The 71,855-nt window shown below is 43.0% G+C and overlaps 3 protein-coding genes and 1 non-coding gene across 4 annotated transcripts; 3 read left to right on the top strand and 1 right to left on the bottom strand.

Moving 5' to 3' along the window:
- Nucleotides 1-8,095: 8,095 nt before the first annotated feature.
- Nucleotides 8,096-8,188, bottom strand: TRNAI-UAU (transfer RNA isoleucine (anticodon UAU)). Its single transcript is given in 2 exon segments — nt 8,096-8,131; nt 8,151-8,188. It is a non-coding gene; the product is annotated as a tRNA-Ile (tRNA).
- A 15,276-nt stretch (nt 8,189-23,464) lies between these two features.
- LOC149279249 (protein PET100 homolog, mitochondrial-like) lies at nt 23,465-28,123 on the top strand. The gene is made up of 4 exons (XM_089501450.1): nt 23,465-23,491; nt 26,016-26,102; nt 27,282-27,314; nt 28,052-28,123. Exons 1-4 carry the CDS (start codon nt 23,465-23,467, stop codon nt 28,121-28,123), a joined length of 219 nt encoding a protein of 72 aa, XP_089357576.1.
- A 2,038-nt stretch (nt 28,124-30,161) lies between these two features.
- Nucleotides 30,162-43,718, top strand: LOC149279248 (syntaxin-binding protein 2-like). The gene is made up of 19 exons (XM_089501449.1): nt 30,162-30,198; nt 32,702-32,751; nt 33,941-34,022; nt 34,498-34,574; nt 35,968-36,046; nt 36,478-36,581; nt 36,847-36,995; nt 37,183-37,267; nt 37,639-37,769; nt 38,194-38,301; nt 38,422-38,479; nt 39,777-39,842; nt 40,227-40,307; nt 40,769-40,907; nt 42,251-42,357; nt 42,734-42,826; nt 42,970-43,058; nt 43,325-43,482; nt 43,633-43,718. The coding sequence occupies exons 1-19, from the start codon at nt 30,162-30,164 to the stop codon at nt 43,716-43,718; spliced, it is 1,779 nt and encodes a 592-aa protein (XP_089357575.1).
- A 17,037-nt stretch (nt 43,719-60,755) lies between these two features.
- On the top strand, nt 60,756-71,291 carry LOC149279247 (pre-mRNA-splicing factor SYF1-like). Its single transcript, XM_089501448.1, has 19 exons — nt 60,756-60,779; nt 62,307-62,455; nt 63,611-63,734; nt 63,883-64,080; nt 64,569-64,703; nt 65,038-65,202; nt 65,338-65,482; nt 65,571-65,722; nt 66,227-66,346; nt 66,643-66,774; nt 66,906-67,037; nt 67,308-67,421; nt 67,513-67,675; nt 68,094-68,284; nt 68,730-68,852; nt 69,496-69,673; nt 69,867-69,969; nt 70,450-70,553; nt 71,230-71,291. The coding sequence occupies exons 1-19, from the start codon at nt 60,756-60,758 to the stop codon at nt 71,289-71,291; spliced, it is 2,514 nt and encodes an 837-aa protein (XP_089357574.1).
- The last annotated feature ends 564 nt before the right edge of the window (nt 71,292-71,855 follow it).

The following is a 71,855-nucleotide window of genomic DNA, read 5'->3' as shown; positions in this document are numbered from 1 at the left end:
TGCTGGCAGGTTCGTTTGCGGTACGCAGCCTCTCTCCCGCTCAAGCTTGTTGTTCTATCCTCCTCAGGATGGACAACATCTCAGCGGTTCGTTACATCAACCATCTGGGAGGTACCAAATCGAGAGCCTTGGCAGTCCTGGGACGGGAATTTTGGAGCTATTGCCTTCACAACATCTCTGTAGTGGCCGAATATATTCCCGGCCTATCCAATACCACGGCGGATTGGAATTCCAGATATCTCCGAGATGCGAGCGATTGGCGTCTTCATCCGGATTTGTTCTATCGGATAAACGACCTTTGGGGTCCCTTGCATACCGACCTTTTTGCTTCCCGTCTCAACACTCAACTGCCTCGGTTCGTCAGTTGGAGACTGGATCCGGACGCCCTAGCTACGGAAGCCTTTCTCCAAGATTGGTCTCAGGGCAGGCATTATGCTTTCCCGCCATTCAATATGATTGCTAGAACCCTTCTCCAGCTCCGGAGCCAAGGGGACACTCTGGTATTGATCACCCCATTTTGACAGTCTCAACCGTGGTTCCCTCAGTTGTTGGAGATGTCCATGGATATGCCTCGGATGCTCCCGGACCGTCCGGGCATTCTGACGGATCCGGAGGGGAACATACACGGTTTGGTGTGTTCCGGCACACTTCGTCTGATGGTTTGGCCGCTTTCCCAGGACCATGGTCTTTCCCTGGAGTTCCGCAATCGACTCTCCGTCTTATGGCGAATGCATGGGCGCCTGGTACCAGAAGAGCTTATCGCTCTGCATGGGATTCCTGGTCTAAGTGGTGCATGGGGAGACACGTGGATCCCGTATCTGCTCCTCTGAGTGAGATCCTCAAATTCTTCACTATGCTGTTTGAAGAAGGGAAAGCTTATCTTACAGTGAACATGTGAACATGTCATTGCTTTCGCCTCATCCTCCGGTCTCTACTGTTTCTCTTGCTCGCTGGGTCAAGTGGCTACTAGCCCAGGCGGGTATCGGTGTTACTGTTTTCGCGCCTCATTCTGTCCGAGGTGCTATGGCTTCTAAAGCTTCCTCCTTAGGGTGTCGCTTGGAGGATATCATGAAGGCGGCTGACTGGTCATCTGAGTCTACATTCCGTAATTTCTATTTTCGACCCATTCAGCACTTGGCTTTACGTGTAGTTCATCAGCTTTGAACTAGCATAATACGAAGCCTCCGTGTCTTAATAAAATTACCAGATTTTACTATTTCATGACGTAAAGTCATGATTTTATCAATGACACAGAGGCGAGTATTATTCCCTCCCTCCCATACCCTTTTTTTCCAGGGGGAGTGTGGTTTTTCCACCATGTGGTAAGTTCTGTGACAGTGAGTGATATTCTATGTGATGATTATTGCCTCTATTGCGGTGTGTGTTATTATTTCGCCTTCTATACCATTTTCTTGACATACATCTATATTGTTGTTTCTAACCTGACGTTTGGTTTCGAACCCGTTTTACCGTATGTCTTTCTATTGTTTCAGCTTGAGGCGTTTTTTTGGAGGTTCTTCTGTTACGGTTTCTACGCTTGTGGATGTGCTGTTCATGTTTTCAGTCTTCGGGATCTTCGGTTCCAGCAAGAAAGAGGAGCATTATGGGAATGGGCGTGATGTTATTAGAGACACTATGTGCTTATTGGCTGTTATTTGTTTTCCTTGTTTAATATCTCTTTGCTGCTGTTGGGAATAAAGAAAGAGAATAGCATAATGCTCGCCTCCGTGTCATTAATAAAATCATGACTTTACGTCATGAAATAGTAAAATCTGGTAATTTACGTTAATCACAGAACAGGACTTGTAGTTTGGTAGTATAGCTTTTCTAAACAATCACATTTCATTTTTGTTCTTCCCAAACTACCAGGCCAGTTCCTTTGTACGAACCTTGGTCTAAACTATGGTTATCTACATGACTTAGGCAAGTCCAATTTTCCTTCCCATAATTTTATTTTTTATTTAAGAAAAACACTGACACTTTTGTTGGATCGAGAAGGCCACAGCTTTATTAACATGAAATAGGAAAATATTAACATGATTGGATAAATATCAATATTTTTTCATAATACCACAAATGGGGGAAAGACCGGCAAACCTGTCACCCACGGCTAAGCACCAGCCCTAAACGAAATGTTATTTTTTAACCTCCTAGCCGCCAAACACCAGCTCAGAGGGCCCAATGTACTAATCCAATAAGTACCACCACCTGCTGGCTAGCCGTTCAAGTGACCCCATTACCAACAAAACAATTCTATTAACTAGGCCGGACCTCCCCTCCACCTTATTTATCCACCCCTTCACCGACAATACCCGGCTGTGACAAAGATGCAAGAAGAACACCCACCAATAAACAGGGCGGGCAGGTGGGCGTGTTCAGCAACGAGGTTAACAAGTTAACTGAATGAAGATGTTATGTCCTCAATTCATGTATCTTTATACCTTTTCCTAATCCTTTCTACATCCTCTACACAACCCTGCTAACTAGATTGTTAACCCCTTCATGGTCAGGCTGTACTGCCCCAGTCATGCAGCCCTTCAACTAATCGTTTCCAGGGCTTCCAAAAAAAAAAAGTCTATACCAGCCCTCCTCTGAATTAGGTGCTTGATTCAGAAGACCTTTTACCACTATTTCTTAAGTTACTCCTTTCGACTGCCTTCTCGGACGAAAATACCAAATGTTTTCCACGAGTCTCTCCTAAAACAAGATCCAACATCTTGTTTATCGTCACCGGACAGGCTCTGAGAAGTTTCACAGGTTGCACCCCTTTGAATGCTAAGGTTGTGGATGGTGATTTTTACTATCCTACCTCATGTTACCCAAAGGATGCTTTGGTTTTTTTTAAATTTATTTCAGCATTATCCCCATTTCCCAGGGCAGGTGGAGAAGGGCAAAATGGGACAGTTCTCAGTCGGTAGGCACAGGGGAGAAATTAAACTCCCCTTCATCTTACCAGGAACAAGATAGGGCATGAGTGAGAGGCAAGTGGACTTGGCCTCTCTTTGGGTATTTTTACTCATTTTTACCTCTACAGTAGAGGAAGAAAGTGGAGGGTATATTTGGTCACTATATTGCCTTGCAGATGAACTGATCCGTATGTTTTTGGGCAAATTTCCTGGCCTTTTGGTTTGGATAAAATTCTGAGGGTTTTTTCATTCCTAAACAAAAAATCTGAGTAATATGTTCAGTTGGGAAGGTCTCACCTTTCACTCACAGCAGCAGTATCTTAGGGCTTAGGAAGAAACCCGGACTAGGTTTTGCATTGTAGGGTCACCGGCAACACCAGCACTACATCAATGGACAGATACATCAAGTAACATGCTATAGGACTGAATTTTCCCCCAAATTGTACCATTTTGAATTGATCTCTCAGAGTAAGGAAGTTGATAGAGCAGCAGCAGCAACACTGGAGCACTGGGCACGACTGGCAAACAGATATACCAAGCCATGTGGTGTAGAACTGAATTTTCCCAAAATAAGACAATTTGAATGACTTGATCCCTCAGAGTAAAGAAGGTGATAAAGCAGCAGCACTAGAGTCTCACTAAGTTTGGATAATGTGCCCTGCGTAACCTAATTTGGGCTAACTGACTTTCAAGAAAGCATTCTACTCTACCAGCTGTGGTCATGAAGGAAGCTTTCTGGCCCCAATAACTTAGAGAGTCAGCCGTAGCAGTTCTTCAATATAAGCTTTAGCCATTTCAGAGGCACTAGTATGACTTTGAGGCACTTAGGTGATATCCACCAAAGAATCAAGGGCCCCTGCCCAAATGGCTGCTGTTCTGCATGGATGCGAGGGATTGGGAATTATACGCCTGGGTGATGTTACTGCCACTGCTGCTGGAAGTTTACATCTCTAAATTTCCATTTCTTGTTCTCTAAGATGTTTTTGTTGTGCATCTCACACACCCTACAGACAAGCATGTCCCCCTAAAGTTTTACATTTATTTTTAACGGCCAACTTGCTGTTTACTCTTGGGTCACAAGAGGTGACCAGCTTACTCCAGGGTGTCCATGATGGCTTGAATGTGACCTGCTTGCTTGTCTATCAGTCTTCCGATCACCGTTTCAACCTGCAAGTGTAATCTATCGTCAAGACCTCATTGTATTCCATGATGTCATGCATTTTCTCCAACAGGTGAGTAAAGGGGATGACCGAGCAAAAACTGACATTTTCTTGTGTGGTATTATATTATATACCCTTCATTTGACATCACATCCTGTTTGCAGTGTATTCATGCATCACTTCCTTTAAGCACTTGAGTCTTGAACTGTGAGAGGGAAGGAAGGATTCTAAGAACGCCCACCTAAACCTTTTTGCTTTGTTTATGGAGATCACGAAGACAAGACAAGTTACCACACATACCACCAGATGCAGTATATGTGCCATGTAACGCAAACCCACAAAGTCCATGGTGTGCCTGCCTGTGGTCCAGCATCTTTCTAAGAACTCATATGTGGTGCTCATCCATAACATCAGCATGGAGTAGAAATGATTTATACTCCTTCTGACCCAATCACCCCACCATAACCTGCTGTAAACTGCATGGCTACAGTGGCACCCTCTTCATACTCCTTTTTGGGGCTGCCAACAGTGCACCTGTGAAAGAAAGGCATGCTGTGTGTTAGTGATGTGTGCTGTTTGCTCCTTGGAGAGCTATTCTTCCACCAATGACACACAAGAACACTACAGGGAGAGCATTATGTTGCTGCTGACGGTAATGAATAGGGGAAATGGTAGCAGCAAGCAAGGGTATCTTGAAACTGCCTGAATGTTTCCCTGTCAATAATGGAGAAGGAAGCCCACAGCGATAAAATGTCCATGTGAATTTAATTTTGACAAAGGCCCTTTGGATGGAAAGCCCCATGGTGTTCAAGGATAGGTTGGTGCAGTGAGTACCCTTGGCTTTCTCTGGGTGCTACACCACCATCAACATCTGGTGATGGGAGTTAAGCTGTATGACCCTCAGTGTCTTGCTCACTATATAATGATAGGAGTTATGCTGTACAACCCTCAGTGTCTGGATCACTACATAATGAGAGCACTCATGATATATGACCTTCAGTGTCTGGCTCGCTATATAAGGATAGGAGTCATCCTGTACCACCTTCAGTGTCTGCCTCAGTATATAATGATATAAATCATCCTGCACCACCCTCAGTGTCTGGCTCAATATATAATGATATATAATGAGATTTTGGAGCCCATAGCCTCCATTAATCCTAAAATCATGGTTGCTCTGATTGAAGCTGATGTGGAATAGTCAGCTGGCTTTGCTGGTAGTGTATGTGTGCTACTGAAACACCACTCAAGAACAGTATAAAACTGGTTTCTTTGGTGGCCTTAGACAAAAGTACATTCCAAGGGGACTGCTTGGACATTCCCCACTAGCACAACCCCCTTCTTTGGCCTGCCTAACAATTAACTTAACGGCACAAAATAATTTTGTGTTCTACAAAAATGAGGCTTTAGTTTTACTGAAACACAACCCAGAGATAGTATTTCAAGAAGTTACACACTGCACAATTAAGGAAATCAGACATCTGGTTGTGCAGCAGAGGGGCTGCTGCCCCAGTAAGAATACACCATTGGCCCAGTGTAATGTGCTACCTATGGACCCTTTATTATAAATATGTTAAGTGCATTTAAGTAATTAAGATTTATTTAAAACACATCTATGGGATTTTCCCGATCTTCTTGCAATGATAAACACATACTGATACTATTCTGGTCCCCAATGTTTGTCTGGGCTGTTAATAATCTTAATATAGTTTTCAATGTTATACTGCCATATCCTCAAGAACCCACAAGAGGTCTCCTTAGGGAAGTGGCACTAAAGAGACTATGTCGCCAATTATCCTCAAGTGATTTTTACAAGAAATGTTTTCTCAAATGTATTCTGCAAAATTACACTAATGGAACAGGTCAATCATTTTAATTGGATTTTTTCATATGAAACTAAATATGATATACATACAATGACTTTCTAAAAGGGATATTTATAAATGTGTATGTCATTTATACCATCTTTCGTTTCTATGTATGAGCTTTGCTAATATCCTCCTTTGTTTTATTCCCATACAGACTCCAGTACACCCTGGCACCACTGTTTGTCTGCAAGCCTCAGTATCTGACTCCTGTGAACTCTTCGTGATCGTCTTCGTGGGGGAAAAAATCTTCGGATTCCACTAATATTCACCCGTTCCTGTATTCGGTTCGGGCGAATATTCGTGTACATTCTTCGTGTTTTTTCTTAGTTTTTTTTTTTTTTTTTAGAAGGAGTTAATATGGGGTTAACGCGGTACACAGCAGCTTTGGCGCCAGGATTTTAAAAGTCCTTACGAGCGACTCTATTGGTCACCAGCAGGGGGCTTGTCTGCCATCAACCAATGAAGAGCATGTGCACTTCATTGGTTGATGGCAGACAAGCCCCCTGCTGGTGACCAATAGAGTCGCTCGTAAGGACTTTTAAAATCCTGGTGCCGGAACTCGGCCTGGGGAGACCACTGGTCTCCCCGCTCCAGGGGTTTAAGGTGCATACGAGTGACCAATAGAGTCACTAATACGAAACTTTAACTCCTGAAGGCGAAACTTGGCCTAGGGAGGTTCCAGGAGTTAAAGGTCCGTGCAAGCGACTCCATTGGTCGGCAGGGAACCTTTAACTCCTGACGGCGGAACTTGGCCTGCGGAGACCATTGCTCTCCCCACTCCAATGTATCTTTCCGTGTTAAAAAAAACCTCAACACAAACTGCAAATATAGTTAACCACATCTGTAGCTAACGTTAATACTAATATAATATATTAGTATGCTTAACAAGACAAATCGGTGCCTAAGTCATAAATAGCTACTGGGTAACCCATTAAACAAAATATCAGAAACAAAAGGAAAAGAGCCTCAAAAAACTAATAACTTTTAATCAAACCTGGTTAAAATCTGACCATACATAATCACTCCATACGTTAAATAATTCTGGACACGTATACAAAAAAATCGAGATGGTGTGCATGGTGAGTGAAACTCAGGGCTGAATTGCCACAAGCCACTCAATGGAAAGGAAAAATTAAAAGCGCACATCAGTCTTCCAGTAACCCGAACACAAATAACCGAATATATCTAATATGTAATATCCTAATTGGAAAGGTACTCACATGAATTATATGGAGAGCCCAAAAAACTCTGATGAAATCAACCCTTTCTGTCAGCTCGCGCATCAGCGGTGGGTGGTGGAAGGCCTTATCAGCCGTGTATACTGATCTGAATTAATAAAGCAGAGCAGAGGGGTCTAGCAGGTAACCGTGAAGAACGCCCAACGCACGTTTCACCCAAACAGCTTCGTCAGGGGTTGATATGCGGTGTAGGAGGGAAATTCCTCATCTAAAAGTGAACAATGTACCTCCTGTATGAAAAATAATATATGAAACTATGTATATGATGAAAGAAAAGCTGTTTCACAGATAATTTTATGCACAGAAATTTCCTTCGCATTTCAGGTTAAAGAGGAATGAAAAGCGTTAAAAAATGGTGCATCCTACCAGTCAACCAGGCAGAAATTGACCCAGGGTTAACCCTGCCATGTTAGTAACCAAGATGGCTGCCTAGGACTCTAAACTGAAGGGGGCGCCACCACCAGACCTTCTTGTACAGCAAGCAAGTGCATTCAAGATGGCAGTGCTAGAGACAAACTTCATCAAGGGAAAATGCCCTGAATTTATATACTAAAGCTTTGATGGTTTTTGATAGACTGTTAAAATTTAATAGGAATATTCCCTAAAAATGAAAAACAGATTCCCTAATTCTGTGATCTCCTTATAATCTGTTGGTGCAGTTCTGCAGATAGTAATTTTGTCTCGATCGTGTGTTGACTTTTGTGCAACAACAGGGTTTTTACCTAACAATGGTCCAAAGTTTAAAAAACTGTTATTACCTTAGCAACCATTGGAAACGTCCAATCTGGAACATTTCATTGGTAGATATGATGACAATATAAAATTTTTTTTCAAACTTTGAACCAGAATTGCCCTTTTTTGTATATAACCCTTTTATGACTAGTATATTTATTTGTTTTACATATACTTAAATGCGGTGCAAAACATGCTCCAGGTGAGGCTCGAACTCACAACCTCGGCATTGCTCACTGGATACTGCCTTATAAGTACCGCGCGCTAACCGATTGCGCCACTGGAGCTATACATGGTCGACCAATTTGAACCTTTTGTGTGACTCATTATGGCATGAGACCCCCCCCCCGCTCCCACCAGGACTGCAGAATTCCAAAAAGCATGTAAAATTTTTGGTTTTATGTTATGAAATATTCAGAGGAAAAGATAACATATCAGATCAAATTTTTCATTAGTTAACATGCAAGCGAGCTTCCGTTTAAGTGGTACAGCACCTTGAAATCAGTAAGATGACTTTGAAGACCCACATTAACCATGCATTATATACAGCTAGGAACGTACTTCTTTTAATTAATGTTTTATAGCTTCTTTGTTAATTGGTGTTCTTCCACACAAACATCTTATATTTCAGTATAATCTGAGATTGGGGTTTTAAGATTAGTAGAGATCACCACCTAGTGTACGTTGTGCTTTACTTTACTGAAACAGTACTATTCCGATGCTTTTCACTGTTAGTATTTTTTTACACTACATTCAACGTGTTAATTTGCATTCTTACCATGTAGTTCGCCAGAAAAAATACTATTTTTACTGTTTGGCAATTTTTATTATTTTCTTTGATTGCAGGAAAAAAAACATTATTGTAACAGGAGGTGACCGACAGCATGAACACATGTTTAACGTCATACTCAATCACTTAGAGTTAGTGATCCAAGACCACTGCCCCGTTGACACGAGACCCCTCAAAGAGTGGGGATGAACAGATGACTACAATAAGACTTAACGAGTCGACCCAGTCGCTAAACCATTCGTCTTCAGCTGTTGTTTTCTGGTTTATAGTATGTGCATCACCCTGGACGTCTATCACCAAACTATTAAAACCTGATGCGGTTTTTGATGTCCTAGTCAAAGAAAACACTATTTTTAAAGGCTCTATACACTTTACCCATGGTTGTAACTTAAACTTGACTCTCAGCCTTTAGTTATTTCCAGAGAAACCATTAAGATGTTGGCTTTATTAGTAATAAAGAAGTAAAGCGGACCTAGACATTTTGGGTCTTGGCAAGTTGCTTTAGATACTTAATTCAAGTGACTCCTCAGAAACCAATAAATCATGACTTTATGAAGGGCAGGAGTGGGCAGCACCAAGGGAAAAAAATCTTCGACAAGAGTCAGTCCTCTTTCGGAGACGGGAAAGTGGTGGGGGTGACGTAACGTGACCCTGCTGTGTATGTTAGTCTCATCGCACCAATCCAATCTAGCACCATATGTAGTATAATTGATGATCATGCATTAACATAAGTAAATATTCAAAATTATAAATAAATGAGATACTTGCAGATGTTAAAAGAAAATGTTAACATCTGCAAGTATTTCATTTATTTATTATGGGATGTATGAATATTTACTTATGTTAATGCATGATCATCAATTATGCTACACATGGTGCTAGATTGGATTGGTCTTTTGATTGGCTATCCATTTATTGATATGTGCTATTTAAACTCTTACTTTTGCTTGTGTGGTTAACTTGATAAAGACCTCATCGTGAGGTCGAAACGTTGTTGTCCTTCTCCTTCAATAAATCTGCCTGAGCTGGAACCCTTGACTGCCTGGAGCCTTTATTTATTTTGATCTACTGGGGAGCTGGCCCTTCCTGGCACAGTTAAGCACCTGAGTTCCTTTGGTGTGTGTGCAGATTCCTCATTCTGGTGACTATATAAATTAGACTGTGAGAATGCAATGTGAGAATAGACTCTGTAAAAGCAAACTACTTGGAACCTTGGCCAGTCATTGTATTGTTCCATAAATCTAGTAGATTCGTAGAATTACAACTTCATTTCATTATGCTTTGTACAATGAAGACTCACGTATAACAAGCTTTATTTTTTAAAATTGTTTTCATAAGCAAACTAATGTACAAAAAGATGCATGGCGAGTAAAGGTGATCCAGTGAGGAGCATTTTATTCAACCTTGCAGCAGCGGGCAGAAGTCCAGTCCATCTCGTTACACTGGCAGCGGCAGGTGTTTTCATTCTCGATGTTCCATGAGCCACAGCCCTTTCCACAAGCACAGCCAGTGGGGATGTATCCTATAAAAGAGATATACAGTCATTCTCAAGCTGGACTTACAACCAAGAACTCTAAGGCAAAAGAACTATATGCACTCTTAGTCAAATTAATTAAAGGCTTGGTTATAAAGACTTTAGTAATAAATAGTGGAACATGCTCAAAAAATGTATCTATTTTGGGAAGGGGACTGGGATTGACTGGGAAGGGGTGCCATGTAACCGAGAGTCCACAATTGGAGCCACAAGTGGACAAGCAGGGTGGAAAAGTAGAACATCAAGAGATACCCTTGTTTTGTATGACTTAGCCCGGAATATCGTATGGGTCCATATGGAACTCTGAAATAACCCCTGACTTTAGTTCAAAGTTTCCTCTATAAAGGAGTCACTAGACTTCCATACACTTACGGGTCATTTTCCTTAAGTTAGCAATTTTGTTCTCATGATCAAGGAAAACCCAGTAATCACAACAGAGTTATAACTTCTATGAGGTTTGTTTGACTTTGCTTCTCTTAAATGTGAGGACCATGCGAGAAAAGTATTTGTTATGGTTCATTTTCTTCTAGTACATACTTGTATTTCTAGGATGTATGACTCTCAAGTAGTGTATGGACCCTCTGGATTTGTCTGGCACCCCAAGACAGATTTGGGTGATCAAAATAACTATTTGTTTGATAGAATTGCTTTGCCAAAAGCATGTTATTTTTGGTTTTTAAGTTTAATATATGTTTTTAGCAAAATATTTCCCAAATGAACGGCCAGAGGGTTTGTTCCTTTCTAATTAGAGGTGTGGAAGTGATAGATGACACTGGGATTGTGAAACCTACGTATCCTGAGATCATCCAATGTAAAACAGTCAGTCACAGGAAACCTATATTGCCTTCTATAGAACTTGGAGCTTGCTTACTGTGTTGACACATTTTCCAAAACAGCTATCGTTGTGTTATGTTTTCTCGGAGCAAAAACATGTTCTTCTGGAGAACCTTTTGGGTTGTCCACAGGAGAGCATCTGTGCTACTCTATGCTTATAGTGCTCTGTAGTAAGTATTAAAATTAATGAAAATTACAGGACATTTTTGAGGTGACGTGGCAATACATTGACAATTATCTTACCAACTGGGCATCGTGCTGTGCTGCCACTTCCATTACTTGTTCTGCACGTAAACACACTTTTTTTCCCAGTGTTCCCAGATCCTCCGCCAGGGGGATTGTAACCGCCAGATGATCCTCCTCCACCAGGGTTATAACCTCCAGATGATCCTCCTCCACCAGGGTTATTCCCTCCAGATGATCCTCCTCCACCAGGGTTATTCCCTCCAGATGATCCTCCTCCACCAGGGTTATAACCTCCAGATGATCCTCCTCCACCAGGGTTATTCCCTCCAGATGATCCTCCTCCACCAGGGTTATAACCTCCAGATGATCCTCCTCCACCAGGGTTATAACCTCCAGATGATCCTCCTCCACCAGGGTTATAACCTCCAGACGATCCTCCTCCACCAGGGTTATTCCCTCCAGATGATCCTCCTCCACCAGGGTTATAACCTCCTGATGATCTTCCTCCATTACTCCCACCCCACCACCAAATCTGAGCACCTTTACATATTAAATTAGAAAATGAAAAACATATTTTTAGAGCACAGCACAAATCCAACAGCCTTCTAGTATTCAAAACGTGTTCTTGTGGCTGAAATACATTTCATTACAATAACAATTATTTTTAATTTGATAACCATGATTAGGAAGGCAGTGCTCCATTGGACCAAAGTCCTGGTTTAAAGGGAATGTCATTTTTTCACTGAGACCCACATATCATTTCTACGTTGTTTTTCACTTCAAGGGACTGCAAGTGTTTTTCTCTACATGCACATGCAACCATAACTGCATAGGCCATATCATTGAATGGGTTGGTCCCACATAGAAGCACGTTGTATGGCATGAGAGTCCTCAATGAACCACAGACATCGCGGTTCTGTTGTTCATTGAGAGATCCAATGAGTTACAAGATTCTTTCAATTTAGACTCAAGAGCCTTGAGATCTGGCAGTGCCGTGGACATGCAAAGGTATGTCTCATTTTTTACAGATGACTTATAGATATGTAAGGTGATACATTCAGAAGAGAACTTTTATTCTCAACTTCTCAAGTTTCAGGTGAGATTAACATTGATAAATGCAGAGCAATGCACAATGTCAATCAGCAGCAGCAAAGGCTAGAATAGGCTATATAGTATCTTGTATAAGAAGGGGTGTTGTCTGACATGAAAAGAATAACATTCTACCTCATTTTAAGTCAATGTTAAGACACCAACTTAATAGTGTATGGCAATTTCAGACACAATTACTTACAAGATACTTTGCAAAATAAATCACAAAAGTAACATGAAAAATTTCAAATACAGCAGCAGAGTTAATTACAGTAAATATATCGGAATCAATACCTACAAATGTGGTAACGTCAAACACAATAAATACATACAAATAATCAAGAAATCTAATTGTTATTGCAACAATTCCCAGCCTCCCCCTCCCCGTTTTTCAAGATCATACATTAAGCAGATGCTCATTTTGTAGAGCCTGGCCTTATCACATAGATACATGGAACTGAGAAAAAGTTCTTCCAAGTTCTACATTCTTCTGTCAGCCATCAGCACAGAGATCTCTCCAAGTTAAATACAAGGACCAAAAGAAAAGGGAAAATGGTCTATCGTTTTTAGGCATGCCAAAAAGGTGTACAAAAAGAGAGGATACTTACTTGCGGATGCGATGAGTAAGCAGCTAACGACGAGCGCCAGGGAGGTCATCTTTCTGCAACAGTAACATTGTTTTATTGACATGGGGAGGAATCTACCCCAGGGTAAAATAATTTAGGGTGGGATAATTTGTGCCTCTCCAGCTATTATTGATCTGAGACCTCCATTACCACAGCCCAGTAAACTGAGGGGAATCTGAACGTGTAGAAGGCACAAGGTTTCCCAAACTCTTAAATGCACCCCAAGATGGAAATGTATCATCGCATGTCTATTCTGCCCTACAGCTTCTTTAAAATACAAATCCCCCCCCCCCTACAGCATATTGCATCTTCTCCTAACACATACTACACATACTAGAGTTTCCATTGCTACAGCTTTTCCATTATCCCCTGTATCCTTCCGTACCTTTCGTTAGAGTACAGACCCTACTCTATCAGCATTCCCTATGGTTTTATACCAGCTCTGCTATTTCCAAAACATAAGGCACACCCTTGGGATTTGCCCCAGGCTTTTCTTGTGCCACCCTATAATTTCCAGTGCAGGTGTGGTGGCTGCCCTCTTTCCAAAGACAGCCACCTGACAGGTTTTGGGACACCACCCTACAAATGTTCCTTCTAAGATTATGATGATTCTAGAATCCACCGAAATATGATGAGTTTTATTGGAAATGGAATGGGAATATATAATGTTTTTTTTAAAGAAAACCTGTACTTTTGGAGCAGTTTCAGCGCTTTGAACGTAAAGACTCAAACCTTAATCAGTCTTTGGTCTTGTTTTGGATTCAGGATAGCAGGCAGGTGCCCAAAGAAAGCAGCTTGTAACTTCCAAAGTACGGACTGCTTCCTGAGATGAACAGAAGTCCGGAAAATCTCCCTCAACATGTCAGATCCGTATGAAGATAACAATATCAAAGATGGCAACTGGATACTCGGCTAATCCTTTACGATAATGGGGAATTCAATTCCAAATGGGAACAAAATATCACGAGAATGATCATTCTCTCTTTAATTAGGATAGGGAGAGGTTAGTTGCAGGTTTTGAAAGACTGAATATAAATAAAGGGTGTGTGAAAGGGGGTGCGTGACAACGTATGTTCTTAAATTAATGTATAGCGATGACAACGCATAGCACGTTCTATGGGTGGGTAGGATGCTGAGTGTGTCCGTGACCTGGTGAGAATCATCAAGAAGTGAACTTCAGAGATCACGTTGCGTTCCATACAAAGTGGTTATATGGAAAATGGTGTGGAAATTACATTTCTGTTGAACATTCCTGACAACTGAGCTTAATTCCTGCAAAAAGTCCTGTAGATTGGGATTGTTAGCAGATGTTGTATGCACAGTGAGTAAATAAAGTATTATGCATGTGGAGGGGACAAGCATAACATACCGTATTGGCCCGAATATAGGCCGCACTTTTTTCCCCCACTTTAAGTCTTTAAAGTGGGGGTGCAGCCTATATTCGGGGTCTAGCACCCGACGCTCGGGACATGCAGTTCCGGGCGCTGGGCAGGCAGCAGGGTTAGGATACAGATCCCCCGCAGCGGTGCAGGGGACCTGTATCCTACTCTCTGATACGCTCAGACAGCCTCCCCTGCCAGCACTTTCCACGGGGGGGTGCCGGCACAAGAGATTGTCTAGGCGCATCGTGCAGACGTTCACCGGCAGCGGCGATGAGCGTGAACGACCTCCGCTGCCGGCGCCGCAGCTCGATGTGCTTTAACAATCTCCCTTGCCGGGAATTCCCACGAGGGGAGTCCCGGCAAGGGAGATTGTTAAAGCGCATCATGCAGGCACCGGAAGTTGTCTACGCGTATTGCGTAGGTGTCCCCTGCCGGCCCCGCAAGACACACGGGAGTCTGCTTTGGTAAGTGGGGGGGGGCACATCTTGGGGGCAGAATGGCAGCGTATCTCGGGGGGAGCAGAGTGGCAGTATACAATCAACAATACAATCAACAATACAAGCGTAAGGCAAAGGGGATGCGTGTGAACTTTTAGGACAAAGAGGTAATTAGCAAGAGCCGTCCATTGATCGCTATGTTAATTGCGCCAATTCTACCACTTTGAACTTGAAATGCAAATGTATGCATGAATAATTTACTAGACAGAAACCATTCAACATTCAACTGTTATAGCAGAGATACCATGGGCAGATCCGGGGGGTGAGTGTCTGTATGTGTGTGTGTGTGTAAGTTTGAGTGCCTGAGTGTGTGTTAGTGTTAGGGCTCCTCCTGAGGCCAGGTTCTGACCATGACAAATACTGGAGGTGGATTAGCCAGCTGAGATGTGGCATCAGATGAAGCAGAGCTGGGATACACTTGACCGTTATATTAACCATGTGGGTGTGACGTGAGGACCTACATCACGGTAGTAGCAGGCGTTTAAACCAGTTGATGCTCAGACTTCTTCCTCTACAATAAAGTTGGGCTGAGCCAGGCAGCTGAATGCAACCTGACCTTTTTCCATTCATAGACAGAAATATAGGGGGTTATGTAGAAACAGTCATTGATTCCCATAGAATCTGTAAGAGGCTTTTCTAGACTGACCATTTTATCTTCAACCAGAAGTCTAAAACCATAGTCTTTGACCGTAGGTCTAGGGACCCAAAGAACTCCAAGCATTAAGGTACCTGCCCTGGGTTGGTGCCAGAGGTGCACCTGAATCGTATCCCTACTGTGGCTTTTGTGACTGTCGGATGCCGGGCTACCGTCAGCAGGCAATCCTAAAGCCACCAATATCAGTTTTTGAACTAAGCCAAACTGTGCATAATTTATTAGCACTGATAAAAAGGTTAATTAGCTTTCTGTGGGTGTATACCAGAAGGACATGCAAACCTATTGTACAATGCTGCAAACTATACTTAATACCTGTATAATTATAAGTTTGAAATCAAGCATGAGCAATGTTTTATTTTTGTTGAATGAATTACTAGCATGCCCCAATCTCAGGGTGAAGGGAGATTCCTGGGGGGCTGATACCTTCCTATTGTATACTGCTGTGATAATGTATTCTCAATTGGTGCTTTTGCTATCATTGTGTTATGGTTGATATCCCTGATTGAATGCAGGTGACTCAATAAAGTGTATCTTTAAACAATGACAAGTCTAGACTTCTACGAGGACCGGTATCAGAGCCATTTGGAAGACATTTGATAAGTCACTATATAGAACCTTCATGATGGGCTATTAAAGGATTAATACTCAAAGAGTCTCAGGGTCAGCTGATTATAAAGATGGAGTACAAATAATGACAGATTAAAAAAATATAAATGTTTTATTTAAAACATAGAAAAAAATGGAGAAAGATGGACCCGTGTGTTCTCTAGCTAATGCTATTTCTCCGAATGGTATTTTATTTGAAATATACCATGGCTATGCTGATTCAAACATTTTGAATGCGCTGGAATAAAAAAAAAACAGCCTTGAACCGTCGAGGCATGGACTCCTCTAGACCTCTGAAGGTGTGCTGTGGTATCTGGCACCAAGACGTTAGCAGAAGATCCTTTAAAACCTGTAAATTGCAAGGTGCGGCCTTCATAGATGCATCCTGGTGCCATGTCTTCTCCAGGTAATCAACGCGCACACCTGGCCATCTACGTGATGTAAATGAAAACGTAATTCATCCGCCCAGCCACCTTCTTCCATTGATCTTGTGCTTATGCTCACGTGCCCATTGTAGGCTCTTTCGGCAGCATCGGCATCCTGACTGGTCTGCGGCTACGCAACCCAATACGCAACCAACCGTGATGCACTGTGTCTGACACCTTTCAGAACAGCATTAACTTTTTTCACCCCCATGTGCATCAATGAGTCTTGGCTGCCCTTGACCCTCTCACCGGTTCACTGGTTCTCCTTCCTTCGACCACTTTTGATAGGTACTCCAGACCCGGAACCCCCCACAAGAGCTGCAATTTTAGCCATCACAATTTGGCCCTTGTCAAAGTCGCCCAGATCCTTACACATTTTTCCTGCTTCTAACACATCAACTTTGGGGATGAAATGTTCACTTGCTGTCTGATATATCTTACCCACTGACAGGTGCCATGATAACAAGATTATCAGTCTTATTCACTTCATCTGTCAGTGGTCATAATGTTATGGCTGATCGGTGTATATGTGTGTATGAGCAAGTGTATACATGGGTATGGTTTGTGTGTTTCTATGGGCAGTGTACATGTGTGTGCATGTGCAGGTGCTTGTAAGGGATTTTGACAGTCTATCCATACTATTACTGTTTAAGAGAAACAATCAAATTGTTGCCATATATTATGTACAATTGGTTGATTTGGAGCTATATGACCATTCTATGTTAAAACATCATTTATTGGTATCATCACATATAAAAAAACAGATCCTTGTTTATATCAACTTTATAACTATATGCACATAACACAGACTTTTGTTTTGTTAACATTTGTTTACATTGTGCAGATCAAGATTAGATTAATCGCTGCTGCAGCTCTTCTTTTTTTCTTGTGAGCGTCAGAAGCTGAATAGATCATTATTTAATTACTTAATTTAGTTAAAATCGAATTATTTAATCTCAGCCTCCAAACCGATTCAAGGGCGGAGTCTTGCGGCATCAACAGGTTTTTTTCAGTTTTTAATTGGAATCACTGATATCTATAGTAGGTTTTTTCAGCAATTATAGTAAGGTGGCTTTTGATAACCTTAACCATAAGGTGTTAAGCATTCGCCTTTTTTCACTCCCGCACTTTATGGAATGAGTACTGCCATGGTTTTTACTTTGAAGGACTAAGGACCTTAATAAAAATGAGTTTATAATTTTACCTGATGTATATATGTATATATTATTATTATTAATTAATTAATTAATTATTTTATTTATATAGCGCCAACAATTTACGCAGCGCTTAATACAATACATAAATTCAAGGGATATGACAAGACAAGAATTGACAGACTAAGACAAACCGATACATTTGGTGGAGAGACTCGGCTGCAAGATTACAATCTAGAGGGAAATGGGGTGACAAACATAAGGCATAGAGAAAGGGTGAGAGGTATTGTGGTGGTTGTATCAGTGACAGATGGTGCGGCTTCTCTGAAGAAGTGGGTTTTAAGTAGACTTGTGCATTCGTCTTCGGGCGAACATGAAAACGAACACGAAGAGTGCGTTTTCGTGTTCGTTCCGAAGACATGAAGAAGAGAAGACAGTGCAGGTAAAACGTAGGCGAAGACGAAGACCCACACACGAAGAATCTTCGCCTTCGTCTACTAATCTACCCGGTCCCTCCCCCATCTAATTTACCTTATCTTCACAGCATCGCGGGAGTTGACTGAAGTGGAAATCAGAAGGTTCGTCGTCAGGGGTTACAGGGCAGTGTGAGTGAGCCTATTGGTCACCTGCAGGGTCTTCCTCTGGCATCAAACAATTGGTTGATGCCAGAGGAAGACCCTGCAGGTGACCAATAGGCTCACTTGCACAGCCTTTTTAATTCCTGATTTCCGCTCCCGTTAACCCCTGCAATGCTGCGTTGGATAATGGGAGCAGAAATCTGTAGGGTAAAGGGCTGTGCAAGCGACCAATAGGCTCACTCGCACGGCCCCTTACCACTAGTTGCTAGGCAGAAAAAAAAAGCAACCTGGGACCCTGCTGCACCAGTTAACTTAAAAGTCCGTGCCAGTGACCAACAAAGTCACTGGTACGGACATTTAACTGACACAGCAGGGACACCAGTGGTCTCCCCACTGTGTCAGTTAAATGTCAGTGCCAGCGACCAACAAAGTCGCCGGTACGGACATTTAACTTAGTATAAATAGCTTACTATAACTTCGGACAGAATGCTGCCCTCTGTTGGTTTTACATTAAGTAGCATATGCTTGAAATCCAAAGTTATTCTGCTACTCAACGTAAAACAAACAGAGGGCAGCATTCTGTCCGAAGATATATTAGCCATATGTGGCAGTGTGTTCATTTTCATTTATTAATTATTTAAATAAAATATATCCCCATGATCCGCTGGTCTCCCCGCTGCAACAGTTAAATGTCCGCACTCGCAGACATTAATTTTGTCGAACTTCCAAACTCTTTTTTTCTATTTATTTTGGGTTTTTTTTGTATTAAACTGTTAGACGAAAGGATCATGGGAATAAATGCAAATGAGCACACGGCCCCATATGGCTTATATATCTTTGGACAGAATGCTGCCCTCTGTTGGTTTTACATTAAGTAGCATATGTTTGAAATCCAAAGTTATTCTGCTACTCGACGTAAAACCAACAGAGGGCAGCATTCTGTCCAAAGATATATTAGCCACAGTCTAACAGTTTAATACAAAAAACCCCCTAAATAAATAGAAAAAAAGAGTTTGGAAGTTCGACAAAATTAATGTCCGCGAGTGCGGACATTTAACTGTTGCAGCGGGGAGACCAGCGGATCATGGAAATATATTTTATTTAAATAATTAATAAATGAAAATGAACACACTGCCACATATGGCTAATATATCTTCGGACAGAACGCTGCCCTCTGTTGGTTTTACACTGAGTAGCAGAATATTCTGCCCGAGAATATATTAGCTATATATGGTACTGTGATCATTGGTCGACAGCAGGAGGCCCCCTGCTGGCGACCAATGGAGTTGCTGATACACACATTTAAAGTACTGGCGCCAGAGCTGCGTTAACCCCGTATTAACCCCTTAACCGGAAAAAACGAAGAAAAAACGAATATTCGCCCGAAGAGAAGACAGGAACGGGCGAATATTCGCGGAATACGAAGATTTTTTTTTCCCCGAAGACGAGCACGAAGACGAACACGAAGAGCCCCCTGGTGCCCAAGTCTAGTTTTAAGATGTTTCTTGAATGTCGGGAGGGAGGGTGAATGCTGAAGGTTCCTTGGGGGTAGATTCCAGAGATATGGGGCAGCTCGAGTGAAATCTTGTAGATGGGAAAAGGAAGAGGTGATGAGTGAGGAGGAGAGCCTTAGCCCATGGGAAGAATGTAGGGATCGAGTAGGAGAGTATTTGCTAATGAGGTCAGAAATGTACGAAGGAGCAGTATTATGGATGGCCTTATATGTCAGTACCAGGATCTTAAATTTAATTCTAAAGGTAATTGGGAGCCAGTGGAGGGTTTCACAGAGGGGGGAAGCAGAAGAGGAGCGACGTGCAAGGAAGATGAGCCTAGCAGCGGCATTTAGGATAGACTGTAGAGGAGAGAGTCGAGACAGTGGAGTGCCAACCAGAAGAGTGTTGCAGTAGTCAAGACGGGAAATGATAAGTGAATGAACCAGAGTTTTTGTGGATTCTTGGGTGAGGAATGGGCGGATACGAGAGATGTTTTTTAGGTGCAAGTGGCAGGATCTGGCGACGGACTGAATGTGAGGGATGAAGGAGAGGTTTGAGTCAAGGATGACCCCAAGGCATCGGCCTGGTTAGTAGGAGAGATAGTCGTGTTGTTAATGGTGATAAAGAATTCAGGTAGTGGAGTGGAGATGGAGGTAGGGAAGATAATGAGTTCAGTTTTAGAAAGATTAAGTTTCAGGTAGTGTTGTGACATCCATGAGGAAATAGCAGACAAGCAATTGGTAATACGGGACATGAGAGATCAGGAGAAGACAGGTAGATTTGGGTATCATCTGCATATAGATGATACTGGAGGCCAAATGAGTTGATTAGTTTGCCAAGAGATGAAGTATAAAGAGAGAACAGCAGAGGGCCAAGGACTGAGCCTTGGGGGACACCAACCGAAAGTGGAAGAGACGATGATGTCTTGCCAGATAAGTTGACAGAGAAGGAACAGTTAGACAGATATGAGGATATCCAGGAGAGAGCTGTATCTCGAATGCCTATAGAAGCAAGTGAGTCTAGAAGAAGGTGGTGATCAACAGTATCGAAAGCAGCAGAGAGATCCAGTAGTATCAGAATAGAGTAGTGACCTTTAGCTTTGGCAGAGAGCAAGTCATTGGAGACTTTTGTTAGAGCTGTTTCAGTAGAGTGAAGGGGTTTGAAACCAGACTGTACAGGGAATTAGAGGAGAGGAAGTTAGTGAGGCGATTGTACACAATCCGTTCAAGCAGCTTAGAGGTAAAAGGAAGCAGAGAGATAGGGCGGTAGTTAGTCAAACAGACGGGATCTGAGGAAGGATTCTTTAGAATTGGTGTGATTAGCGCATGCTTGAAGGCAGATGGTACAGTTCCAGATGATAGAGAAAGATTAAATAGGTGGGTAAGTGATGGACCAAGGGATGGACATAGAGACTTTGTGAGGTGTGAAGGGATGGGGTAAAAGGGGCAGATTGTTGAGTGAGAGGAAGAAAGAAGAGTGGCTATCTCTTCTTCAGTTATAGGGGAAAGGCAGTTAGTATAGTAGGAATGGAGAGAGTGGTGGTGAGTGGTGTAGGAGGGAGTTGTAAGGAAGAGGTCTTTTCTAATAGTCTCAATCTTCTCTTTGAAGTGGGTAGCAAGATCTTGGGCAGTGAGAGAGGTTTGTGGTGTGGGTGTGGAGGGACAGAGAAGGGAGTTGAAAGTAGAAAAAAGGCGTCGTGGGTTGGAAGAAAGGGGGGATATGAGAGTGGAGAAGTAGAGCTGTTTGGCGAGAGAGAGGGCAGAGTTGTAGGTGTGAAGCATGAATTTATAGTGAGTAAAGTCTTCGCTGGATTTTGATTTTCTGAAGTAGCGTTCAGCTGTGCGGCAGCACTTCTGAAGAAACCGAAATTGTCGGGGGTAACATGTAGTAATTGGAGCTATGGTGTTGTGTGTGTGTGTAAACCTGACCTAAATACATTTATTCTAACATAGAGGTAAAAAAAGAGTCTTTCTTGGCTTGGTGCTGCCTCTTGATGGCACCATAACCCGTTGGGCATGGGCAGGTGCCTACAGGGTTCGTGGCAATGGCAAGTCAGAGCAAAATTATGCTTATTATGTGGGTTGGGTAGAGTGGGCAGGGCTTTGATGCAGTGGGTGTGGCACATTTTCAAGTAGGTACATGTATGTAAGTACTATGTAATTGGACCTGTCTGCTGGTTGCTATGGCAACAAGGCCATAGCTAAACTTACATCATTCTTTTACTTAGACCCAGATGAAACGAAAGCCGATGATGTAAGCAGAAATCCAAAAGCAGCTGGTGAGGTAGAACTAATAGCAAAAAAAAAAGAGTTGAGCAACTGCCCGCTATACCCAATATTATGATCTGACAATAATTGTGATGTTGTTTTTGTTACTGTAGTAATATAGAAAGCTTGTTAATATTTTAATAGTAATCATTAAACTTTGCATTAAACACCCGCTTCCTAATTGATATAATTACACTGTTAGAAAGTATAGTTTGAAGTAGGATACAATGCAGCCCTCGGCCATATTCCCACAGCGAGTTAAGTAACTTGTATTTAATTCAGTGCAAATAAAGCTGTGAACCAAATACACAAATTCACTGTCTAAAAAATGTCCATTCGCATACACTGGTACATACAAAAAAAAAGGGCTCAGCCGTTTCTTATGTATTTCCTACCAATTAAGGCCAACACATTCCCAGACTGGGTATAGAAGACAGGAGAAAAGAAGAGATGGAGAAAAGAAAAAGGAGAGGAGATGAAAGAGAAATATGAGAAGATGGAAGAAAGAAAAGAGTAAAGGAGAGAAGGGGAAAAAAGAAAAAAGCAGAAGTGCTGTCCCCTGCAGTATGGAGAATGCATAAACTCACAGAGGGAAATCCATTACTCAGTAATGCATTCTTCATACTACATGGTAGTGCTTTACATGGAAGGCGTACGTTCCCTGGCTGGTCACCTAGCGGTTTAATGTATTGTGAATAAACATGTAACATCCGACCCCTGAGATGTCCTCATGCACCAGAAGCAAGAAAAGGCGCTGCTTTCATAGGGGTATTACTTAACTTTTACTGCTGGGCTACGTTGCCTCTACACCATCTCCTACAAGATGAAGAAAGATGGCCAGTGTTAAAACTCTGCGCCCTGACCGGAGGAAGAGTCTGCCCATTGTTAATTCAGACTAATTGTTCCAATGAACGGTCACGCCCTGTACCTTTATACGTGTTTCATGGAGCACCGAGACACGCCCCTCACCTTATATATCCTTGGGTTATATATATTGTATCGGTACCTGGAGAACCATCAATTACAATGTACAGTTGTTAACATAGAGTATATTATTGGTTACCATGGCATGTGCTTTATCACTCTTACCACAGGCCATAACAAAATATTTTTTTATATGTTTAGCCACAGGGTTGCCACATTTCATTATTTTGAAACTTTTACTAAGTAAACCGCATATTCACTGCTAATTATTGTGCTTTACTCGGGTGAATCACTGTATTCAGAGCCACTGGTTTGCCAGGAGTTAAGATGGCGTCTTCAGCTGTTTTCTTAAAAGCACGCCCTGTAGAGACATGGCAAAAATCAAACCCCAGAAACTCCGCCCTCAGACTCATTTTGACCAATAGATAATCACGGATAGTTCCTACCCTCGTGAAAAGTTAGAGATAGGCGGGTCAGCCAATGAGAAGCGAGGAGGCGTGGCCGGCTGCGGCGTACGGAAAAAATGGGGGTGAAGCTGGAGGTTTTTAGGGTAAATATGAGTGCACGTGACTTGGGTATCGCTCTCGGTGGCTTGTGTAAACGGTGATCGTGACGTCATTAAGTTAATCTTTATGTTTTCATTAGTACGTTTTTTGACCCCGGCTGAGGTCACGTTACTGTGTGCGTGGTTCACGGTTTAATGTCACTGTGATAAATGCCCTTTGACGTCCCCTTGTGCACCAAGGGAGGCTTTAATTAAAGGGCACCTGCTATTTAAAATTAGGCCGAACCGTTGTTAGGAAAGGTATTTCAACTGCAATAGTGCTAGCAGCTTTGGTAATAAAAGTGTAGGTGAGAAGTCACACATGACAACATCCTGCTGTGTTGGAGTGCTCTTATGATGTCATATGAGTGGGTCTGTGACTTTTTTGATCATGCATGCCAGCTTTTGCTGAAACACTGAACCAGCGTGATGACGTGGGTATGATGCCCGCTATATGTGGTCCCTGGTTGGCCCCGTTAAATAGACTGCCTTGGGGGAGATCTAAGGTGCTGCACTCGAGGTGGGCGCAGGTTATCGTGCAGAGCGGAGGTGCCTGCCTGCGGTTCGCCGTGGTGGTCCCACAAATCAGCATGGTGGGCTGGACAACCAAAAGTTGTGGCATAAAAAACAATGCATTTTGTCATTAAGGGGTTAATTTTCCCGACAATAAAAAGCAATTGTTACATAGAATATTTTATTGCCACAAAATAAAAATGTATTAACTATATATATGTGAGATAAGGCGGAAATAAACGTTAAAGGATTGTAGATGCCCCAAGCTATATGTGTTCGGCTGGCTCGCCAAATGTTCGGGGGGGGGGGACTAACAAGGCCACCTATGTGCCCAGGGCCGGCCGAAGACTTAACGCCGCCTGGGGCGAAGTTTAAAATGCCGCCCGACGCCGGGGGGGGGGGGCGGCATTATCTACCCCCCCCGGTACTTACCCTTAAACAGTCCTGCGGCGAGTCTCCCTGTGCTGCCACGGTGCCGGCTTGTAATGCTGAGCGCCGGAAATTCGCGTCACTTCCGGCGCTCTGCATTACAAGCCGGCACCGAGACCGAACAGGGAAACTCGCCGCAGAGGAGAGAGAGAGAGAGAGGGGCGCCGAGCCGGTAAGCGAAAATCACTCGGTGCCCCTCTCTCTCTCCTCCGCTTCAAAAAAAAAACGCTTGGGGAGGCAAAGTGCCGCCCCTTCTGAAGTGCCGCCTGGGGCAATTGCCCCAGTCGGCCCCATTGTAGGGCCGGCCCTGTATGTGCCTGTGCTTTGCTAACACTGATTGGCTGCATCAAGCAGCCAATCGGTGGAGTGAGATCACAAGCCGTGAAGGTGGTGTTCTGCTGCAGCTTCTCCCTAAGGTAAGTACCGGAGGGAGGGGGTTGCCTTGCAGTCCTAAGAAAGTGTGAAGTCTGAAATATGCATTATTTTTTCAGGAGGCTGGTGCTAATTTTGAGCAAATTGAATAAATCCTTCTTGATTCCAGAATGACACCGATGTTTCTCCTTGGATTAGCCATGTGCTAGAAAAGTACGCAGCCTTTTTTTGACACTGTCTGTTGGATTTGATAGCACTGCTTGTGTAGTTGGTAAATCCCACAATTTACGCAGCGCTTAATACAATAAATATATTCAAGGGGTCTGACGGGACGAGAATTGACCGACTAAGACAAACCGATACATTAGGTGGAGAGAGCCCGGCTCGCAAGCTTACAACTCTTCCTACTGATTGGCTGTTTCAAGCAGCCAATCGGTGTTGGGGGGGGGGGAAGCACTCCCATTGAAATCAATGGGATGGGTTTCCGCACTTGCCCCCCCAGCATTCCCAGGGTATATCATGTGAAGGGTGATGTGTTCAGCCGGCGATGCACATCAACATTTAAAGGGACCATTCATTAAAATGCATGTGATGTCTGCAGTGTTCCTTTAAGATTGTGTACACCGCAGATTCAACTGTGTAACAACGCTGCCCCCCAGTGGCCAATTATACAGCTACAGCGCTGAGTGGATGCGGAGTTTCATCAGACATTAAAAGCTTAATTCTTAAAAATATATTCACCCTACAAAAGTCTCACCCTGTATAGTTATGTTTATCCAGCTGCAAAACTGCACTGAGAGGTGGATGGGAGGCCCAGAAAATAAAAAAAAAAAGTTCTTCAGCCTACAAAAAATAAAAAAAAACAGGGGGCTTCCTTCTATTTGTTTCCATGGTGACTGCTCCACATTCCGATATAAACAATATATGGAAAAATAATGCTTAATTGATTTTTATCTTTAGACATATGTTTGTATGTGCATTGTTAACTGCATACTGCCTGGTCCATGTGGGTGTCATGACAGGCGTATTTTGGTGGTAAGTAAGTGGTAAATACAGTGTTTTCACCATAGCGACCAATGCAGTGTTTTTGTAAATTGTTTTAGTTTTATCTCTGTGCTCTTTAGACCTGACCCCCAAAGTATCTGTGGGGGTCCTGCCCGTGCCTAAATGCTACTTGTTCTATGCCAATGCACCCCCTGTGTTTTTGCCCCCTCAGATGGCCCTGTACCTGTCCTTTCCTGTTACCATGTTCTGGATTTCTAATCAGGCCGAGTACTTTGAGGAGTACGTGGTGAAGCGTAAGGTGAGTGCCTCCTCTGTTCCGAGACATGCGCGTGTACATACAACCGAACGCAAACCTCGCAGCGTAGAACCCCTAAAAACATAAACGCAAGAACGCCAACCCGTGTGAAAAACAATAGCTCAGCTACACGAAAGTGGCGGGTTACAAGGTACACATGTACACATACACACATCCTTACTCTCTCACAGTATACACACACACACACACATCCTTACTCTCACAGTATACACACACACACACACACATCCTTACTCTCTCACAGTACATACACACACACACACACACATCCTTACTCTCTCACAGTACATACACACACACACACACACACATCCTTACTCTCTCACAGTACATACACACACACACACACACATCCTTACTCTCACAGTATACACACACACACATCCTTACTCTCTCATAGTACACACACACGCACACATCCTTACTCTCACAGTACACACACACATCCTTACTCTCACAGTACACACACACACACACATCCTTACTCTCACAGTACACATACACACATCCTTACTCTCTCACAGTACATACACACACACACATCCTTACTCTCTCACAGTACATACACACACATCCTTACTCTCACAGTACACACACACACATCCTTACTCTCTCATAGTACACACACACACACACATCCTTACTCTCACAGTACACACACACACACACATCCTTACTCTCACAGTACACATACACACATCCTTACTCTCACAGTATACACACACACACACACACACACATCCTTACTCTCTCACAGTACACACACACACCCTTACTCTCTCATAGTACACACACACACATCCTTACTCTCACAGTACACACACACACACACATCCTTACTCTCTCACAGTACACACATATATCCTTACTCTCTCATCACACCTCCGCAGCCTTACCTTGTCTGGCGCCTTTAGTTACGGCTGTTCGTACAATATGTGAGCAGCAGCCGTATTATCATGGACCTACCCCTGACCCCTGCCCTGCGGTTAACCAGTTCCCATAAAGCTAATTTCTATTTCTCTGTTTATAAATCCCAAATGGCTGAAGGTGGGGGCTTCGTACATTTACCCCCTCTGAGTCATTTAAATTGAGTGATTTAAATCATTTGTCTGCAGTGTGTTCACTAACCTGGTTCTTAACGTCTTCTTTTTCCCCCCCCAGAGACAAATCTTCCCCCCAGAGCGTGAGGACGTGGTAAGGCACACAGGGGCATTACTGTGGGTTGGTGGAGACAGGGAGGGGTATAGCAGTGATGTATTCTGACCTAAAGATGCAGTCCCCCTGACGCAAAACCTAGGGACGGTCACCCTCTCCCCAACTGGCCCACTTACACTATGGAGGCTGTGAAGGGGGTGACTGGGGGTACCGTCCTTGATCAGGCCTAGAGCAGCACCCAAGTTAAATACATCCCTGGGTTATAGTCACGTGAGAAGTATGGTGTAGCTCTAAGATGTACAGTATGTCCTCAAGTGACATCACAGATATGCTTTTGGAGCCTGCGACTTTAAGTGAAATGACGTACAACAAAATTCCAGTCTCCCTACCGTCTCCCTGTCTCCTTTCCTCACAGCTCGGCTTCTGATCTTGCATCTTCTTGTCTTCAGACTTCTTTCTTCTGTCTTTATCCTCTTTTCTTGGTGTCTTATTTCATCCTCTGTGTATTAGGCCTCCTGGCGCACATCTGCAAAAAGGGCGCAGCAGTCCGGGAACATCCTCTCCCCCGATTGGAGAAATGAGAGAGAGGATTTTCCTGGAAGCTCTGCCCTCTTGCAGATGTCCACCGGGAGGCCTGATTCACGGACCAAGAAAGAAGCTACGAAAAGAGGATAAAAACAGAAGAAAGAAGTCTGAAGAACAAGTTTTCTCTTGGTAAGAATAGACCCTGTCAGAAACGGGCATCATTACAACCGCTTCTCTTTCTTATCGCGCAGAGGAGGGAAATAGAGGAGCACAGAGAGAAACTAAGAAAAATGAAAGACGAAATGCAGGACAGGATGAAGTAGACTGAAGTTCTTCTCTCTGAGGCTGCTGGGACCGAGCCACTGGTCCTCCTGTACGATCTACCATTATCCCAACACCCCGTTCTCCCGCCGGATCGCATACAGTCGTAATGTTTTGTACAGTTCTAAATTAAAGACTGATTGTTCTTAGGACTGCAGGCGTCTTGAAACAAGGGTACCTTTTTATTCAACTTCCGGTAGATCACCAAACATTTCCACTCTCTCCTCCACATCTTTCTTGCTTCCCTTAATAGCAGTTCCACCTACTCTGTTGAAACGGCAAATAACATCAGCTTCCTTTCCTTTTGAATTTTGGACCGTAGTCCCGGGGCTGTCTCGGCGAACTGACCACACCAGCTGTTTTTCTGCTTCTGTGATCTTAAAGCTGGGATTTATACCCTTTGCATCCCTTTAGCGGAACAAATTGCCATCGTCCTCAGTCGGCTAAAGTTACACGCAGATGAATGTATAGCGCTCCCGCCACTGTTACTACCTTTAATAAAACTGGATGGTGCTGAACGCTCAATCAGGGGAAGGTTCTCCATCAAACCAGCCAAGAAAGTACCAGGACGCATCAGAGTTGGGTTGGCGGTGCCTGAAACGCTGGGCGGGGGACTTGGCTCCACGGTGGCATTTTTGGTGCGTGCAAAAAAAATAATTCAAAAAACCCCGCACACCAAAGGGTTAAACGACATTCTTCTTCCTCTAAATCCTATTTAGCAAATCACGCCTTGATTTTGATCTCTGAAATTAATGAAATCCTGTCTTGATTTGTTAACAGGGATTTACGGCAAGAGAGATGTCTTGTTTAACCCCTTAAGGACCAGGGCTGTTTTACAATGTTTTCCCATAAACAACCAGAGCAAGTTCAGCTCTTTAAATGTATATAAATTGTATACGAGTAGAACCAATGGGGAAAAAATATCCAAAATATATTTAATAGCTTAGTGCATGGTAAGCGTTAAATACCAAAATACCCCTATTTCAAAAACCATGGGGTGTCTGGTTGTCAAGCATGTATGGTCGATGGGGGTGATTTAAATTGAGCCGGCTTCGAAGATGTCCCCCATAGGACATGGGGACAGGAGGACCAGATTCTTGTACTTATTGCCCTATAACTTGAAAAAAAAAAAACATTGGGTATTTATAAACTCAGGACAAATAGTTAAATCTTTAGTGGGTTTTTTTCATTAGCTTTTGTAGATGAGTAAAAGATTTTTCAAGTAAAAGTCAGAAAAAGTCCCTTTTGTTTTCTCAATTTTTCACCATATTTTATACTTTTTTTTTTAATAGTAAGTAATATGATATACTCAAAATAATGACATCTCAAGGAAGCCCTTCTTGTACTGAAAGAAACAATATATAACCTTTGCTGGTTCCGTAAACGAGAAAGAAGAAATGTTTAAACAGCCATTTTCACAAAGGGTACAAAAATTGTAACCCAGTCCAGGCACGAAGGAGTTAAAGAGCCGTTTCCGTTATAATATGCATTGTCCCTTTAAACTCAATTCGGCGGCGGACATAAACGGGGCTCCGCACATAATTAGCGCAGAGCTAAAAGCCACGCCCCTCACAGGCAACCTGGGCAGTCTTAGAGCAGAATCCCGCCCAATAAGTGGGGCCACAAGGAGTTGTAAACCCAAGAGATAAAATGAACCATTAACAGTGCCGCTTACACGCAATTCTGCGGAAACAGGGTAACGAACGATCGTAGGTCTCCGACCATTTTGTATTTTCTTTGGTGCTCTGACATACACATCTAAGACAAGTTTTGTCTCCCTCGTAAAACCGGCGTAGTTGTTTCCCCTTTTTAGAACTCGATACGCTAGCCACGCCCTGGAACCTTCTAAGCGTGGAAATAATGACGAACAGCCTTTCTATTGGTCCCCCCTTCGCCAGTCCCTTATCAACCAAGCTACCGCCCTTTAGCAACGGACTTCCTGCTCCTCCCGTGATGTCACGAGAGCTCCTGGCGTCACAACGCGGAAGTCGCCAAAGTTTTGGGGACCCTGAACTTGCAGCGGTGGCGGGATAGCGCAAGATGGCTCCGTCAGGTCTCAAGGCGGTGGTCGGGGAAAGTAAGTCGTCATTCCTATCGTTCTTCTGGGCGTGTTTGTTTACGCGTGACGTCAAAATACTATTTGTTTTAACGTTATCTCTGTAACAAGCTTGTGTAATGCGTGATTTATATCAGCAGTGATGAAATGATCTGGGCAGCTTGGGACCCTATAGCAATACTGCCCTAAAATGCCCATCACCCTCAGCCAACATCTAGCTTTAGTTCAGCAGCTGGATGAAAAGTGCAGCGTGTATTCTATACAGCCCTGCAGGGAATGTAAGCCAGGGTGGCTGAGACTGATGGGTGTGTGGCTAGCAATGTATTACCTGTAGATCAGAGCTTGTAAAGTGCTGCCCTGCAATATGTACTGTTTATATGCGAGCCTATGAGAAACGCATGATGCAGGGCAGCGATGATCATAGCGATACCGTATGGCATTGCTATAAGCATCCCGTTTGAAGGCGATGTCTGGTTACTTACATACATTACCATTCCAGTATCTGATGATGATCGCAGTGACCTCATATCATGTAAGGCTGCAATACTATACTGAGAGAGTGGTAGATAAGTGGAATTGCCTCCCAGCAGAAGTAGAGGTTAATGCAGTGTGGGAATTTAATACATAGGATAGGCGTATGGATCTAAGACGAGACCAAGGTCTTTACATCAGGTGTGATGGGCGAACGGTTCCGATCTGCCGTCGGGTTCAATGTATATCGTGTATATGGTTCTAGCTCTCGCGTAAAACGAGGGCCCCCGATTAAACTGTGTGTCGCTGGTCCGGGCGCACAGTCGGTGATCTCCTCGCTATTGGCTAACGATGTGTTCCTGACGTGTCATGTGACTAGGAATCCCAGCCGTTCGCTGCATTGAAACAATCTGATGAGGGGCTTCGCCGGCACGAGCTTACTGCGCACTGGCACGTAAAACGCTTACACATGCGTGTAACGCTACATTCATTGTATGAAAGCAAGGAAGAATACACGTAAAGTACTTTGGGAGAAGCTGCAGCACACCACTCCCTCTGCGGTATTTTTCACGCCAGTCTTGGCCAATTGCTGGCAAGAAATTGTTCCTATTGGAGTTCCTTAGGAGCGCTTTGTGTTCTCATGGGGTTCATGTCAGGCCCCCTGGGGCTCTCGAGCGGCTGCGCGCCGGCAAGCGGGGTATGTATTGAGCCGGTGGGGTGGGGGGGGGCTCTGCCGAACTCCTCCATGCGTTTGCAGCAGACTAAGAATATTTCTAGGGGCCCGCGGCTGTCGTGTGCATTACATCGCATAGAATGGCTGCACTGTCCCTTTAATGCAGTAAAATAACTCATAACGGACTCCTCGGCTGTATGTCTTTGTGTGCTTTTATTCATGAGACCCCAGAAGTTTACGACGTATTACCGAGCGTTAAACCTATTATTAGCATTATTAGTATTTTTATTTATTATTATTAGTATTATTATTTTTATTTATTAGTAGTAGTAATATTATTTTATTTTGAATGCACATTTGTTTAGACTCAAATGTTTTTACTGCATGCAAATCGGGACAGATGCTCTTCAGTTACTGGAGTTTGCAAATAAGGCTCGTTGGTCTGAAGTCAATTGGCGTAGCAGCAGCCAATCACATGCTTGCTATCTGGGCACATGATGCTTAGGTTAGCACCCACCGACAAGAAGCGTACTCGCGAATGCTTCCTGTTCTGAGTAGAGGCGGCCGGGGGAGGAGTTAATCCAGACGCTAGTCCATTTGGCGCGTCTAATCTGCCCGTTTCTCGTGATGTAAAGACTCGAGCCTGAATCGGTCCTCGGTCTTAGAATTATCTGCCATACGCCTGTCCCATGCATGTTTAAATTCTCCTACGGTGTTAACCTCTACCACTTCTGCTGGGAGGCTGCTCCATTTATCTACGCCCTTTAAGTGTATGAAACAAAATAGCCTCGAAAAACACGTTCCGTGATGCATTTAACATAAAAACAGGGCTGACAACATTTTCGAGGCCCGTTTGTTCTTCCTGTACTTACTGATAAAAAATGATATATATTTTAAACACGTGATGAGATAATCTTCCGGCACAGCGACCATCGCAGGATTTCCCCCAACTGCCAGAAGCGCCCGCGCAGAGCTTCCTCTCTCTCTCTTATCAGCGCAGAAGCAGCTGTTTTGTCCAAACAACGGGGAAAGTGCCGTTCTCAGAATGTAGCGTGTTTTGGTGATCCTCCTGCGTAGCGTCTGAAAGCGGCGTATTCATTTTATTTAATTTTGAGAATATTTTCTATTTAATTTGACACTCTGATTCACGTAAGCGTGACTTGTCCTCAAGAACTATTCTTACCCATTGACGTCGGTATCGTGCTATGACATCATGTCGTGACGCTCCATCCAGATCCCGCCCACTTTGTGTGTGTTCTCTTCCGGAATCCAAGGCTCTGTAGACATTGATCAAGAAAGCCTGTGCTGATCTAGAGCGTATTGTATGCAAGAGATGTGTTATTTGCGAAGAGCTCAATCGTTATTTTTTCCTCCCCACAGAAATCCTGAATGGGGTGATCTCCAGTGTCAAGAAAGATGGGGAGTGGAAGGTGAGACACGCTGAGTGATGGGGGCCGAGCAGGTGTAATGATATATTTTATAATATAATTGGTTTTTCGGTTTCATTGTATATATAAGTTTAACATAAGTCTGCGTGGCGGGTTTAACCCTGAATGTGCTGATGTCAGGGGTCAACCTCCTGGGAGAACAAGCAGTAATTCCAAAGGTCTATGGAGAGAAGCAGAAGCTCCAAAGTGCACCTAAAAAGAATATGTAACTTTGTCGAAAACTACAGGGTCAGAATCCTCGATGTAATGTAAGGAGGCTTTACTATACCAAGAGGGTGGTAGATAAATGGAACAGTCTCCCATCAGAAGTGGTAGAGCCTAATAGAGTGAGGAAAATGAACCATGCATGGGATAGGCAGAAGGCTCCTGAATCTAAGACGGGACCAACGACGGATTAAGGTCTGAGTCTTTACATCAGGATGGGGGGTTAGATGCACCAAACTGGTCTTATCCGCCGTCAGATTCTATGTTGTACTTCAGCGAGATGCGGGAGATTATTGCTTTTAGTAAAGGAAATTGCTTCGTTAAGATTAAAAGAAAAAAGGAAACCGCTGTGGTATTTCATAGAAGCGGTAAATATAATCAAGTATAGAAACTAAAAGATATATACAAAGCTACGCCTATCGTGACAAATATCATTATTCCACGCACCGGAGTGCCCGTACACAAATATATTGCCATAGATGTTTAAACAATTGCTTAGAGGTTCTATGGCTTCCTGCCATAACCCCCGTACTCGTTGTTTCAAATCTGGTGGGGGTGGGGGGGTCCAAAGGTCTGCAACAGGGTGGATTTTCCTGGTTGAATATCCCAAATGATTAAGTACGTTAATAGAATGGTTAAGAAAGAGGCAGCTGCAGTTTAACGTTGATAAATGTAAAATAATGCACTTGGGATGTAAATATCCCAAGACAGGAAATAGTAATAAAAATAGACCCCCCCCCCCATGGCATGTGCTCCACGAATCCTCCGGCCAATTGGAATAAACAAAGAAAATAAAAAAAATTTCGGGGTGTAAATTCTGTTGAAAAGTCTGATTGCATCTTTTCTGCGTGTTGGTTAAAGAAGATGGTTTTGTAGCTTTTTGTAGGTCCCGTTGCTTGGCTGAATGTGTCAAATGAATGTCGGATCTGGCTTTTAGTGTCATATTTGCCATCTTGTCTCCTCCTAGGTCCTGCTCGTGGATCATACCAGTATGCGTATACTGTCGTCATGCTGCAAGATGTCGGACATTTTGGATGAGGGCATCACGAGTAAGTCTGTGGATTTGACATCATCAGACACCATTGTCATTAACGCTGCTCACACAAGAGCCAACCAGACAGAGCTGGGAGCAGGAGGAGTGCAATGTCACATGTAAACGGGAAGCCTCGGCCATAAAAAGGAGGGGGGGGTGTAATAAAGGGGGTAACTGCTTGGATCACTGTGACATCATAGCTTTAAAGACCTTTACAATAAGCGGCCAAATCACTCATTGCAGTGTTCTTAAAAATGGGCGTATAAGTGTTAAAAATGTTAACATGCTGGTTAGCGGCAGTGAAACGTGTCAACGCTGTGATGTAGGGGACATTGGGCTGTAAGAGCAGATAGCGCTCATAGACCTGTACGGCGACTATGAGGCATCTGATATTTAACAAAATAAACCACAATCTGTTAAAACGGAGATCTTCTTAATTATACATTTATTTATTTTTTATTACATTTTTTTTGTATTTCCCAACGCTTAAGTCGTGGAAGATGTTAATAAGCGGAGAGAACCCATCCCCAGCCTGGAAGCTATTTATCTCATCACTCCCAGCGAAAAGGTATGAAAAGAATGTTTTTTGTGATGGCCTTATCACCATGGAAACGAACGGAATCTTTGTGGTGATTGGACTATTGTACGTGTTGCTATGGTGATAACACCGGTTTTCAGACTGAATCAAAAATGTATAATGTGGTAAGAACTGCACGGTGTGCTTCGAAGACTGGACCTGTAATCATCTTCTTTTTTTTCTTCTCCCGATATTCCTTTTCCTTTCTCCTCCTTTGCCTTCCCTTCTCTCCCTGCTGTCTCCTTCCCTTCTCTCCCTGCTGTCTCCTTCCCTTCTCTCCCTGCTGTCTCCTTCCCTTCTCTCCCTGCTGTCTCCCTCCCTTCTCTCCCTGCTGTCTCCCTCCCTTCTCTCCCTGCTGCCTCCCTCCCTTCTCTCCCTGCTGCCTCCCTCCCTCCCTTCTCTCCCTGCTGCCTCCCTCCCTCCCTTCTCTCCCTGCTGCCTCCCTCCCTCCCTTCTCTCCCTGCTGCCTCCCTCCCTCCCTTCTCTCCCTGCTGTCTCCCTCCCTTCTCTCCCTGCTGTCTCCCTCCCTTCTCTCCCTGCTGTCTCCCTCCCTTCTCTCCCTGCTGTCTCCCTCCCTTCTCTCCCTCCAGTCTGATGAAAGCCGTTTCTCTTCCTCTCCGCTTCTTCTCTGTTTTGGATTGATGGAGAGCCGCCAGTGAGTTTCTCTTTTTCCCCAACTTTCTCTGCCATCTGCAAATAAATAGATGCTTTAAAAGTTACGTGTAAAGCGGTTCCTGGTGCAAAGTGGTGGGAGCAGACCAATCGGCTAGATCCGATTATTGGTTTCCATGGTGATTGCCCCATGGTTGCTTTTGATAAGTAACCCTCATTTTGTCCGTGATCTTAAACTGTGACTTAAGTTCGACCCAGCGAGTAAAAAGCTCTCTATACTGGCAGCATGTACCCCCCCACCCCACCACCACCACCACCACCACCTTTGCTGGTCATGAAAAAAAAGATGTATCTGCCCTGCTTTAAGTTAATTAGCACTTATCTTCAGTTACCCCAGCAGGTCAGGGATGTCAGGCATCTGCCGGAGGTTGGCGAGCCCGATGGCAATGCCCTGCTCCACCTGACCTGCCCCTAGGGCCGGGGAACAAGATGAAGCAGAGCAGCTCCTGCGCTTGGAGGTCCATGAATGCCTCCTTATGGACCAGAGGCTGTGCTGGACCATCGTGTCCCTACGGACAAATAATTTGTTGAAAAATAAAATAATCTTGTTAGTTTTGGGGCAATTTGAACCCAACAGGCAGAATTACTGTAAACCCAGCAGTCTTTTCCTTTTGCTTTCATGTCTTTTCTCGCCCGTTTCTCTAAATGTTGTGAAACCTGGGCACAGGACGTGATTTGTGGCTTATTTGGATGATGTTTCTTTCCCCTCCAGTCCGTTCGAGCTCTTATATCCGATTTCAAAGACCCCTGCACACCGTTATACAGAGCCGCGCATATATTCTTCACAGACAGTAAGTACCGCGCGGGGGCCGGGTACGTCTAGAGCGGACTAGAGATTGGAAAGAGAACCCCTAGGACGTACCTACAATGAGTAGAACCCCAGGAATGTTTCAGGTGGCGATGAATGCACAGCATCGTTTTACAACAGGAACAAAACTAGAAGTGGAACAATAGTGGAGGCTTTTCATGGGACTATAGTTTGGAAAGGATAAGGGGGTGCGATATGGTTTTAATAGATGTTTTGGGGCTTATTCGCTAAAGGGAGAGTTGTGGTTTCAGCTCCCTTGATGTCACGATTCGTTACCAAAGGTCTGGGCTTGGTGTCAGGGCAGGACATGGAGTGGATTATACAGCGCTGTGTCTGTGGGACAGGTCATGGGTGGGTTACAGAGACCACCATTGGTAAGTCCACCAAGTCACTTTACTGTCTCTCTCTTCCCAGCTTGCCCCGAGCCATTGTTTAATGAGCTGGGAAAGTCAAGAGTGCCCAAAATGATTAAAACCTTGAAAGAAATCAATCTGGCGTTCCTTCCTTACGAGTCACAGGTGAGCTACACACGCATACCCACACCCAAAGCTAAAAACAACACATACACACACATTATATATATATATATATATATATATATATATATATATATATATATATAATACGATTACATGGTAAGCGCTGCGGCACTGTTGATGCGGACATGGCCCCAGACATCTGCCACCAAGTTGTATAGATAGCGCATATCTGTCTCCGGTTTATTCGGGTAGCGTATAGACGGAGCAGCTGTGGAGGTTGAATAATCTCGATGTTGCCCATTAGGTCTACTGCTTGGACGCGCAGGAGTCCTTTCACACCCTCTTCAGCCCGTATGGGAAGCCCGAGCGGACCAAATGCCTGGAGATGCTGGCGGAGCAGATTGCCACCTTGTGTGAAACCCTCAAAGAGTACCCTGCAGTCCGATACCGCAGGTGACCGAGAACGTTGTAATGGTGGACTTCATTCCACGTGTCCTCAGCTGGTCTTTTGGGGGATTGGAAGACCATTCTGTGTTCTGTGCTTTGGTCACCATGTTTCCTTAGCAAATGTCATCCTTGTCATGCTTTCTGATGTAAGTTGGTGCAACGATCCCCTGATTCCTGTTGTTTCCTTTCCTAGTGGGTATGAGGACAATGCCACCCTCGCTCACATGGTGTTGGACCGGCTCAACGCGTTCAAAGCTGATAACCCCAGCATGGGGGAGGTGAGTCCTCTGGGGCATATACAAAAATACTGGGTTACTCCATCACCTTGGAAATGCTTGTAGCTTTGGCAGTAGAGTTTGAATATGCCCCCCATACGTACTTATCTACTATTCCATTTGTTTATTTAACCCTATCCCTATCCCTATCCCCTTCTTTCCACAACCATATCCCATTATATCTTTCCCCAGTACATAGTAAATGAGCGTTAAAAAGACACCCGCTTCAAATGAAAGGCTCAGATGAGAAATCAGATTTCTCCTTTGAACAGCCATGTTTAGTGTTGCCTGTCGGCACGGGTATTATATTTGACATCCTCTGTATGTAGTGACTTTCAGATCCTTACTGTTCTAAGTGTTCTTCTATCCCTCAGGGTCCGGACAAGTCTCGTTCACAGCTTCTAATCGTGGATCGCGGGTATGACCCTGTTTCTCCCGTTCTTCACGAGCTCACCCTCCAGGCCATGGCTTATGACCTCCTGGACATCAAGCAAGACATATACCAGTAAGTACTCCAGCTCATCTATATTAAATCGTTTGGTGTAAACCAAGCCATATCCTAAAATTTAAGGCACTAAACTACTTGGCAGTAAAGCCCCACGTATATGTACATTTGGATATATTTTTGTACTATTTGTCCGCTTTGGCCGTCTAATTTCCCCCAGCAGTACATGTATTGAGGATCTTCTCAGATGAGCCCACCTTGCCAGCTGCGTATCTTCCATGGAGGGCCTTTAATCCCTAGAGTATCATCTGCCCCCCGTCATCTGTCCCTCTTTCCACGTTCTCTCTTATTTTTCCTTTCTCGCTGCACACACCTTCACCTTCTTCTTTGACTTTTTTTCTCTTTTTTAGTTTCCTGTCTTCTAACCCTTCTTTCTCCGCAAGTCCCGGTCTGTTAACTAAGCCCCAGTCGCTCTCTTTCCAAGCTATGAGACAACTGGTATCGCCGAGTCGCGGGAGAAGCAGGTCCTTCTGGATGAAGATGATGACCTCTGGGTGGAACTTCGTCACATGCATATCGCCGACGTGTCCAAGTAAGTGATTTTTGCTCAGCTGGCAACATAAAGTCAAAGGCTCCCTCCTTTTAAACCACGTCCTATACACGTTCCTGTGGGGTGCGGAGCCGACCTTTAACCCCATGTCTTATCTTACAGGAAGGTAACGGAACTTCTAAGATCTTTCTGTGAAAGCAAAAGAATGACTACAGACAAGGTATGTCACCAGGTTCCTATAATATATATATATATACACACACACACACCCCTTAAATGCATAGCGTGTCACATGTCGGCGTCGGCCCTAACGCATTGGAGAATTGCTTTTGGGAGTGCGTTCTAACTATAGGTTGGGCGCATGTTCCGGTATCCGTTCAATAAACCCGTCTGTGATAATAATAGACTGGAAGGGCAGGTAGGGCATGTTTATTTAGAGTACCGTGGACAAACCTGTGATGGTGATAACCCGTGTTTATAGAAGACTAGACGGGTTATTTCACACCGCTATGGGGAGGGGGGGGGGGGGGGGAACAACAAGATTGGAACCCATTAACCCCTTCAATCTTTGCCATTTTTGCGCTATGTCTTCTTTTTTTTTTTTTTATGGTTAGAGGTCCCCTTATTAATGCCAGTGATGTCACAATGACATCGCTTAGCTCACTTTATTGTTTGTTTGTTTTTTAAATTATTTATTGTATTTTAGTGATTTTTTTTTTTTTTTTTTTTAAATCGCTACCAATTTTTTGGGTGAAATAGAAGGAAAATAAAAGCACTTTATATAGCGTGTGTTTTTAAGGGGGGTAGCCCAGGAATGCTTGTAATCAGAGAACAGGCTGTTTCTCTGTGATCTGTGGTAATATTGGGGCTTTTGAGAAATTTCGTTCCCCGTTTTTTTCTTTTAAGCAGGGTTTTCTTTTGTAATCCGTGTCTTCTGCAATTAGCCGGTTCTTTCAACGTTGTGGTTTACATGCCGATCGTTATTTTAAAGAAACGCTAACATTTATAAACTACGGCATTTATCACTCTTTCAAGGTTTAAACATTTTTCTAGCTTTCTTTGTTCATCTTTTTGAAGAAATGGTATCCAGCCCATTCTCGAGAGTATCACTTAAATGTAATAATTGTTTAAAACAATTTTTATTGATCTCAAGGCATGACCCCATGTTCTCTGTATCGTAAACAGATCCAAAAGAGTTCTTCACATTGTCCTTGGGCATATTTGTATAATAATACCATATCTCCATCCCCAAATTCATCTTTTACTGTCCGAATCGGGAGTAACATGGACCACAAAAATATTTTTCTGGTTATTTAGTGAAAACAAACACTAGAGTTGATTCGGTGATCCCCAAAGTGCTCGTTTTCATATAACCTTAAGCAGTTTGCATGAATACATACAACACGGGTGTTTTACCCTGGGGGATCAAATCAGCGCAACTTGCCTCCACTCATCTGAAGAATAAAGTATAGTCGACCTTGCTGATACGTTCCTGGTGTCTTGGTTTTCCCCCCCAGGCCAACATAAAAGATTTATCCCAGATCCTGAAGAAGATGCCTCAGTACCAGAAGGAATTGAATAAGGTAACGAGTGAAATAATGAGTGTGTATGGGAGACAGAATGAAAAGAAGAGGGTTATATTGCTGCTTGGCGTCTGTACAGGGGCATTAACATTGGACGGGTGGTGATAATAATGTATAGAGAGTGGGGGTGGGGAGTAAAGATGCAGTGCAGGACAAGGAATGAGTAATACAGATGATGGGGCTGTAGAATTTGGGGAAAGTTAGTATACATATAAGATAGAGGGATTTCTGCCACTATCATACGAGACATGGGGATGTGTTATGATGCATACGAGGTAGAGGACAATGTATACGTTATCGCTTTTTCATTTGAGTCATTAAAGCTCTTGAGGAGTGCATTCTAACGTGCTGTGGGTGACATTACCTACTCTTCTTCTTCTCCAGTATTCCACACACCTTAACCTGGCTGAAGACTGCATGAAGCGTTTCAAGGGCACCGTAGAGAAGCTGTGTGCGGTGGAGCAGGTGAGACCCACCTATAGATGCACCCCTGTGTGCAAGAATACCTCCATGACACCTACAATCAGCTCCTTTATTTGGAGGACCCATCAGTCTGACATATACAATTACAGGGGGCTGTGGAATTAGAGGTTCTCTTCGACAGGAAAAAAATACCCCCCCCCCATATTAAAATAGATTATTTGTTAAAATGACATAAAGAGACGGTAACCATGAACCGTGACCTTCTTTTCAATTGTGGACTCATTTGCGCTTGTTGGTAGTCTAATGCTTGGGAGGATATTTTGACCCTGGGCTCGCTTGGTTTTTTTGTTGTGTCCACTTCTTGTCTGACCAACTCGGCAGCCGCAAGTACTAAACGCAATGTAGCGCTGGTGGTGTGTCATTTGTATCCCAAATCAAGCATTGTGTGACTACTATATGTGTATTTATTTGTGAACATGAATATCGTTTTCCTGTCGCCATAGGACTTGGCCATGGGCTCAGACGCTGAAGGCGAAAAATTGAAGGATCCTATGAAAATTATTGTTCCGGTCTTACTTGATCCCAGTGTCAAACCTTACGACAAAATCCGTATTATCCTACTCTATATCTATCTGAAGAACGGTAAGAATGCCCACTGGAAGAATGTGTGTGTGCTTAGTACATGGTACAGAATCGTATGAAAGAATGGTTTCCCAACTGCTGTTGTCTGAAGCAGAAGTAGGCACACGTCTCTAGCTTTTAGTAACCAGAGACATATTTAGAAGACGGTCTGATGTTTTCTTTATTTTTTTAATTTATTTATTTTAGAGGGTTGTTATTACTTTTTGGGAGCCCTGTCTACTGTCACAAGTCCTTAACACATTACTAGAGTAGCCTCTCTTCTTCATGTAATGAATGGGCGTTTGCTACCTACTTTCCTCCATGTTATTCTGCTAATAATTCAGCAGATTGTTTTGCCTTTTGAAACTATTGCCACAAAGCCTCACCCCTTACTGTTTACTTGCTGTACATAACAGAAACACCCAGATGTACAAAGGAATACACCTATTTATTTTTGGGGCTTTTTAGCCAAAGAAATCAATCGCCCTTGTCTCCCTTTCCTGTCAGCTGTAATATATAGACCGTGCCATGCATAAGCCATTAGCTAAAGGTACTATAAAAATAAACAAACATGACAATTCAGCCAAGGTGGAAAACTGTGTAAAAATACAACTATTTAGCATTTTTGTAGATATTTCCCATAACGTGTGTGTGTGGTCCTTCTCTCCTTTTTATATAAATATATATATTTATTTATTTGTTTTCCTTGTCACTTGTTGGCAGCAATATGAAATAGTAATTATTTTATAGCTTTTTATTTTTGTGATGGGTCTTACTGGATCTATAAAATGTTCATCTGGTTGGTGATTTAATGAGAAATGGGGCTTGAAACAAAAAAATAAATGCCATTTTTATTGGAACCTGTGATTAAAGTCATAAGGGGAAGAGTACCTTGGATGAATCTGTTTCTGCATTCAAGGTGCATAGCTTAGATTTTTAGGACATTCCGTGCTGTTGTCTGAAACAGAAGTAGGCACACGTCTCTAGCTTTTAGTAACCAGAGACATATTTAGGCGAACGTCTTTTTTTTTTTTTTTTCTTTTAAATTTATTTATTTTAGGGGCCAGGGAATAGCCTCGGTTGTTATTACTTTTTAGGAGCCCTGTCTACTGTCACAAGTCCTTAACACATCACTAGAGTAGCCTCTCTTCGTCATGTAATGCATGGGCGTTTTCTACTAACGTTAATGAGAAATGGGGATTGAAACATAAAATGAAAGCCATTTTTATTGGAACTTGTGATTAAATTCATAAGGAAGAGAGTACCTCGGATGAATCGGTTTCTGCATTCAAGGTGCACAGCTTCGATTGTTAGGACATTAGTGAGGAAGAGCGCGTATAACTGTGTGCGTGTCCACGTTGCAGGTATCACAGAAGAAAACCTTGCCAAACTGATCCAGCACGCCAACATCCAGAGTGACAGCAACATTATACGGAACCTACAGCACTTGGGAGCCCGCGTGATAACAGGGGTAAGAGGTCCACATTTCCTTCCGAAACACACAAAAAAAAATGGGATATGTACACAAGGTTCCTTCGTAAACAAATGGAGAATCCCATGCAGCTGTGTCCAGAAGCACTCATACTCCGATGAGTGCGCGATAAGATATCAATCCAAGAAAAGGGATGTTGTAAGTGAATCCACGCATTTAATAAGTGTGATGACGGACTAGGTGGAAGCACAAACGTTTCGGGGTACACACACCCCTTTATCAATGTGCACCGACCGCCAGCTTTCTCATTGCCAGGGTGGCAAATAAAATAAGTTAATTGGAACGAAAATCCTAGACTGCAGGACTGTGCACAGCACGGTATGTATTAACTTACATTGTTAATATTATCTTACAGCAACCTGCTCATAATAAACCAGACAGAAAGGTCCGCGCGGAGTCCACCTATCAGTTGTCTCGCTGGATGCCGGCTCTAAGAGACATCATGGAGGTAACATAAAAAAAAAAAGATATCTAGGCACCGCGTGAAATACATTTTGGGCAATGCCCGGTACAGGGCCGTCTGTAAATATGTGCTCCTCCTGTAACGCGTGATATATACATACATGTCCTTTTTCTCCCAATTTCGTGCAGGACGCTATTGATGATAAGTTGGATAAAAAACAATGGCCGTTTGTTTCAGAACCAGTTACTCAAGTAGGAGCTTCTCAGAGTGTGGTCAGGTGAGACATCTTACACGCAGTTGCTGTTTTTTTAAATATTTTTTTATTTTACTTTGTTTTACAGTGATATAAAAAGTCATATGCAGAGGCGTAGTGTGTAAAAGTACTACTTTAGGGAGAGTGTGGTAGATACCTGGAATAGCCTTCCGGCGAAAAGGTTACATTAATAGTAAAAATTGCATTTAAAGAGACACTACCTGTTTAAAATGAATATTTCCTCGTTTAATCCTTCAAAATGTGTCTTTTTTTTTTTTTTTTTTTTTTAGTGCTCGATTTGGCCATTGGCACAAAACACGCAGTGCTGCAGAGTATCGTTCCGGCCCACGGCTTCTAGTTTATGTCCTAGGAGGTGTTTCAATGTCTGAAATGAGGGCCGCCTATGAGGTCACCAAAGCTACCGACTCCAAATGGGAGGTTTTGATTGGTTAGTACCCTTTTCCTTGCCCCTATTTTGTCTTGTGTCAATTCCTTTCTCTCCAATGTTTATTTAAGTTTTCACTTTTCCGTTCTTTTTCACTGTTTTCTTCCCGTTATCAGTATATTTTTTTTCTCACCCTGTCCGTCTTTTTTGCAGGATCCACTCACGTCCTTACACCCACTATATTCCTGAATGGTCTGAAAACTCTGGATCAGCCTCTTTCAGTCACCAATGGTGAATGAAAGGCTTCATTCACTCGCCCTCAGCGTTGTTACCACCGATGGCACTCCTTAGACTGTCCCAAACCAGCGTTTGATGCTGAACCGTCTCCTCTGGCTCGTCCTTCCTTTGGCTTCACAAGATTTCTCGATTTGTGGCAGTCTGTCCTCCCTTCTCCGTCACTGGAACCAAAATCGGCCATATAAGATGTTTTTGGGTTTTTTTTGTTTTGTTTTTTTTTTTTAGAAATTGTAGAGGAACAATTTGTCTATTCTATGAATGACAGATGAAGCTCAATCTGCGAATGGGGAACCCGATTAAGTTTCTGATTTATATGCAGTGTTATTACGTTAACATCATGTTATATCCAAATACAAAATCTTAAAATAGCTTATCAAATATTTGTTAAATTTTGCTACAAAAACGTATTTTTCTATAATTGTTATAAAATCACCGCAAGGCCGTATTTTGGCACTTATTCACTTTCTTGTGCCTAAATCCTAAACTTTTCCAAAAATAACATTCATTTGCCTGATCCATTTCAAAAATTCTTTTACTAGAATGCCCAAACATTATCACAAACTACATTTAAAAAGTCCCCACAAAATTGTGTTTAGTGTTGTCGGTTCCCTCTTGTGGTGTAAACCGCTTCCTGTAGCATGGAAGAGGGGTAAGCCTGGCTGTCGGGCAATCTTTCATATGCCGTGAGCTAGGGGTCCTTGAATAAACGACAAGTTAACATTCTGTTTCTGTGTAACGCGTCACACGACTATTGTTTCAGAAAGAAAAACCATGATATTTTGCACACTCTATTAATCAATGAGGGTGTGGGATCTACTAAATGAAGTGTCTTAGATTGGGTAGAGAGAGCCAGCATGAGAAGAAGAGTCATTGCCTGCCTTTGCCTCAGGGAGCTAGAATTAAATGGGGGAAAAAAAAGGGGGCTAATGAAGACGTTCCATTGACCTTTCCCTGCTCCATGGGCTACTTTCTCTCCGCCAGCCACTCTCTCTTCCTTTTTAACCATCTACAAAGCTTTAAGCGAAGATGTGTGCAGCTCATTCACTTACATCTTTATTTAGAGCATGGAATAATGATCTAATGTTACAGCTATATAAGATGATAATTACAGATTAACACATGATTGTATGTGTATGTGTGTCTGTATGCAGTACTTTTTAAAAGTTTGGGGTCACTTTGCTGTTTTCTTTGAAAACAAGGAATTTCTAGCTGTGGAATTATTGCAAAAGGGTTTTCAAACGCTCAATTAGCCTTTTAAACTCGGATCAGCGAACACAACGTGCCATCGGAAAACACAGGAGTGATGGGAGTGATAAAGGGCCTCTGTACGCCTACAAAGATATTCCATTAAAAATCAGCCGTTTCCAGCTACAATAGTCATTTACAACATTAACCCCGTCTGCGCTGGATTTCTCACCCATTTAATGTTATTTTAATGGACAAAATTTGCTTCTCTTCCAAAAACAAGGAAATTTCTCAGTGACCCCAAACTTTTGAACTGTAGTATATATGTATTTTTTTATTGTCTTTTGTTGCTTTCATTTGACTATATAGAACTATTTAAGCATATTTAAAAAAAAAATCTCATACACTTAAATAAGGATATGTAAATCTTTGTACCTGAAGAAGAAAAAAAAACCTGTAAATTCTGTAAATTTCATGCTGCAAACACTTTTTTGAGATTTTGGCATAATACCGCTCAGCAAAATGCAGGAATATAAACTATTTAGGCTATTTAGGTTGGGGGAGACGCTGGCAAACATACCTTCCTCCATGTGATGAGGTCCTGCCATCTCACCTCGCTAGTCCGAAACCTAAAGGCTTCACGGCAACGCCTAAAACAGACCACCCTCTTCACTTATTGTGGCTACGGTTTATTTCTGGCAAAAGGTGTCTTGCCGTGGGCTGTTAAGTCCTATTATGCTAATTTGTGTATATTCTTCCTAAAAAGTCCGCCTTATGTGAACGCAGGTAAAGTTGTTTTTTTTTATTAATTTTAATGATTTATAATGGAAGTGCTTTACACAGTGTAATGATTATCGTAATTTAATAAAGATCACGTAAACAGTCAGCACTCTTGTAATTTGGGGGCATGTCGGGGAAGTACTTGGCAGAGGAAGCTGGTGGAATAGTTCTTTTAGGTTAGAACTCCATCTTCATAGAGGATAGTCTACCTCCTGGAGACACCATCATCCAAGGAAAGGTAGGCAAAGCCAGGAAGTCAGATTTTATTCCATATTGTTGGTATTTGAGAGAGAAAAAAGTGCAATTTGCAAAAAAAAAAAAAAGATACACAATTTAGAACAGAGTTGCCGTTTGTCAAAAGCGAGTATCGGATCTAGGCCCCCCGCCTTATGCCGATGCTGTCTCCGGGTATGAGCAAAGCGGAGATATGATGTCATATGCCTGCCGTTCTCTTACACTGTAAGGGGGGAGAGGGAATATTATAGGGATCCCGGGGGTGACAAAAGCTAAGTTGTTAACAAGAGAGATCTCTGGTGTCTAGAAGAACCTCAATGGGGTCTCTGATCGAGTAGTGCAGCAAATTAATATACTCTATATCATAAAGATTATATTTTTAGTGCTTAAAAACTCAAAAAAACACCAGTTCTGTGGCTCTACCTATGGATTTAACTTCACCTATTTCAAGTAGTGTAGTAATTATCTCATCATCGGCACTACTAACGGTTTTGGTTTGTCCATTAAAAGAACAGTTGTTGGGTATATTTATATGGTTTATATGGTTTATTCACATGATAATCCTCATTCCGATTACTTGACGCAGGCCAATGAGTGCATGATATATTTCCGTATGGATATAGCCTGTAACACCCAACGGTTCCGTTATTGACTTTTTTCAGCAGGATGAAAGAGGGCGACATCTACAAATCTGTAAAGAAAATCGAACGTCAGAAGATTTCTTTTCAAGAATCCACCTACGTTGATCTAAAATAAGACCAATTAGAGTTAAACTAAATATCTCCAAAACTTTGTTTTGTTATCCCAAAAGGTGGGGAAGCCGCATAGCTTTAGTAGTGATACTCCAGTAAGTGTCCTCTTTTTTGTTTTTCAACAAAAAAAAACGTTTTAATGATTGTACAGACTTTTTGCAACTGTGTGAGGATATCGCAGTCCCCGGTGGTGAACGTTTACCGAGAGGGAGACCACGCAGCACGGGACTGCTGAGACCTGTGGCTTGACGTGTCAAGGTTAGCGTGGACTTTTATAAGGTGGGTGAACCTTGGGTCACAAATCAAATCTGTCACGCCGTGCAAACCTGTTGCGCGTGTTTAAAAATAATCCTTGTGGATTAACACTCGCCGACTCACAAGACCGAAAACCATCTGTACGATCTGACTGCCAAATAGTCTTCCTACACTGGTTAAAGGAGAAGTCCCATGGACAGAAATGCTTTCTCCATGAGCTTAAATCCTGGGGCTATATACAGTAATGTATGTCGGCTTTGACAAAAAGCTAAATTTATTTTGTTTTCCTCCAATAAACTTTCTATATCTGCAGACTCGGAGGCTGCCAGTGCTGTCTCTTCCATGCTCACGCACCACGATGTCATACAACACTAATACGAGATGGTCACCCAAGAACAGTCAGCTGTTCATAGGCGGTCCTACGATGCGTCCCAAGCTGTGGAGCATCCCAAGTTTTAACTCTCTTATGCCATTATAAAGTTCTCCATCATCACATCAGTCTAATCTGCCTCTTCATAGCCTGTGCTTGGTTGAGGGTATCAAATCTGTTCTATATGATATTTTACCCTTTGGGGGATCTCTTGGGGCTCACCCCAAGTGAGCAGGCCCATACCCCACTGACGAGGCCAATGAAGGCCAAAACTTACATCTGGGGTTGTTGGTTTCTTTGCGCAGGGGAAATCTGCCTAACACCACAATGAACCAATTCTTTATGGTAACGCTAATGAAGTCCATTCCTCCATTAATAGGTCAGAATGTCAGGAAGCTTTGTTAAGACTGAGCCATTCTATTATTTACCACAGGCCATACGATAAAGAGTCAGGGTGTTTGTCTAGTAGACTGGGCTAAAATAACAGAGCGAGAACACATACAAGTGGCTAATGTGCAGCTGCCTAAAAATATTACAACATATTTTTGAAAATGTACTTTTGATACTAGTAATAAAAATAAAAGTTGGTGGGAGAATCCCAGAATCTTGACAGGTAAACATGGTGTTCCTAGCAGTGATAAGGAAGATATGATGGGAGTGATGAGAAAACTTTGATACGACTCTAGGTAATTAAATTACTTAACTTGTTCCATGGCGGGAGCATCAGGAAAAGCTTTCGGCGCCTGGAGGGTTAAAATGTCTGCACTACAAACATAGATCAGTGATAATGCGCTTAACAAACGTCATTTCACATATAACTGCAATCCTCTTAAAATATTAGCATATTCTGCATATTAATGAGTTTCTAAAAGGAACTGCCAGATCATTCACATCAACTAATTACTGGACGTCAGCCAGAGTTAACAAGGGAAGGGGCAGAACTGAGCACAGCTGCTGCCCTCGATACAGAGCAGGGGCAGACTGGCCCTTTGTGAGCAATTCTGGACTGGCCAGAGGAGGCACGAACCAGGCAGGGTCACGTAAACTGATGTTACATGACGTGGGTGAGGTAAGGGGGCCAATAGAGGGGAGAGAGTGGTGACAGGGTAAGGAAGTATATCTATGTTAGAGTGAGTGTGTGTGTATAAGTGTGTGCAAGCATAAATGTGTATGAGCATGAATGTGTAAGTGTGTGTGAGTGTTGGTGTGTAAGCATGTGTATGTGTAAGTGTGTATGAGCATGAATGTGTAAGTGTGTATGAGCATGAATGTGCAAGTGTGTGTGAGTGTTGGTGTGTAAGCATGAATGTGTTGTGCAAGTGTGTGTGTGAGATGCCTAGCATCATTATATTATGGCTTATGACTTATCTGTTGATATTGTACCTGATTCTCATCTGCTGCATCAACCCTGGGCTGTGTTTTGACTTTACCCTCTTCTGTGTCCTCTGACCAGGGCTGGACTGGGGATGACGGGGCAGCCCTGGCACTTTAAAGGCGAGGACCTGCAAATAAAAAGTGAGACCGACGTCTGGATATGAGGGGCCGTATGTTACATTTTAATGCTTAGGCAGCACGCGCCCCGGAGCGATTTGATTTGTTTTTCTTGTGTTCACCCAGAGTTACCACTGATGTTTTTGCCCAATAAAGTTACCTGTTACTTTGCATCCTGATTAGCATGTCATGTTTTTACTGGCGATAAAGTTCTTTGGGAGACTTTTCCCAGAGAAATACAATTTATTCCAAGAAAAGAAGAGGCTACCCTCCTGTAGACGGCTCACACTACGAGGAAAGCGGCAGCGATGGCCAGAGACCGTTTGGTCGACCTAAGTTAATGCTACAAATATATAATAGAGATGGGGTCAATGTGTGTATGTGTGTATGTGTGTATGTATGTATGTGTATGCCAGCGACAATCTATATAAGCCATGTGTGAGGACTTTATTGCCATGTACTGTATATATATGGAAGCCAGATTTAAGTAGCTGACAGCGGGTCCATTTATCCAAATTCTAGCATCAGGAAATATTTTTTTAAAAAAGAATCATTGTATAATACAACAATATTGCTTATAGGAGTATATCCTACCCTGTCCTGCTGTCCTGACACCCCCCCCCCAATATAATGCTTTTGGGGACAGTGGGGATCAGGGGCCGGTTGGGGAGATCTCCTGGTCTCCGCTAACTAGCTCCCTAAGCTATGACATTGATTGAAGCTGAGTGCTTTGAGTTGGCTCTAAAGCTAAAGCTAACCATTCCCCCCCACTCACCTTTAACCATACCCCCCACTCACCTCTAACCATTCCCCCCCACTCACCTTTAACCATACCCCCCCACTCACCTCTAACCATTCCCCCCACTCACCTCTAACCATTCCCCCCCAATGAAGGTGGCCCAGTTTGGGACACCTGAAATGTTATGGGGTACGTTGATGGATGTTTGGTCAACATGCTGAGAATCTGCACCGTTTAACCCAAAGTGGAGCGAGACCCTGAATCTAAAAACTTCTATGATAGAAAAACACGATTGCAGTACCCCGTTACAATATGATGTCATAGTCCGATGCCCGGCAGTACAGAGAACTGCTGCACATTCAAACCCAAGTGTGACCAGGTGGTCCCTATCTATATATATATATATATACATATAGCTACATGGCGACCATGCCATAAGTAGAACTTCCTGGTCTTCTGTCTATATAGCACTTATTACCTAATAATACAACAAAATATAAATGTGTTCAAGAATATAATGATTCCTTTTATTCCCAACAAAATTATTTTTATCAATAATGGTATGGATCTATAAAATGGTTTTCAAATTATAAGACTCGTTTCACTATAAAAAAAGCAGCACATTTTTAACTGCCTAAAAAATAAAAAATAAATGTTTTGGAGAAAAAAAAATATTATACATCTGAACAGGAATGTTTACGTACGCACGTGCCTTTACACATATACCCCTCGATATATATACATGCGCAGAGGTATGTGAAATTGACATGAGTATAAACACACGCAGACACACAAACATCCCCTCTGGTCCAGTAACAATTATCCCAGATAATCTTAATGGGGGATTAAGCAGCTCCTTCTTGCAGATGGGGCCTCCCTTATTATGAGATGATTTAATGATCCTGTACGGTGGGGGTGGAGGTGGGATGACCCCGTGGGGCATTTTATAGGACTGCAAAGCTGAGAGGGGTACACAGCCACCTACTCATCTACAGCAGATACAGGGGACAACGTCATGAATCCCATAGAAGTGACAGCGGAGGAGCAGCCAAGTACCGACTCCCAAAACCTGTTTGACACAGGCACCGTGGTGAGTGTCAGGGGCATGTCTACCTGGAGAAGTCATGCCTCGTATTCATCATGCGCAGCCTACTAATTAAGGTGGTTGTAAGAGACTGATGTTCTTTTTATTATATAAGAGGCCTTTGTTAGCTAGAGGAATTAGTAGAAGAAGGAGGGAGGTGGTTCTGCCACTTTACAGACCTCTGGTCCGACCGCATCTAGAGTATTGAGTAGAGTTCTGGAGACCTCATCTTCAGGAGAATATTGAGACTTTGGAGAGCTTTCAGAGTGGGGGGGGTGGTACTGAAATGCTAAATGGTTTACAGGATTTATGGACCCAATGGTTCTTATCTTCTGTCAAATTCTAACTTTGATTCAAACACACAAGACCTACGTTGGTGTCATCTGTGAACACCAGGGTCCCATTTATGTACTGCACATGATCGAGATAACTATTAACGTGTAACGGAACCTTAGAGGCTCTTTGTATCCAATCCCCACAATGCTACAATACAATGGAATGAAGCCATTCCTTCACACAATAATCTAGAAATATGTATGGAATATTAATTTAAAACGGATTATGTTTACAGGCTGGCCTAGTAAATTCCAGCTGTAAATAAATATCTAGAAAGTGTTATCTGGATAGTAGGATAGTAAATGGGGATAGAGACGTCTTTCTTTCGTAACAACAGGTCACAGCTGTATTGGTTATTATTAATTATTATTATTACGTAACATATTACATAGCTATCTACAGTATAAAGATGGGGTGGTTAACATATACATCACAAATATACGTTTACACATACAGACACAACAGGAGTTGAGGACCAGCCCATGAGCTTCCCATCTAGCCTTATGGGACTTTCATACTGGTAAGAATGGTGGGTTTATGAGGGCCCGGCTCGTGAGCTTACAATCTAAAATGAATTATATGAGTAATAGAGACAAAAGGAGGGGTAAACTTGGTGTAACTGTGAATCTTTGGGTTTTATTATAATTTCAGCATATAAGGGCGACTGGGGTTACACAATGCAGATATGATGTATGATTTATGGCAGAAATCATTCTTAACTAGATAAGGACCATCATCCAGACTGGTTCATTGATGTGTAATTTTTCTCTTGAAACATGATACATAATGTATTAAATTATAATACGAATATATTGTTTATACAATGTTTTGTGATCTATGCAAGTCTTTGAGAGAACCGTGTATTGCTGCGTTGGGACTGAACATATTTGTTAGTAATGTTAAAAGCTTCTAGGATGAGGTCCAGGAATCAGAACTAACACAAGCAGCCAATCAGCTGAATGGGCTTATTAAGGTGCAAATATAAATTTCACATTTCCCCTTGAATTATACTCCTTCTTTAGTTAGCACTGATTTTCTGATACTTTATCATCGGAATTGGTGCTGTCCTCACATAATGTAAATCCTTGTTCATATGTAAGACAATATAGGGTCAAGTGTCCTTTGTAATATTTATAGAGGTATCCAGAATACAACTTTTTTTCTTAAAAAGCAGGCACTAAAGTATATAAAATACAGTGTATTGCTGGCTGCAAGTAATAATTTCATATCTCCAAAATGCTCCTCCTTAGGAGGGACGGTCAATCTTTTGGACCAGGTTCCTTTCCTCCCCTGATGTCTCTCTTTCTTTGGAGCTCAGTTTATCAGCGTTCTGCAGCCATACAAGTATGTGTACGTTCCATAAATTATATACACTACGCTTGTTCTAAACACCTTGCTCAATTATACAAGTAGCTGTCAATAGGCAAAACATTCCCTATAGAATTTAAGTATCTATTTTGGGGCATTTTAAATATTGAGAGGAATGTACCATAATTTACCAATTTAAAGGAACACCAAATGTAGTCCAGATCTAACTGCTGTGCAGAATTGTATGCATTAGTTTGGAAACCCCGTATGACACACCATCGGCAAAAGCATTGAAATGCAGACTTCTGTTGAGGGCCTTCTCCATTACTAATGGTACAAGACAGGGTTGTCCCCTTTCTCCACTGCTTTATATAATAGGGCTTAGAGCCTGAAACAGCCCTAACAAGACATTTACCAGATATTTATGCTATTCAATGCCCATGGGATACCTGAACAAGAACTAGTACTCTAGCGGATCGCATTTTAGCTATTCTAACCAATTCACCAAAAAAATCTAATGCACGCCCTACAAGCATACAGCACAATGTCATACCACAAAGTAAATCCTGGCAGGCCCCAGGCGTTGGGAACATTTATACAAAAATAGTGATGGAATGTAATTGACAGAATCGTTCTACTTTTAACAGGGGCAAGACCATAAAATACACTTTTGGGTTATTATTACTGTCTCTAAATCCGCAGGAGGTCTTTCCAATAATTTTTGAAACCAAATGAAAAGTATTAAACTGGACTTAAGCTGCTGGTTGTCATTGAAGCTTTTGCAGTTTAGGGAAAATTGTGGCAGCCAAAATGAATCATATACCTCTTCCAGTCCTTATTCCACAAACCTGTTCACTATATTTTTTTTCCGCAAAAGGAAATACCCAAAAGGAATGGACAAACAAACAACAAATATATACACTGATCAGCCATAACATTATGACCACTGATAGGTGAAGTGAATAACACGCATGATCTTGTTATCATGGCACCTGTCATGGGGGGGGGGGAATATATTAGGCAGCAAGCGAACATTTTGTTCTCAAAGTTGATGAGTTAGAAGCAGGAAAAATGGGCAAACGTAAGGATCTGAGTGACTCTGACAAGAGCCAAATTGTGATGGCTAGACGAGTCACAGCATCTCCAAAACCGCAGCTCTTGTGGGGGGTTCCTGGTCTGCAGTGGTCAGTATCAAAAGTGGTCCAAGGAAGGAAAAGCAGTAAACCGGTGACCGGGTCATGGGCGACAGGCTCATTGATGCATGTGGGGGGCAAAGGCTACGTCCGTGTGCTCAGATCCAACAGACGAGCTACTGGAGCTCAAATTGCTGAAAAAGTGAATGCTGGTTCTGATAGAAAGGAGTCAGAACTCACAGAGCATCGCAGTTTGTTGTGTATGGGGCTGCGTAGCTGCAAAGAAGTCAGGGTACCCATAAGAACTGGACCACGGAGTGATGGAAGAAGGTGGCCTGGTCTGATGAATCACGTTTTCTTTTACATCACGTGGATGGCCGGGTGCGTCTCTTACCCGGAGAACACATGGCACCAGGACGCATCCATGGAGTCCTCACTTCGCAACTTACAGGACTTACAGACCTGCTGCTAACGTCTTGGTGCCGGATCCCACAGCACTCCTTCAGAGGTCCAGTGGAGTCCATGCCTCGACGGGTCAGGCCTGTTCTGGAGGCAAAAGGGGGACCTACACAATACTAGGCAGGTGGTCATAATGTTATGGCTGATCAAGGTATAAGTATGCAGACGCCATATTAAATTGTCAGTAGCAGCAGTTACAGACTGATGGGAGTTGGAGTGTAATATAGTGACAGGTTAGCAGAGGCTGAGATTGATGCTCGTAGCTCACCTACCATACTGAAGATTAATTTATGTTTTATTTTAGTGCAGAAAATGTACTGTTGGGTGGATTGGAGAAGCTGTAGTGACTACTGTAGTGTATTACAGGGACTGCAGCAGACATTTCCCCCCCTGTTCCCGAGTAGAGTTTAGTTGATTAAGAAAGTTGCTCATTTATGCCAACACCAAAACCTGTAATTTGTGGACAATTTTTTTTATTATCTTTCTATCATATCATCTATTCTTCATTGAGAAATAAATATTGATGACAAAACCAGACATTTTACCGCATTTTTGCACAGTGTGACTGCCTTTTTAAAAAAAAAAACTATAATATTCAGTCCTGCTCCACAGGGCTGCATGTACCTATCATCCGCCAGTGCCCTGTTGTTTATCAGCTAATTTTTAGAAACAAAATGTTGCATAATGTATTGTTTCGGAGAGCTTAATATTAGCCATTTTTATGCGTTCTCGCTCTGTTGTCTTCTGTCCCAATCTACTAGACAAACACCCCGACTCCTTATGATACTAATTAGCATTAATCACCCAGGCAGACACTGGGACTAATTAAAGTCTGAGGACGGAAGGATCTCAGTAGAAGCAGGACTTCATTAGCCTTGCCAATAACAGTCGGTTCATTATGGTGTTTGATCAGGGAAAGTCACCTATAACATCACGAATGACAGCAATGGCATCCTCCAGGTCTGCAGATAAAGGAAGTTTATTAGAAAAAAAAAAAAAGAAACACATTATTTTATTTAATTATCAAAAAAGAATATCGACAAAGAAGACTTCAATGGGAAGAGAATGGAGTGTGGTGTCACCTCAAATTATATACATTATATTTATATATATTAGACTTCTGCATTTGTTTTTGTATAAACTTTATTTTTAACGAAAAATGGCCAGTTTCATGCATTTGTACGAATCAGTGAAAACAAGGGCGATCTCCAACAAAAATGACAAAAACGAGAAGAAAAAAAAAAGACTTTCATGGGTTTTCCCCTTTGAAGAGAAGACCACAAATTAGTGTTAACTGGCAAGTCCAGAGTCTCGCTCAATTTAGCATAAGCATATTTTCCATTGGCTTTTAGGTGCAAATAAAGATCTTTACAACACTCACAATGTCCGCTACATTTAATTTCACCTAATGCGTATTAACTGATAAATGATCTGTCACACGAGCATTATTGGAAAAAGGGTTTGGGACAAGACGAGACCTTGTTGGATTTCCAAATGCAGCCCCATATGCAAATAAGTTGTTTATCAATGATGTCATTTTGCTGTTAAGGAGTAGTTCCTTTTTACTTAGGTCACTATGTCATTCTGTAGGAAAGCACCCAGGAGCAAGAAGGCTTTTTCAACCTACTGACCCACGTTCAAGGTGCGAGAATAGATGAACAGAGGTGCAATATCCAGATTGTGCACAGCAAAGGAGACCAGGAAGCAAAGGACAGCTGTAAGTTTACTGGGACAATACCGAAATCTCTGAACATCTGAAGGAATCTGTGCTACCTTGATGCTGACCATATCCCGAATCTTAATTATGTGAACTTGTAAACAGGCCCCTTCGGAGTGTAGGAGATATAAACAGTGGTGACCTTTAGCAGTGTCAACGACATTTGTTCCATTTCATGGACATGGAAATTGAATAAGAATACTGTACCATTCATAGGAACGCGGTATGAGGGGACTAGAAGTCCACCTATGGCATCAGGGGGGTCCTGGAATAAGTATCGTACTCCACTTGGCTTTGATGAGCTTACTGATAACCACAGAGGACCACAAATTCAATTAAACTCCTTATTATTGTTGTTCCATAAAAATGTCTGCGACTACCTAAGGGCCCTGGTCAGATTGAAAGGCCCTTTCAGGGGCTACAGGGAATTGTTAATGCTAACAGTGGCCCTTGTAGTGTGTGTTTTGGTTAATGATGCATCCATAGGGGTTTAGTTAGCCTAAGGTCCTGTGACATTTTAGTCTGGGTTTACGGTTCCGGGGATCCAAGCGGACAGGGAAGAAAATCTAGTATTTCATGCAGCTTGAATGACCCAAACGTCTGGGAATCCGCCAGCATGTAGAGCAACTAATGAGGCATTCTTTGTAGTAAAAAGTCTAGCTCTGTCATAACGTCAGTACAGTTTTACGTTTTTTTGAGGAACTTGTAGTTTATGATGACAAAAAGCATCTCAACCCATCTGCAGGTCCAGTCACCCCACCTCCCGAAATGAACCTTCTGATGGACATGCTAGCGCAGTCTCAGAGCCGGAGACTGGATGACCAGAGAGCAGAGTTCACGCACACCCCAGTCTTTCCAGATACTATGCCTGCGCGCAGGGTGTCTCAAGACAATGGCAGGCTGAAGGTGAGCTATATCGACAGTATACTCTGCTATGTAACTGTACAGTTGGGTGCCACATAATCCAATACTGATGTCTACACGTGTATGTGAACCAAGCCAATAGCACATGTGATAACAGCATCATCCCACAAACCAGTGTTCTCATCTACATATCTACTGGAATTCAATAAGTAGTCTGGGGCAGAGAATGCTACCCGACTGCAATCCCCATGTAATTACAAACATTATTAAACAATTACATTCAATACTATCAGCCAAGCTTGATATATCACTTGTTGACCAACACATGTAACACACACTGACGTATGTGTGATGTATAACCAAGTAACCAATTTCCTTTTTTATACATTCTACATACTGCAGGGGTCAATGCTGGTCAATGACAAGTGGAATGCCCTGGAAAACATGGCAGATGAGGTCATCCTACCCTCAGGGCTATTACACTTATCCACCACTATCATAGTGAGGAAATAGTTATTACGTTATAGTTAGGCCACTGCCCCTCTAGTACTACTCTATGGCCTGTTGTCCCAACATTTCTTATATGAAATACACTATTCGTCTGTACTTAATATAACTCCTTTATGTAAACCCCCCTTTATGTTTCTACTATATACAACTAAGCCTAGGGCAGCAGATCTAAAGGGAGGCAGACCCTGGGCCACATTACTAGGGCCAATTAGCCACCATAGCGAAGACACCTCTTAAAGTGCTGGTTGGGGAGACCAAATGAAGAGGGGAGGAGGACAGAGGTAAGTCTAGGGGCAGTTAGGTCTAGGGCAGTGACCCCTACATTACTGGTTATACACCCTTTCCCATATGTTACCATCAAGCTATACATATTGAGATCTTTTAATATTTACTGATAATTCTTATCCTAAAAGTTATGGCTTCATTCACACGGTTTGTTGAAAGGCAGCCTTATTCTGGTCTATGTGCTGTCCCGATATTAATTATATCTGCCAAATCACAGCACACATAATGTACAAAATGCTTTAAAAAATAAACAAAACAAAAACACATTTGCGGTTCATAAGCGCCGTTTATATTTATCTGGAAAGGATGCTAATATTCTCTGTGAATAACATGTAATACTTTTAGCTTCCATTGGTGTTGGGAAGGAGATGAGTCCTACGTATTCCAGTTCCTTCAGTTTTCACCCTCACTATCCCTTTGATGTTGTCTAAGAACCCTTCATTGTTTCTGTCTTCTCTCAGAACAAGCCATAACTCCATCTTTCTTCTGATTTCATCCCAATGCGTCTTCTGGAAGATAATCTGAATATCCAAGAACCTCCAGGAAGAGTCTAAAAATACCCTTTTTGTTATTTTATAGTATGTATTATGGTATTTCCAAAAAAGAAATGTCTCTGGCACATCTGAATTAGTTTCTATTACTATAAGCAATTGGACAAAAAGAGAAATCCCTTCTGTCTGTCACTGCCACCAGTTCATTCTTTCTCCAGGATGCTGTTGTCTCCCCTGTTTCTGAACCCCAGACGGCTGTCCCTTTCTCCACCGGTGATGACTATTTCAGCTTCATCAATCAAGTTCACAGTCGACATTTCGAGAGGCTTCGGAAGAACCCTGGAGGCCGTAATCAAAAATCCTAGTAGCCATCTGTCCAAGTCACCATTGTCTCTCGTGTAACCCTTTGCGGTCATAGACACTGTATTAAGAGGGTGTATTAACTATTAAGTGCTACCACAGCGTAGCCCGACGGACTTTCTGCCAGTTTCAGGTTTTATTCCCACTGAGATGTACATCCTCAAAGCCCATGATCAGGCATTCAGATAATGGAGATGCCCAATCCAGAAGATGTCATTCTTCAGTCAGTAGATGGCACGCCCTTGCACATAACGATATATTAAAAAGAGTAGGAAAACATTATGTCAATACATATATATCAATACATGTCTCTTTCAGCTCTATGTATAGTCACTTGTTGCTGTGAAAGTGTTTCTTAGCCGCCTTTTTAAGTGTACCTGTTGTTCACAATTAGGGGAAAATACTCCCAAGGAAAGTGAAAGAATGAAAGTAGGAAAAGTTTACAGACATCCTGCCGAATGACTACCAAGTCTTTTCCTTAAACGATAGAGAGTAGGTAAAGGATATCACCAGGAAAGACATATTTTTACAAACGGTGAGCTAGTTTAAATGTGTGCACCAGTACTGTGTTTATTATGAGGTTGATTTTTTATGATGATGTTTCACTATTCAGGTGTCCAGACATCATCTGTGCTGCCTGCGGGAAAAGGTCTGAGATACTCCAGACATTAATGTCAAAAGAACACACAAAATAAACATATTATAATTCAAAACTTCTGCTGCCAGTAAAGGGCATCAAAATTGTTGATTTCGTTTACGTGTTCTAAAATGGAAGTCCGCGAGCCATAGTGGTACACCACATGCCATAGTGGTACACAACGACCCACAAAGATACACAACATGCCATAGTGGTACACCACATGCCATAGTGGTACACAACGACCCACAAAGATACACAACATGCCATAGTGGTACACAACAAGCCATAATGGTACACAACAAGCGCTTCATTCATCTACCTGATAACTTCACTAACAGGTATCTATACAAACAAAAGATGAAATCCGCCAAGACACTCACAGCTCAATTTTAAGTGGCCACTCAGCTTTATGAAAATTAACCTCACCTCCCAATAGGACAGCGATGTGGCAGTAAAGCTGTACTCCACACACTTTTATTGATGTTATGGAGTTGGGATATATGGACATAGCCATATTAACCCAAAAGCAGGTTGAGTCTTTAGTTGAAGTTGGTTACTTTTTAAAGGGCCAGCATTGAAAAACATGTAAAATGGCACGTTTTCAGGGAGCTCAGGCGTCTCTTCTTGAGATGGAAAGAAGAAGAAGAAAAGACATCTGAGGCGGTACAGTTTGAGTAACTTTACATTTTTTTCTCTGTTGGCCTAACAAAAGGTATCAAGTTTAACAAAAAAGCTGAAAATATCCCTGCGGCAGCAGAGTCTCTGAAAATAAAAATAGTTTCTGACAATTTGTCTCTACTGTGTCTTGGTTGAAATAATTTAAAACTACAGTCGATAGGGATAATTAAAATAATAATTCTATCATTAAGTATAACAGCACCACTGGAGTCCACTGAATATAAAAATGATTAACTCTAATAATAAATGTTATATAATATATATAAAAGGTGCTGAATGTGACTGTCTGGTTTAGATAGTCCACTGGTTACCATGGTGACAGCTCCACATTTAGAACACTTTGGGAGGAATTCAACCAATTTTAAAAGAGTTCAAACTCCTCTATGCAGAAAGAATATTGAAAGAAATTAGCTGGCGTGAAATGTTCAATGGGAACATATTAAAAAATGGTCAATCGGCATCCCAAGAAGCATATAGCGTTACAGAATAAATGCAAAAGATACTGATCAAGGCCAGAAGCCCTGGTTACGGCTCTGCCTAAACTATAAGGTGGGACATCGGTGCAGGGTCTCCGACAGACCCCCGGGTGCCAAGAGTCTCCCTTACGGCTCTGCCTAAAATATATGGAGATAGTGCGGGGTCTCCGACACAGCCCCGGGTGCCAAGAGTCTCAGTTACGGCTCTGCCTAAGCCAGGGGTTCTCAAACTGCGGCCCGCCAGCTGCTGCAGGACTACATCTCCCATAATGCTCCTTCAGCTAAGGGGCTGGCTGAGGAGTATGGGAGATGTAGTCCTGCAGCAGCTGGAGGGCCGCAGTTTGAGAACCCCTGGCCTAAACTATATGTGAGAATGTTTTTTAAGATTTTTTTTTTAATGTTATACTCAGGCGAAGCTACCTGAAAAAGTATAAAGAAAGTACCGTATCTCTAATAAAAGTGCACACAAAAACCCCACAGTTCCATATCGCTAATTAATAACTAAATAACATAATATAACAACTCTGTCCATCCCACTTAGAAAGACATATTGGCATACTGGACAAGAGCTTGGCTCACCCTCCAAAAACATGGCCGTCAACAAAACCACAGTGTAATTGACAACTCACAACTAGAAGGCTTCCTTTAAAAAAATGCAAATTACCGCTCAAACTGACCGCATGCCTAAAAAAGAGCATCGCCAACGTAAAGAAAATATTGCCCAAATCCAAAATGGCGGAATGAGAACGAATGGATATTCCAAGATGGCCGCGTCACGTCGATGACGTCCACAGCGTAGAAGGGCGCCGAAGTTCTGTCTCCTTGTAGTTACGTCATAAGCCCCCGACAGGAAAACGTTGTGTGTGTTTCCGAGTCTGGAGCTGGAAGTAACATGCTGGAGAAGCAAATAGCGATTGTAAGTGCTGGGCGCGGAGCGATAAACGGGGGATAAAGTGTATGGCGTCCGGAGGGCGGCCGCGTACATATCCGCGGGACATTAAGCTTGTGGCTCTCTGCTATTTACTGCCTACGGCTTGGCTGAGGATCATGGGAGTTGCCCCATAACCCTTGGAGTGCCACAGGTTGTCAAGCTGTTCGCCATATAGCTATCTTATTTAGGCGTTTAACCCTAAATGCCCAGGTGACTTAGTTATTATTATTATTAAAACTAATTATCACAATTATATGATGGGTTAGTTATTGTTAATAATTATTATTATTATTATTATTATTGAGACTGTCTGATTTGGGGGTTATCCCGCCTGCTCCCAATTATATGATGGGTTAGTTATTGTTACTTATTATTATTATTGAGACTGTCTGATTTGGGGGTTACCCCCCCCCCTCCCAATTATATGATGGGTTAGTTATTATTATTATTGACACTGTCTGATTTGGGGTTATTCTGCCTGCTCCCAATTATATGATGGGTTAGTTATTGTTAATAATTTATTATTATTATTATTGAGACTGTCTGATTTGGGGGTTACCCCCCCCTCCCAATTATATGATGGGTTAGTTATGGGTGACAGAGAATTAAACGGCAGATAAGGACCGTTCGTCCAACTAGTCTGCGCCTGGTATAAAGACTTTTAATTGGTCCTTGGTCTCGTCTTAGATCACGGATAGCTTTATGCCTGTCCCCTGCATGTTTAAATGCTCTTGCTGTACCGCTTCTCATGGGAGGCTGTTCCATTTATCTACCTCTCTCCCCGGGTTTGAACGGGGGTTGCTGTGGCCGCTGGTCACGATATGATTGCAGCAGGCTAGGCAAGCTAGGTAGGGGTCATATCTCCAATCTGCTGATCCATAGTGTGGGGTATTACACGTTGTGCCGCCGGCCCACGCAAAATGCTTGCCCAACATTGGGCTCCGGATGGAGTCTCGTGCTCTGCCGACTGGGCTAGTCGGACTAGTTGGTTATAATTATTCTTTACTGACCTGTCGTTTCTTAGTACTGAATGATACGTCGCAGGTACTCAAGCCCCGGGACTGCTGTGACACGTTACAGCCCCCGAGGGTATCTGATATATCTACAGAACAAATGGTTTTTTGAAGGCGTATTTAAGTGCATTTGTATTACAAATTAAGGGTATGTCGACTAAACACTGAGTTCATCCAGAATTTGGGAATAAACTCCCGTGCGAATGGGCTGTATCCCAGGGTAAATCAGTTAAACAAAGTGGATGTTTTAGTTCATTACCCCCGGTGTATGCGATTACCTTTTTCTGCCATCAGCCTAGTAGAGCCTTGCGGAGCTTCATGATCCGGTGTCCCGTTCTTGTTCCTTCTCATTCATTCGTATTCTTGCTGCTGCATGAACTGCGTCAAGAGATATGACTTATTTATAAATGCAAAAGGAATCTGGCTTTGTGCCGTAAAGCGTCTCGTAAACACTATGATGCCGTGCCGTTAATTGCTCTCGTGTGCTTTATATCTACAGGAGGAAGATGATCTGCAGTATGAGGAAGAGATCCTACGCAACCCTTATTCAGTCAAGTGCTGGATGAGATACATCGAGACGAAACTCTCTAGCCCAGCGCATGCTCTCAACCTGGTCTATGAACGAGCCCTGAAGGAGCTGCCGGGAAGGTTAGCTGACTGTTTGGTTTTGATAAATACGTTTAAGTGGCATGAATGTTAACGTAGTTTGTAAATTGTATTACAAGCTTGACTTCATTCCCTGCTTCCGGGCGTATAGCTGCAGAACGTCGCAAGGAGGACGAGAAGCCGATACGGAGGCCTATTTGATTTCGCAGATCTCCCCGACTGGCCCGTGATCTGCACTGCCAGCAAAAGTGGAGCCGTAGGCAGCTTAGTGCCTGAAAATCAGGACTGTCTTGCAACAAATGGGACACTTGTGAACTATGTCTATGGGCACACGATATTATGCATTTACTTTAGGCAAGTCGCTATTAGTGTAACATTGACACTGGAGCTGTGCTCTGTTTGTATGACGCGTCCCAGTGAGGCTGTAGATGGAGATCTTTGGGTACTTGAGTACAAAGTGATTTAGATAAAGTGATGTGTCTCAAACTATAGAAGGGACAGACAGACAGACAGACAGCTGCATAACATATTCACAGCCATTTCCGTTTTTGAGCCTCCATTAAATGGCATAAATTATATAAATCATCATACATTACAGAAAACGATTTGAACGTGAACATAGTGGTTTTATGTACTGTTTAGACAGCACTGGTTATTGTTTGTTCATGGTAATGTTAAAGGTGGTGTTCCACTTGATGTGCTGAATTTAACATTTTTGTAACTTATCATTACTTTTTTCCTAGTGCTGCTGAATGGCCGAGCCCTTCCCAGATAATTACTTTAACCAAGTAAAATTTAGCATCGATTCATATTCCCCCCCCCCACAAATGTCATGTGAGTTAAACGCATAGAGAGTAAAAAATCTTTTTTAAAGTTTCAATGTAGCTTCTGTGCTATCAAGCATACAGAAGAAATAATACGAGGGCTCATCCGCCAAGGTTGACTTGCTTATTACCCTACGCGGTTGAGTTAATGTGGAGCAGCACCTTTGGTCGCTCATTCGCTCTTTGTGGGTTATAATCTCGCTATACGGTCATACTTGGTAATTGGTAAGAAAGCAGCTAACGGAAAGTTTGTTACAATGTGTCCTGCCTCCCGTTTTATTCACAGTCGGAACTGTTGGTATTATTTTACGTCATCGTGACATCATCAGTCTTTATTACCTGTGTTCATCCCTTTAACTTGCTGTTCTTGCAGCTACAAGCTGTGGTACGCCTACCTAAAGCAGCGCAGAAAGCAGGTGAAGAAACGATGCATCACCGATCCAGCCTACGAGGAGGTCAATAACTGTCACGAGAGGGCACTCGTATTCATGCACAAGGTGGGTTGACCTTGAGACGGCACTTTAATACCCGACTCGCGAGCCACATGGCGTTCTGCCTGCTCCTCCTGGTATTGCTGTGTCCGGTCTGTATGAATCTGTATGGAATTGTGCTCACCGAGCCCCTTTTCTCTCTGGTTCCCATCAGATGCCCCGAATCTGGATGGATTATTGTCAGTTCCTCGTCGATCAGTGTAAAATCACCCGTACCAGGCGGACGTTCGATCGCGCCCTCCGTGCCCTGCCCATTACGCAGCACCACCGCATCTGGCCCCTTTACCTGCGCTTCGTCCGTAGCTACCAGTTGCCTGAAACGGCGGTTCGCGTATACAGACGGTACCTCAAGGTGAGTAAACCGGACATGGAGACCAACGGTGCCTCGTCACTGAAAGACAACATTCAAGGAATATGTTCAGACTCTCAACCGAATGTAGAAATAATTCAGAAGATGGTCAACAGAGCAGGGGTCATGTGTGGATTTAGTTGTCCATGTAAAGATGTCAAAGCATTGATTGTACAAGTCAGGGGTCTTCATGTATATTCTCTCACCACCCTTACTACGTGCAGGACAATTAGTTGTTCCCGTGACCATCTGTGGAGAGAAACATTTGGTAACTGAGATATGATAAAGGTCCTGGGCTTCCCACTGAAGGCCTAGTGGTGAATACATTGTCCTGCCGAGCACCTGGGCACCTGAACTGTTTTGAAGTATCTGGTATTATACATCGGCATGAGTGATAGAATCAGGACGTCTGAACTTCCTGATGTTTTAAGAAGGTTGTCTTTTATTTTATTTTTTTGTGTGATCTGTAAGACGTCTATTCCTCGTTACAGCTGTCGCCGGAAAACGCAGAAGAGTACATCGAGTACCTGAGGTCGATGGACCGGTTGGACGAGGCGGCCTCCAGACTGGCAGTCATTGTCAACCAGGATAACTTTGTGTCGAAGGAGGGCAAATCCAATTATCAGGTACCGATGGAGGAGAGAACGCGGGGTTTGCAAAAAGTTGGGACGCAACCTTACAGCAAAAAGATGTCTAACGGTACAAAAGGATTTGGGAGAAGAGAGAATGGAAGGAAGATAAAAACAGGACAAATCGGAATAGAATGTGTTTAGGGGGAGGGAGGGTTACCTGCTAAGCAAGACGGGTAAAAATATCAAATCTGATGGTGGTCTATGGATAGAAAAGGGGAAAGTATGCTTGGCAGCAGTGTGTATACTGGGTGAGATTGGCGCATGCGGGTGAATGTCTGTCATTTTGGGTTATTTAACATGCTGCTTCTGCCCCTCCTGTTCTGTACAGCTGTGGCAGGACCTCTGCTCCTTACTGTCCCAGCATCCGGACTCGATCCGCTCTCTGGACGCCGCGGCGATTATTCGCGGCGGACTGACGCGCTTCACTGACCAGAGGGGCAAGCTGTGGTGTGCGCTTGCCGAGTATCACACTCGTAGTGGGCATTTTGAGAAGGTAATGTACAATAACCGTGTTTTCTCTGTTAAGTTGTCTGTGTTTGTCGAGCTTTAATGGTTAACCCCTTCCCCTCCCTGCATGGGCCTAGACTGGGTGCGTAACACAAAGATGCTGTGCGTATTACTTCCGCAGGCACGTGATGTTTATGAGGAAGCGATTCAGACCGTCACCACCGTCCGAGATTTCACCCAAGTGTTTGACAGCTACGCGCAGTTCGAGGAAAGCATCATTGCGGCCAAAATGGAGACCGTCAGCGAGCTGGGGCGGGAGGAAGAGGGTAAGAATTGACACCCCATGGTTTTTTCTCTGCCTTTTCCTCTTGTTGGTTTAAACTTATTCTTCTTCCTCTTTATCTTTATGGTCAGATGATCTCGATCTAGAGCTGCGATTGGCTCGCTTTGAGCAGCTGATAGAGCGCCGTCCTCTTTTACTCAATGGAGTGTTACTGCGACAGAATCCACACAATGTCCACGAATGGCACAAGAGGGTACAACTGTTTCAAGACAAGCCTCACGAGGTGCGTAAAATGAATTTGTCCCTTCCATAAATCACACATTATGCGGTTAACATAAACCGAATTTGAATTTGCCAGCAGATAGGAACTGTTCAGCGCATCTAGTTGACACATTTTTATTAAATTATTTTTTTAATCTGAGAATAATCTAACCAAAAGAAACATATTTAAACTTTTATTTTATATCCAGATGTAAGGGGCCCTCCTAACTACATGTCACAGGATTCATCAAGAAGCACACGCTTTAAATAGCTTTAACATTTTCATTAAATTCATTTATTAAAAGTTTGTAGTCCATAGACGACAAAACGTATGGAAAATGCCAGACTTATCAATGTTATCGTATTTTTATATGATTTAAACGATTCTAGTGAGAGAAATTCCCTTTAAATGCTTTTATGGGGGTCCTGAAATCAAAGCCCACAAGCTGAAAATTCTCGGATGTCCTCAAATTGCGAAGCTGGGGGGTCTTTCGCAGAAGGCTGACTCGCTGTCGTGCTCCTTTAGATTATAAACACGTACACAGAGGCTGTTCAGACCGTGGATCCCGCCAAAGCCACAGGGAAACCCCACTCACTGTGGGTGTCATTCGCCAAGTTCTATGAAGACAACGGACAGATTGAGGATGTGAGTAACCCGCTTCTATTATTACATAGGTCCGGCTTGTTTTATTTATATATATATATATGGTGACTAAAAATATTAATTTCTGAACTGCTTTGGGGATAAGGGGTAACACTGTGTGTGTGTGTGTGTATATATATATATATATGTGTGTGTTTATGTACATATATACGTTTTTTTTAGTGATAAACATATGCCGTTTTTTTGCTTCACTTCTTCCCGGATTACCGTCTCCCACCCGTCTTTCTCTATTATCTGCTGGGTGGTCGTTATAAATGGCTTTCTATCCTCTTCACTAGGCCAGGACAATTCTACACCGAGCCACCCAAGTGAAGTACACCCACGTGGATGACCTGGCTGCGGTTTGGTGTCAGTTTGGAGAAATGGAGCTGAGGCATGAGAATTACGAGGAGGCCCTGAAAATACTGAGGGTAAGACTCTGAGCCATGAGCTTTTCAGGTTTTTTTTGGTTTTTCTCCATGGGGAGTAGTATTGCTTGGGATGTGGACCCCCATGTCATTGTACTTAAGGGGGTATTTAATACTTCTTTCTCTTTCTACAGAGAGCCACGGCTGTACCGGCCCGGAAGGCAGAATATTTCGATGCCTCTGAGCCCGTCCAGAACAGACTGTACAAATCCCTTAAAGTTTGGTCCATGTTGGCCGATCTGGAGGAAAGTCTCGGCACCTTCAAGGTATGGCCTTGGGGGGGGAGCTCCATATGCAATGAAATTGGTTAAATGGCTCATAATAACATGGAAACGTGTTTTTCTTTCTGTCTTTATTGTTGGAATGCATTTGCCGGCTTTAGAAGACACAGCGTTGTAGTATTTTGTCGGTAAATGGCAGATTTGTCCTAGAAAGACCTAGACCTTCATTATATTCTTGAATTTAAGAGGAGGGGGCCTTAAAACTGTCTCTGAGACGGTCTGTGTTCATACGCTTCTTGTAATTGTCACCCTCAGTCTACCAAGGCAGTGTACGACCGGATTATTGACCTTCGGATAGCAACTCCGCAGATCATCATCAATTATGCTTTGTTCCTTGAGGAACACAACTATTTTGAGGAGAGTTTTAAGGTGAGTCAAAGCCGCAAGGGAAGAACTATTTTTGTGGAGGTTACGTGTCTTCCTTTATATTGTAACTCTCTCGTCCCTTCTCTGTCCCCAGGCCTATGAACGTGGGATCGCCTTGTTCCGCTGGCCCAACGTGTACGACATTTGGAGTACCTACCTTTCCAAGTTCATTGCTCGATACGGAGGGAAGAAGCTGGAAAGGGCTCGCGATCTGTTTGAACAAGCTTTGGATGGTTGTCCTCGCAAGTTTGCCAAAAGTATGGTGACCACTTATGGTGACTGTGTTGGATCACAATAGGGTTCATTTAGTTGACAGGAGAGTTGTGGTGTTAGGTTCACTTGCTTCACCATGCATCAGGAATGGCCAACCCTGGTAAGGTGACCCTGCAAAATGCATAGCTTAATGGACCAGAAGACATTAAAGTCTCAATATTTTAACTATACATTATACAGGGCCAGCCAAGCTCTTCCTGCAGCAGAAGCTCACTGGGTTGGACCTTCAAAGGGTATAATGAAGTCAAGGAGTTGAAACAACAACTCTTCTAAACTCTCCTTTCAGCTCTCCCTTAAGTGAATAGATCCCAAAGTGCTGTTGGATACGACGAGGATTCATCATGGGGTTTGTGTTTTGTAGTGCTCTTTGCAGTAGTCTGACTGTCTCTCTCTCCCTTTCAGATATCTTTCTCCTGTATGCCAAGCTGGAGGAAGAGCACGGTTTAGCCCGGCACGCCATGGCTTTATACGAAAGGGCTACTCAAGCAGTGGAGCCCGCAGAGCAATACGAAATGTTTAATATCTACATTAAAAGAGCGGCGGAAATCTATGGCGTCACCCACACTCGTAGCATCTACGAACGAGCCATTGAGGTAATGACCTGAGTCTTTCTTGCTTACATCTTTTTAACCCTGCTGTGCCTCGAATGCACATTTGCTGCCTGTAACTTCCATGCCTTTAGCTGTCCACGAGCGGTGATCTGGCTATTGCACCTCTTACCCGAGTTTTGTCTAAAGGCTGTCTTGTACAGCAGGTAATTTCAAGGGATCCATGTATAAAGTGGATATAGAGGTAAAGGTGATAATTGTTGACCTTATTTGCATGCGCCTACCCAGAATCCCTTGTGCTTGTGGCAGCACCATGGGATTTCTGAGGGAAAAACAAGCCGTCTGGTGTCTGTAGATGAGTGTTTAATAATGCTCATTCACTCTTGAAAGCTCGCAGTATTGTATTATTCATAAAGCATGTTGGATTATGCATTTGAGGTCCTGGAACTGATTAAAGTTAACCATTGTATTGTCTCCTCTTTTCTCTTAGCTGTTAGCCGATGACCAGTCACGAGAGATGTGTCTCCGTTTCGCAGACATGGAGTGTAAACTGGGAGAGATTGACAGAGCCCGCGCCGTTTACTCGTACTGCTCTCAGATGTGTGACCCCAGGGTGAGTGCGGTTTATTACGTTGACGTCGCGTTACCACCTTCCGCTTAGCGCTTTCTTTTTAAAGCCTACAGATTGTTAGTAGTTCCACATCATCACCAAGCTAGAGTTGGATGATTCTGCTGATAAGCAAGTGATGCAATCCATCCAAGAGTGTTTGAACACGTCTTCTCCTCTACATCTCGAGCCGGACCAAGAGGTCACATAAAGGTGCAAGACCCTCGGTCACATCCAGCCGCAGCCTCCCTTACCACCTCTATGCCTGAGGTTGTGATTTTACCACCAGGGTAGAAACCTATAATTAGGCTAAATACTCAGACCTTAAGTAATCAGTCCTCGCGTCTGTCTTAGATTGAGGATAGCTTTATGCCTGTCCCATGCATGTATGACATCATACAGATTGGATCAGTATATTTGTTGGCCGTGTTAAAGATTCACTCCCTGTGTATTAATGTAACAAAGATGGATCAGTGGGATTTAAAAAAAAAAAAAATATTTCCAAGGTTGTCTTCGAGTGTAGGGGCAAAGTTATTATTATGATCTGACTCCTATTGCTTTTAGTTAACCAATAGAGGTGGCCGTTACCCTCCAGTATCTGGGCGCCTGCAGCCTATTATATATTTTTTTCCCCTCTTGCTATCCGCAGCTGACTGCGGGATTCTGGCAGACGTGGCGAGACTTTGAAGTGCGTCACGGGAACGAAGACACGCTGCGGGAGATGCTGCGTGTGAAACGAAGTGTGCAGGCCAAGTACAACACCCAGGGTACATTCCTCGTGTCGCAGCGGCTTCGCGTGGAAGGAGCGGCCGGGGACACTCCAAATGGTAGGTGCATCATATAGACACAACTACCCCGGGCAGAGATTAATATATACAGGGCTTAACCCGGTGAATCGCGCGCATGGCGCTGCTTCATCTGCTTGCGCTCGCTGAGGCGACACGAAGAGGGACGTTCACATTTTGAAGTCTTATTAGAATGGGTGTTTCACCTAATTGCCTGCTTCACGTTTTATCACAGAGCCCATGGATGAAATGAAAGCTTTGGAACAAAAGGCGGCCGTTATAGCAGCGGCAGCCGAGAAAGACAAGCCGCAGATAAAAGACAAGATCCTGTTTGTCCGGTAGGTGACGAGGTGTATTTGTTTCTAGTCCCTGGATTTGGGAAAGCGGGTAAAACAGCTGCGATAGAAGAAAATCCCGGTGGGTTCTGGGTTCCAGGTATAAATATTAATAGCCTTATGCCTATTCCCTTACTGTATTATCCTCTACCACATTAACGTGAAGGCTGTTCCACTTATCGAACACCCCCGACCCTAGCTTTTGTCTCCTCTTTTGGAACATTACCTCCCTCCTGCATAATCCATCACTTTGTGTTGTGATCCTACAGTTTGCTCGGTACATGCTGCGCATGTTTAGCGGAGTCTTTTACTCCTTGGAAGCCATTCAGAACGCTGCGTGACTTATCTGTTTGACTTATCTAACTGTTTGCTTATTGATGGCATCACAAACTCCCAAGGAGACTCTTTTTAAAAGCTCTCAGGGAAGAAGTGCCTTCTATTGCAATCCGGTCCTTGAAGTCTTCGCTTTGCTCTTCTGCACAGGTCCGACGCATCTCGCTCCGAGCTGGCAGAGCTGACGCGCCAGACCAACCCGGACGAGATCAACATTGGCGACGATGAGTCTGAAGAGGAGTTAGAACCTGATGGTAAGAAGTGTTTACGGGGATCCTGAGTGTAAAACTGCGAGCCGGGCTCTCTCCACCTGATGTATCGGTTTGTCTTAGTCCAGCTGCTGCAGGACTACATCTCCCATACTCCTCAGCCAGCCCCTTGGCTTAAAAAGCATTATGGGAGATGTAGTCCTGCAGGTTGGACACCCCTGTCTTAGTTGGTCAATTCTCGTCTTGTCAGACCCCTTGAATTTATGTATTGTATGAAGCGCTGCGTAAACTGTTGGCGCTATATAAATATAAAAGATAATATTCCATGCATGTATAAGGATCCTCACGGTATTAACCTGTTCCATGCCTCCCGGGATACTGTTGAATTTACCACCCTCTTACACCTACACCTCTGACCCTCATGTAACATTTATTGTCCTTCCCACTTACATAAAAAGGCTTTAACAAAGTATCTAAATAGTTTCGTTCTATTTTCCTTTAAGCTATGCAAGTTGAGGTCCATTAGACCTTCCTGATAATTTTTACCTTCCAAACCCTTCACTATTTTAGCAGCCCGTCTCAGACCTCTCTCCAGAATGTCAATATCCTTCTGGAGTAAAGTTAGGGTGTAATTGGCTGGGAAGAGGTTGAGGAACATGCGCGTGAAAGTACTTCTGCTGGCCAGCAGTAACGCTAACTCTTATGTCTCTTTTCCTTACAGAGGTTCAGTTAGAGCAGAAGTCTGTACCATCGTCTGTCTTCTCCGGAATCTCCGAGGACTGACCCACTGAATCCTGACCTGACTATTTACATCAAGTACTTAAGACAAACAAAGAATAAAATAACCAGACACACAGTTTCTCCATTCTCGTTGATTGTTTTATATACAAATAATTGCAAAATCATTTAATATAGATATTTATAATAAATCTATATGTATATTATAAATACAAGGTGACGGGCGGCGGGAACCCTTCTCATCAGCTGCGGAGTCCAGACTCGCTGACCCAGGTTCTCCCACCCAGCACCCGCTTACCATTAGTCTGTAGCAGTACTATAAATAGTGTATGGATGCATCGGTTGTGTCTAGGAAAAGGTGTCTGCTCATTGCCACAGAGGCCGTGCCAACACCTCTTATCACATTAAAGTCTTTAAATGCTGCAGGAGACGGCAACACCTTGTGCTTTGCGTATTCCCGTCCCATCTGGCATTTAAAAGGTGGAAAGTAAGTATGTGCAGCTTTAAAAAGGGATCGATATTTCCCCAAGATGCATATTAACACATTCATTCCTTTCTGCAACTTGCTCTACACCTTGGAAAGAAACGGGGTGCCGTGTTTTGAATCCG

Source organism: Sceloporus occidentalis, unplaced genomic scaffold (assembly GCF_023333645.1).
Source record: "Sceloporus occidentalis isolate IW3139 unplaced genomic scaffold, rSceOcc1.0.p SCAF_174, whole genome shotgun sequence".
Classification (NCBI taxonomy): domain Eukaryota; kingdom Metazoa; phylum Chordata; class Lepidosauria; order Squamata; family Phrynosomatidae; genus Sceloporus; species Sceloporus occidentalis.
Note: the sequence above shows the minus strand (reverse complement) of the source record. Positions and strands in the feature narration are given on the sequence as shown.

Excerpts from the sequence above, each read along its gene's own strand:
- LOC149279248 (XM_089501449.1), top strand. The coding sequence starts at position 30,162 with ATGGCTCCGTCAGGTCTCAAGGCGGTGGTCGGGGAAA. Across the intron at positions 37,770-38,193 it reads ATCAAGCAAGACATATACCA|CTATGAGACAACTGGTATCG; the intron begins GTAAGTACTCCA and ends TCTCTTTCCAAG. Across the intron at positions 38,302-38,421 it reads CATATCGCCGACGTGTCCAA|GAAGGTAACGGAACTTCTAA; the intron begins GTAAGTGATTTT and ends CTTATCTTACAG.
- LOC149279247 (XM_089501448.1), top strand. The coding sequence starts at position 60,756 with ATGCTGGAGAAGCAAATAGCGATT. Across the intron at positions 67,038-67,307 it reads AAAGTCTCGGCACCTTCAAG|TCTACCAAGGCAGTGTACGA; the intron begins GTATGGCCTTGG and ends TGTCACCCTCAG. Across the intron at positions 69,674-69,866 it reads GGCCGGGGACACTCCAAATG|AGCCCATGGATGAAATGAAA; the intron begins GTAGGTGCATCA and ends GTTTTATCACAG.
- LOC149279249 (XM_089501450.1), top strand. The coding sequence starts at position 23,465 with ATGGGGGTGAAGCTGGAGGTTTTTAGG. Across the intron at positions 23,492-26,015 it reads TGAAGCTGGAGGTTTTTAGG|ATGGCCCTGTACCTGTCCTT; the intron begins GTAAATATGAGT and ends TTGCCCCCTCAG. Across the intron at positions 26,103-27,281 it reads AGTACGTGGTGAAGCGTAAG|AGACAAATCTTCCCCCCAGA; the intron begins GTGAGTGCCTCC and ends TTCCCCCCCCAG.